The 72,089-nt window shown below is 38.6% G+C and overlaps 1 protein-coding gene across 2 annotated transcripts; it reads left to right on the top strand.

Moving 5' to 3' along the window:
* The first annotated feature begins 15,205 nt into the window (after positions 1-15,205).
* smad3a (SMAD family member 3a) lies at positions 15,206-71,277 on the top strand. Of its 2 annotated transcripts, XM_061887667.1 has the most exons (9): positions 15,206-15,669; positions 54,730-54,923; positions 55,030-55,164; positions 59,507-59,632; positions 61,638-61,850; positions 61,965-62,102; positions 64,985-65,129; positions 65,796-65,937; positions 68,629-71,277. In XM_061887667.1, the coding sequence occupies exons 1-8, from the start codon at positions 15,467-15,469 to the stop codon at positions 65,917-65,919; spliced, it is 1,278 nt and encodes a 425-aa protein (XP_061743651.1). In that variant the 5' UTR covers positions 15,206-15,466; the 3' UTR covers positions 65,920-65,937; positions 68,629-71,277. The 2 variants fall into 2 exon arrangements, with proteins under 2 accessions (XP_061743651.1, XP_061743650.1); XM_061887666.1 differs by having other exon boundaries at positions 15,210-15,669; positions 65,796-71,277.
* The last annotated feature ends 812 nt before the right edge of the window (positions 71,278-72,089 follow it).

The following is a 72,089-nucleotide window of genomic DNA, read 5'->3' as shown; positions in this document are numbered from 1 at the left end:
TGGAGGGTAGTTATGAGATGCACTTTAAAAATATTAATCAACGACATACGGGTCCTTGTGTAACTCTCATAAACCGGATTTTAACTCTTCTCGACCCTTCTCCTTTGGGACAACAGCTGACATCACACACCATAAACCCCACAACCCCGTCCACGCGCACAAACACGCACGCACGCACACACACGCACACACACACACACACACATTTAGGACCAGGTCTCTTGAGGGCAGACGCACACAATGTCATTATCATCCATCGGATTGTATGTGCTCACTGCCCATTCAGTCTTGCTGACAAGTCTTTTGTGCTCAGCAATTCTTCTCACAGGAGCCCCCCACCCATCTTTACCTCCGTAATACCCTTCCCACCCTCCCCTCCTGTCTAGTGCGGCCCATCTGTAATCCCATCCCCCCATCCCGCATCCCCATATCCGCCCTGTTTTAGGCTCCAAAACAAACCGGCCGTCTTGGCCTGCAGTCGCGTCCCCCCGGCGGGGGGGGCGTAAACAGTCCACAGGGGCCTCGTTGTGTGACACATGGCAACACTCTCTTGCAACCTGCCTTCCCATCAGAGCGAGCCTGTCCAAACTTTTTCCATCCAGGGTGGATGCAGAAAAATGAAAGGATGCACTTAAATATGTTTCACATTTTTGTTTGTAAAACATGTTCAAACCAATTTGTACCTCAACATATGCTATGCAGTGAAATATAGGCCAATATCCTGTAAATTTTTTTAATTATTTGATACATTTCCTGACTATTCAAATACTATTTATACATTATCTAGATCAATACACGTTTTCAGAGATTTTTTTTTTTTTTTTTTTTTGGTGGGTGGGTTATTTGTTACAGATCTCCAATTGTAAAAAAAAAAATATCAGTTAATAAAATGTGTTAAATTAATAATGTTATGGAAATTATTTTTGACTATTCCATTTATACTGCAAAAAAATTGCCTAAAAATACATTCTTAATTGTATGATGCAGGCTCATATTTGATTACTTTGAAAACAATCTAATCTGTAATAGTAAAAAAATACCAAACAATTTCTGACCAATACATGTTACTGAGTCAATAAAAATTACTAAAAAAACAAAAAAAAATATCATTAACATAGCAAAATACTTTTTTGGATGACTTTTCAATTGGTTTGGTCCTTCACATCCTGTATAATGTCTTAATGCATTCTTTTGTTGTCATAGACTATTGCACAATTGTAAAAAAAAAAAAAAAAACGTATCAAGTTTCTGGCTGATCATCTTTTTGGGTCAATAAAATGTGTTGATGTATTATTGTTGTGAAAATGTTTCTTGACTATCCAATGTATACAGCAAAAATAATTGCCCATAAAAACACCCAAATTATCATCTGCAATTGTAGAAAAATAAAATATTTCTGGCTCATTTTTTTGAGCCTATAAAATGTTTAATTACTCATTTTATCAAAATTATCCTTGACTATCCAAAGTACACAGCAAAAACTGAACTAAGGAAAGCCCACTTATCATCCTTAATCATGCAGGCTGTGTTTTTTGATTTTAAGAAAAACGTTGAATTACTTTTAGTACATAAATATATATATATATATATATATATATATATATATATATATATATATATATATATATATATATATATATATATATATTATAATTTTAAAAAAGTATGCGCTAAGGCATTTTGTTGAGTCAGTAAAACGTGTTGAATTTGTCATTTTATTAAAAAAAATAATCTACAATTGTAAATAAAATATGAGTCATTAAAAGTATATATATATATATATATGGTTAATACTATTTTTAAGTCAATAAAATGTGTAATTTTATCAAATATTCCTGAATATAAGAAAAATAATATAATAATATAGAAAAAAAAATGTTCAATTGTTTTTCCTTCAAATGTGGTCAACATTATCCTTCATAATTTTCTAATGTATGCTTTTATTTTTTTAGATATTAGATTTTTTTTTTAAAGTTCTCTAATCTACAATTGTAAAAAAAAAAAAATAACAAATCATTTTTGGCTAATATTTTTTTTTTAAATCGAGAAATTCTTATTATAAATTCTGCAACTGCATTAAAATCATACTTTAATATCCATTTTTATTAAAACATTGTTTTTTCTTGTATTTTTTTATTTAAAAAAAATAGATGTTGGATAATTTTTCATCAAGTACTGTACAAAAAGATAAAGTGTGAAAATAAATTGGTTAATACAATATTCGGTGTCAGTAAAATTAGTTAAATTGGTAATTTTATTCAAATGTAAGCTGGATGTCCCATTTACAGAGCAAACACTTTTTTTTTCTTGCAGCTTTCGTTTCAAAACAAGACATTGGATTGCTTTTTTTAAGGTTGAATTATTGTAAAAAAAAAAAATAATACACGAAACTATAACTGAACTGGTCGCAAAGTAAACAAAAACAGAATGCTGGATGACAGCAAAAACTTACATCGTGTGGAGCAGACGGCGTCCACAAAGTACATCCGAACATGACACGACAATCAACAATGTCCCCACAAAGGACAGGGACAACTTAAATGTGGGCTCTACCGAGGATGTCGTTGTGGTTTGTGTTGTGGATGGTGCAGCCCTTTGAGACACTAGTGATTTAGGGCTATATAAATAATCATTGATTGATTGATTGATTGATTGATAATTTTTTGAGTAAATAAAAGTTGCTGAATGTTTTATTATTCCTGTCAATAACATTTACATGGCCATTTTTGTATATACAGTACAGGCCAAAAGTTTGGACACACCTTCTCGTTCAGTTGGTTTTCTTTATTTTCATGAATATTTAAATTGTAGATTGTCACTGAACAAAACTATGAATGAACACATGTGGAGTTATGTACTTGTGAAATAACTGAAATCATTTATATTCTAATTTCTTCAAAACAGCCAACCATTTGCTCTTTGCTCTGATTTGCACTCTCTTAGCATTCTCTCAATGAGCTTCAAGGGGTAGTCACCTGAAATGGTTTTCACTTCACAGGTGTTCTTGAAGCTTATCGAGAGAATGCCAAAAGTGTGCAAAGCAGTAATCAGAGCAAAGTGTGGCTATTTTGAAGAAACTAGGGTATAAAAGAAGTCCTCAGTTATTTCACCTTTTTTTTGTTAAGTACATAACTCCACATTTGTTCATTCATAGTTTTGAAGCCTTCAGTGACAATCTACAATGTAAATAGTCATGAAAATAAAGAAAATACATTGAATGAGGAGAAGTTGTGTTCAAATCATTGGCCTGTACTGTACATATTTTTATTAGTTTGTCTTTTCAATTATCCTTCCTAATGTCTGATGCAAGCTGTTTTTTATTGTCATCTTAAAAAAAAAAAAGGTTAGGGTCCACAAATGGCCCTTAAACTGGACTTTGAACACCCCTGCATAAAAAAAAGGAAATGTGCAAGAGTACAAAAACCACCCCTCAATAAAAATCCTCACATAAAACTGTTTTATTAAAGGCCTACTGAAATGAGATTTTCCTATTTAAACGGGGATAGCAGGTCCATTCTTTGTGTCATACTTGATCATTTTGCGATATTGCCATATTTTTCCTGAAAGGATTTAGTAGAGAACATCGACGATAAAGTTCGCAACTTTTGGTCGCTAATAAAAAAGCCTTGCCTGTACTGGAAGTAGCGGACGATGTGCGCGTGACGTCACGGGTTGTAGAGCTCCTCACATCCTTACCTTGTTTACAATGATAGCCACCAGCAGCGGGAGCAATTCGGACCGAGAAAGCGACTATTTCCCCATTAATTTGAGTGAGGATGAAAGATTTGTGGATGAGGATAGTGAGAGTGAAGGACTAGAAAAATGTTTTTTAATTAAAAATAAAAAGGCGAGGGCAGTGGGAGCGATTCAGATGTTATTAGACACATTTACCAGGATAATTCTGGAAAATCCCTTATCTGCTTATTGTGTTACTAGTGTTTTAGTGAAATTATATGGTACCTGGAAGTCGGAGGGGTGTGGCCGCGGGTGTGGTGACCCTTAGTGTCTCTGAGGGAAGCTACGCAGCTGCCTCTTTAACAGCTGCAGGAAGAACGACACAAGCTCCGCTCATGTCTACGGTAAGAGCCGACATATTACCACAATTTTCTCACCGAAACCTGCCGGTTGACATGTGGCCGGGAACCATGTTTGCTTGACCGCTGTGTTCCATAGTAAAGCTTCACCTTCGGAATGTAAACAAGGAAACACCGGCTGTGTTTGTGTTGCTAAAAGCAGCTGCAATACACCGCTTCCCACCTACATCTTTCTTCTTTGACTTCTCCATTATTAATTGAACACATTGCAAAATACTTAGCAACCCAGATGTCCAGAATACTGTGTAATTATGTGATTCTAGCAGACTACTTATAGCTTGGATCGGGCTGGAAAAAAATGTCCGCTACAACCTGAGATGTCACATGCATGCGTCATCATTCCGACGTTTTCAACAGGATACGTCGCGCGAAATTTAAAATGGCAATTTAGTAAACTAAAAAGGCCGTATTGGCATGTGTTGCAATGTTAATATTTCATCTTTGATATATAAACTATCAGACTGCGTGGTAGGTAGTAGTGGGTTTCAGGAGGCCTTTAATTGAAAGAACATAATTGCATGTCATCAAGCAGTTGAAAAATAAACATATTTATATGTGTGTATTAGGCTAAATGAAGAACCATACATTTACCCTGTTGTCTGTCTATCTGTGTTGGCCCTGCTATGATGTGGCGACTTAACCAGGGTGTACCCCGTCTTCCCCCCGAATGCAGCTGAGATGGGCTCCAGCACCCCCCACAACCCCAAAAAAGAGACAAGCAGTATAAAATGGATGGAAGAACCATACATGACCTCAGCAGATCTAAAAAGACATACCTGCATGCTGCTCGCCCAAAATAGATAAAAGCAAAGAGTTTGTCCGCCTGAGCTGAGAGCCAGCTGTATTTTTAGCACAAACGACACACTGTGACACAGAGTGGTGGGGGCTGCTTGGGGGGAGGTCAATGTGGCCGTGCACACATACCAAAATCTAACCCGCAGGTCGATGAAACTATTTTTGTATGACTGTGAACTGTCCGTGGGGGCGCTGATTAAAGCCTTGCTCTTCTCCAACGCACAATAATACCCTTTTGATCGTGGGAGTGCCTCAGAGAAAGAGGAAGTGGTTGCTCTTTCAGGTTTCAACTCATTCGACATTATTCCACAATGCAACAATTGCATTCTTCCTATAGAATCATATTTTACATTTTCTGTGGAAATGGAATCCCAGCAAGTGTAGGCCTCCTCGCTACTATGAGCAGTCACAGTTTAACAACTCTTTTAGGAAACTCTTCTTGAACGCAATAAAAGTCTCCCTTTTGAAGTTCAACAACAAAAGCAGTTTAACGGCCAAACCCACGCTCACTTTCACTGTGCAGACATCAGCTGTGCAGCATACTCTTTTGCACATCTGCTGCTTTGACTCCACTTGTTGAGCGGGTCTTTCCGCGAACACGTTCCTAAACTTGCATGTATCCCATAGTAGCCTCTCTGTGATTTATCACAACTGCAATTACTGCTGGAAATAATATGATGCATATCACTGCATGTTGTTGATAGTTAGGAATCAACAATAAAGAATGCTTACAAAGATTGTGCAATGTAATATTCAGCTGTATGTATTACTGGTAGAGATGTCCGATAATGGCTTTTTTGCAGATATTCCGACATTGTCCAACTCTTAATTACTGATTCCGATATCAACCGATACTGATATATACAGTCGTGGAATTAACACAATATTATGCCTAATTTTGTTGTGATGCCCCGCTGGATGCATTAAACAATGTAACAAGGTTTTCCATAATAAATCAACTCAAGTTATGGGGAAAAAATGCCAACATGGCACTGCCATATTTATTATTGAAGTCAAAAAGTGCATTCTTTTTTTCAAACATGCTTCAAAACAGCAGCTTGGAGTTTGGGAGGTTGAGGTGGGCAGGTTTGAGGTGGGGTAGGGGGTAACGGGGGGTGTATATTGTAGTGTCCCGGAAGAGTTAGTGCTCCAAGGGATTCTGGGTATTTGTTCTACGGCATGACGTAGTGGGTAGAGCGGCCGGCCAGAAACCTGAGGGTTGCAGGTTGGCTTCCCACCTATTGACATCTAAAAAATCGCTGCCGTTGTGTTCTTGGGCAGGACACTTCACCCTTTTCCCCCGGTGCCGCTCACACTGGTGAATGAATGATAGGTGGTGGTCGGAGGGGCCGTAGGCGCAAACTGGCAGCCACGCTTCCGTCAGTCTACCCCAGGACAGCTGTGCCTACTGATGTAGCTTCCCACCACCAGGTGTGAATGAATGTTGAGTCCCACTTCTCTATGAGCGCTTTGAGTGTTTAGAAAAGCGCGATATAAATCTAAGTGTTTTTTGTGTGTGTTTTTTTGTGTTTATGTTGTGTTACGGTGAGGATGTTCCCCCGAAATGTGTTTGTCATTCTTGTTTGGTGTGGGTTCACAGTGTGGCGCTTATTTTTAACAGTGTTATAGTTGTTTATACGGCAACCCTTAGTGTGACCTGTTTTGCTGTTGACCAAGTATGCGTTGCATTCACTTGTGTGTGTGTGTGTGTGTTTGTGTGTGTATGTGTGTGTGTGTGTGTGTGTGTGTGTCTGAAAAGCAGTAGCTATTATGTGACTGGGCCGGCAAAGGAAGTGCCTTTAAGGTTTATTGGCGCTCTGTGTCTCTCCCTACGTCCGTATACACACCTGCGTTTTAAAAAGTCATACATTTTCCATTTTGAAACCAATACCGATAATAGCCGATATTACATTTTATAGCATTTATCGGCCGATATAATCGGACATCCCCAATTACTGGTATATTGGTGCCATTTGCTTGCATTTCTGTGTCTTTGGGTTTTTTAGTATTACATCTGATCAAGGTAGTACCTATACTTAAGAGTGTTTTGAGATAAGAGCAGTCCCTGGGCTAATAATAATAAATAATATATAATATATATATAATATATGAATAATATAAATATATTCTACATATATTCTACATTTAAGTGCAGTCAAGAAGGAACATATGTATTATACAGTATGATGGCTGTCGATATGAAGGAAACAGTACCAAGAAGCAGAAGCGGACGATATTCATTGAATTAAAGAAATAAATCATCAAAAACATGACTGAGCGTGTTGATAATTTGACGAAGCGGTTTGAGCCTGTCATTGCTTGTCTGCACCATACAGAAGCCGAATTAGTTTATGTTAAAGAAAACATCCAAACGGCAGGCATTTATCCATGAAAATATGAAAAAACTTTCTATGGCGTGTTTGATGAAGCTGAAAAGAAATACTATAGAAGTCTGCTCTCCAAAGTAAATGCTGCACATCATTATTACACTACTTCATAAAACTAGTGTAGTTGTTGTTTTTATATGAGTTCCTGGAATGTGTATCCACTAGGGCTGTGAATCTTTGGGTTTCCCACGATTCGATTCAATATCGATTCTTGGGGTCACGATTCGCTAATATATCGATTTTTTTCGATTCGATTAGATTATCGAATCAAAAATGATATTTTTCCGATTCAAAACGATTCTGTATTTATTCAATACATAGAATTTCAGCAGGATCTACCCCAGTCTGCTGACATGCTAGCAGAGAAGTAGATTTTTTTCAAAAAAAAAAAAGCTTTTATAATTGTAAAGGACAATGTTTTATCAACTGATTGCAATAATGTAAATTTGTCTTAACTATTAAACAAACCAAAAATATGACTTATTTTATCTTTGTGAAAATATTGGACACAGTGTCTTGTCAAGCTTATGAGATGCGATGTAAGTGTAAGCCACTGTGACACTTTTGTTCTTTTTTTTATTTTTTTTATAAATGTCTAATGATAATGTCAATGAGGGATTTTTAATCACTGCTATGCTGAAATTATAACTAATATCGATACTGTTGTTGATAATATTGATTTTTGTTTCACTACTTTTGGTTTGTTATGTGTCCTGTTTGTGTCTCCTCAATTGCTCTGTTTATTGCAGTTCTGAGTGTTGCTGGGTCAGGTTTGGTTTTGGAATTAGATTGCATTGTTATGGTATTGCTGTGTAGTGGTTTGTTGGATTGATGGAAAAATAAAAAAAATGAAAATAAAAAAAATTTTAAATCGATTTTTTAAAAATGAGAATCGATTCTGAATCGCACAACGTATTAGATTCGTATTCGAATTGATTTTTTCCCACACCCCTAGTATCCACTATCAAAAACCTGTCCTCAAATTTCCACTAGATAAATTCGAACAAAACCGAAACTCTGAACGTTGCATGGAAACCCAGGAACATGACAAAAGTGAACATTTTATCGAAGTAGTACTTTTTTTGGTGTGTTTTAATATCTTGCCGTCCTTCAAACCAGCCGTTTGGAAACTTGCCCCATTAGTGATGTTTTTCCCCAACTGTGACATCAGCGGATATCTACATTTTTTGGTAGAAATGTACCCAAAGTGCTTTGGGCGAGTCCGCCATTGTAGTCCACGCTGTAGTCAATAAAGTCCTACTTTTTTATTTATCCTCTTGTTGTGGGGCAGACGGGCTCTTACATGACGCATGGCTGGTATACCGAAGCCAAATTAGTTTATGTTAAGATAGTATCCAAACGGCAGGCATTTATCCATGAAAATATGGAAAAGTTGCTGATGGTGTGGTTTGATGGAGAAAAAGCTGAAAGGAAATACCATAGAAGTCCGCTCTCCAAAGTAAATGCTGTGGAGTTTTTATATGAGTCCCTGCAATGTGTATCCTCTATTAAAAACGTGTCGTCCTCAAATTTCCTCGAGATAAATTCTAACAAAACAGAAACTCTGGCCTTTGCGTGAAAACTCAGGAACATGACAAAAGTAGGAATTTTACCTAAATAGTATTTTTTTGTTTTTTTAATTAAAATAAATGTAAAGTACCGATGAAAGAATGAGTACCACAAAGATGTAAATAATATAACATTTATAATGCATTTACATTATAATTTTTTTATCGTAATTTTAGGAAGCGCGCAAAGGCAAACATTTTATTTTTCCATTGTTCGAGGATTGTTTAAAGTCATATTTTAAGTTGTATTTATTCTGTCAGATCAACATGCAGGACAGGTTCATGGTGCATTTATACATTTTATTTCTTGTAAACGCAAATAGCACTGAAGCAGTGGAATGTTGCATGTGCTAATTAGCCCTGTAATTAGTGTTGCATAAATCCAGCTTGATAGCTCCATTTGGCAGCAGCAGAATGAGCTGTTAGGGGCGTGCAGCTCCTAAATTGTAATGTGTGTGTGCAGTAGTCGTATCAGTAGTAGTTTTAAAGCTGCCCAGCTGCTCAGACCACCTTTTGACCAGTCTGCTCACTTTGAATAGAGCTGCAGCTCCTGCATTTGCATTTCATACAGACTTCACCCTTCGAGCAGATACAGCGACCCAAAGACTGATCGTATCGATACCAAGGACGGTATAAGATTTAAATTGATACTAGCTGATGAGATTGACATTAATGCACGCAAACACAAATATCTGGGTTTTTTGTGTTGTTTGTGTTGATATTTATTTATTGTTATTGTAGCTTTTATAGTAAAAAACCCAGGGAATAAACTAATGGACACAGGAAGGCTACCAGGCTTTAAAAAAAGGAATTTGAACATACTGTACTTGGCATTTGAAAAAAAAATTTTTTTATGGAAAATAAGGGAAATTCTGTTGTTTCCACCCAAATGTTGCTGGTGAGAAAGACCTGGAAGCCTAAGGCTCCGAAAATTATTTTGATGGAAGGTTAAAATAACTGTCTATCTGTGTTGGCCCTGCGATGAGGTGGCGACTTGTCCAGGGTGTACCCCGCATTCCGCCCGATAGTAGCCGAGATAGGCGCCAGCGACCCCAAAAGGGAATAAGCGGTAGAAAATGGATGGGTTAAAATAACTGGAAACTATTTAAAGTTAAAGTACCAAAGATTGTCACACACACACACACTAGGTGTGGTGAAATTATTCTCTGCATTTGACCCATCACCCTTGATCACCCCCTGGGAGGTGAGGGGAGCAGAGGGCAGCAGCGGTGCTGCGCCCGGGAATCATTGTTGGTGATTTAACCCCCAATTTTAACCCTTGATGTTGAGTGACAAGCAGGGAGGTAATGGGTCCCATTTTTATAGTCTTTGGTATGACTCGGCTAGGGTTTGAACTCACGACCTACTGTACCTATCTCAGGGCAGACACTCTAACCACAAGGCTACTGAGGGTGACGGGTAAACCGGGCTAAGTAGGGTATGTTCCCCGTAAAAGGAAAATATTACAATAGTACTAACTGTTGTGGTTTTTAGGGCTGCAGCTTTCTGTTACTTTAGTAGTCGAGTATGGTATTGATTATTTTCTTTGATTAATAGAGTAAAACCCACGTTATTGCCTTAACGCGTATTCTAGGATAAATAATTTAAATAAAAAATGTTGTACTTTTTTTTATTGAAAGCACATCATTAACACTGGAAATGCACTTTTAACATGTAGGCACTAATAAAAAATATTGGCTGTTTGCAGCCACACAGATAACAGCACCCTTACACCGCTGTTAGCTCTATTGTAGAAACTTGGTCTGCGTATTTAAAGTTGCTGGCTCTCCATGTCCTCTGCATTTGATACATTTTTATTAATTACACCTATTAAATGATGAATTGAAGCAAAAAATAATCACCGAAGCTTCTTTCTAATCGGTTCATCGTTGCAGCCCTTGTGGTAGTTTTTGCTTTTGTTGACATTATTTTGCACTCTTACAAACAATGGCAGATTGCAAAATCAAATAAGGGGATCATTGTGGTATTTTTTTGCTATTGTTTTATTTTCTCATATTGTTAAAGGGGACCTAATATGCAAAACCAACTTTTCTTGACTATGGTACCTGTTTTTGGATACTTGGGATCTCCATAAGTCCCAAAAATGTCAAATCAAACCATGGAGGCATGGCGGGGATATTTTTTAAACAATCTTGCTTTCCTCCATACGTCCTTCAAACGAGCCATTCGGAATTTTTCCCCATTAGTGATGTTTTTCTCAACTGTGACATCAGTGGATATCTAATTTTTTTTTGGTAGAAATGTACCCAAAGTGCTTTGTGCGAGTCCACCATTGTAGTCCTCGCTATAGTCAATAAAGTCCTTATTTTTCTCTATCCTCTTGTTGTGGGGCAGACTGGCTCGTACATGCACGTGCATCCGCCACTGTTGAAATTTGTAATACAATTTAGCATATAGTTCGAACTTGTCAGTGGACTCGCTATTGAAGCGCTTAAAAACTACAACATGGATGACGGTAAAAGGCGCTGTTGAAATAAATAAGACCACCTACAAAACAACGACGGTCAGAAAGCAGCCTGAAAATGGTCTATATAAACATCCATCCATCCATTTCTACCGCTTATTCCCTTTTTGGGGTTGCGGGGGGCGCTGGCGCCTATCTCAGCTACAATCGGGCGGAAGGCGGGGTACACCCTGGACAAGTCGCCACCTCATCGCAGGGCCAACACAGATAGACAGACAACATTCACACTCACATTCACACACTAGGGCCAATTTAGTGTTGCCAATCAACCTATCCCCAGGTGCATGTCTTTGGAAGTGGGAGGAAGCCGGAGTACCCGGAGGGAACCCACGCATTCACGGGGAGAACATGCAAACTCCACACAGAAAGATCCCGAGCCTGGATTTGAACCCAGGACTGCAGGAACTTCGTATAATCTCCTCAAAATGTTGATTAAAAAAAAAAACCTCCATCGCATGTTATGTATACCAGTGTTTTTTGACCATAGGGTGGGACCCATTGTTGGGCCGCTAAATATATGTTTCTCAGCTGTTGCCTGTAGAGGTACTCAGTTGTAATACACTTTCCAACCACTTATGGCATTGTTGATAATATAAAACAAACAGAATGTCATAGAACAGTTTCTAAAGCGCAAAACATATGACTAAAGTGGTGAACCCTTATTTTCATTCGCACTTACATTTTATTGACAGTTTAGTTAAGAAAACATCACCTATATTAATTTAGCTCATTTATTTTAGCACAAAATTACATTATTCAAATGTATTTATCATCAGTTATTTATGAAACCCTTCTTATGCAGTATATTTGGTTGGGACTTATTATTCTAATCAGCCTGACATAAGCCTAATGTTTGTGTGTTAAATAATAATCATTGTGATTAAAACATGCTTTCATATCATTTAACACAGTGATAAACTGTAAGTAGGTAAGATATAATTATTTAATACGATTAGGATTACTAATTCAGTGTTAATATTTGAGTGGATCCTGACCCCCACTGTTGTGGAACAGTTGGTCCATGAGGACAAAAAGGTTAAAAAAACCCTGCTGTAGACCACAAGGAAATTGATATTTAAACTTTTATTAGTAGATTGCACAGTACAGTACATATTCCGTACAATTGACCACTAAATGGTAACACACGAATACGTTTTTCAACTTGTTTAAGTCGGGGTCCACGTAAATCAAATCATGGTAGTAAATCAATTAATGGTAAGGAAGTGTTTTCAGTGTAAAAAAAAGAAGTATAATGACTCATTTAAAATAATGTAATGTTATATTTTTCAACAAATTGAAGGCAAAATCAATCAAGGATATTGAAAATGTTAGCAGCTGGTATGTAAAGGAAAAGGGGTAGGATTAAATAAACTCTGCTTCTCCTACTCCAGTGGTTCTCAAATGGGGGTACGCGTGCCCGTGGGGGTACTTGAAGGCATGTGAAGGGGTACGTGAGATTTTTTTTAAATATTGTAAAAATAGCAACAATTCAAAAATCCTTTATAAATATATTTATTATGATAAATGATAAATGGGTTGTACTTGTATAGCGCTTTTCTACCTTCAAGGTACTAAAAGCGCTTTGACACTACTTCCACATTTACCCATTCACACACACGTTCACACACTGATGGAGGGAGCTGCCATGCAAGGCGCTCACCAGCACCCATCAAGAGCAAGGGTGAAGTGTGTTGCTCAGGACACAACAGAAGTGACGAGGTTGGTACTAGGTGGGGATTGAACCAGGGACCACTGGTTGCGCACGACCACTCTCCCACTAATACTTCAACAAAATATGAATGTAAGTTCATGAACTGTGGAAAAAAAATACAAAAATGCAATATTCACTCAGTGGCCTAGTGGTCAGAGTGTCCACCCATTGCCTTCCTGCTTGGCACTCAGCATCAAGGTTTGGAATTGGGGGTTAAATCACCATAAATGATTCCCAGGCGCGGGACCGCTGCTGCTCACTGCTCCCCTCACCTCCCAGGGGGTGATCAAGGGGATGGGTCGAATGCAGAGGACAGATTTCCCCACACCTAGTGTGTGTGTGACAATCATTGTCATTGACAAACTGTACTTTAACTTTATTCAGTGTTGACAGCTAGATTTTTTGTGAACATGTTCCATAAATATTGATGTTAAAGAATTCTTTTTTGTGAAGAAATGTTTAGAAATAAGTTCATGAATCCAGATGGATCTCTATTACAATCCCCAAAGAGGGCACTTGAAAGTTGATGATTACTTTTATGTGTAGAAATCTTTATTTATAATTGAATCACTTGTTTATTTTTTAAAAAGTTTTTAGTTATTTGTATATCTTTTTTTTCCAAATAGTTCAATAAAGACCACTACAAAGGAGCAATATTTTGCACTGTTATACAATTTAATAAATCAGAAACTGATGACATAGTGCCGTATTTTACTTCTTCATCTCTTTTTTTCAACCAAAAATGCTTTGCTCCGATTTGGGGGTACTTGAATTAAAAAAATGTTCACAGGTTGAAAAAAGGTTGAGAACCACTGTCCTATTCAATGTTAAAGGCCTACTGAAATGATATTTTCTTATTTAAACGGGGATATCAGGTCCATTCTATGTGTCATACTTGATCATTTCGCGATATTGCCATATTTTTGCTGAAAGGATTTAGTAGAGAACATCGACGATAAAATTCGCAACTTTTAGTTGCTAATAAAAAAGCCTTGCCTTTACCGAAAGTAGCAGACGATGTGCGCGTGACGTCACTGGTTGTAGAGCTCCTCACATCCTTACAATTTTTATAATCACAGCCACCAGCAGCTAGAGCGATTTGTACAGAGAAAGCGACAATTTCCCCATTTATTTGAGCGAGGATGAAAGATTCGTGGATGAGGATCGTGAGAGTGAAGGACGAGAAATAAAAAAAGGCGAGGACAGTGGGAGCGATTCAGATATTAGACACATTTACTAGGATAATTCTGGAAAATCCCTTATCTGCTTATTGTGTTACTAGTGTTGTAGTGAGATTATATGGTACCTAAAAGTCAGAGGGGTTTGGCCACGGGTGTGGTGACCGCCAGTGTCTCCGGTGAAAGGAGGTAATAGTCCGCAGCAGCTGCAGGATGACGCAAGCTCCGCTGTTAACTATGGTAAGAGCCGGCTTATTACCCCAATTTTCTCACCGAAACCTGCCGGTTGACAAGGGGTTGGGAACCATGTTCGCTTGACCGCTCTGTTCCATAGTAAAGCTTCACCTTCAGGATTTTTAAACAAGGAAAGACAGACTGTGTTTGTGTGGCTAAAGGCAGCCGCAATACACCGCTTCCCACCTTCATCTTTCTACTTTGACGTCTCCATTATTAATTGAACAAATTGCAAAAGATTCAGCAACACAGATGTCCAGAGTACTGTGTAATTATGCGATTAAAGCAGACTACTTATAGCTTGGATCGGGCTGGAAAAAATTGTCCACTACAACCCGAGACGTTAAACGCACGCGTCATCATACCGTAACGTTTTCAACAGGACACTTCGCGGGAAATTTAAAATTGCAATTTAGTAAACTAAAAAGGCCGTATTGGCATGTGTTGCAATGTTAATATTTCATCATTGATATATAAACTATCAAACTGCGTGGTCGGTAGTAGAGGGTTTCAGTAGGCCTTTAAATTATCTTTTTCGGATCGACACAGAACTGTGCAGTATCGTCCACCGCAAAGCAAATTTCACCCAGCGCCGCGGATGACTCTGAACTTTAAACAACCATGCCGATTTAAGCGATTAGACCAGACCGAGGCACACATTTTTGAAACAAAAACTATTCGAGGTTATTTTACGTTTGCGAGTGTGTATGCGTAATTTGGGAGTGACACGTGTTGTTTCTGCTGAAAATAACTAATTAAGTGTAGCTCGGGACTAGGTTTCTTGGCGGAGGGGTCCTAATTCCACAGCCGTGTAGTTCGCTGTTGAGCTTCAGTCAGGCGGACTTGAGTTTGCCGCGACTGCAACATTTCACTCTGGCATGCGACTCTACCACCATAATAACATACAAATATCCACTCAATAACGACTGCAATTGTTGGCTTTTTTTTAATCCAGCGGGCGACACTTGTGGACACTGGAAGGACTAAACGGTACGCTTTAAAAAAAAAAAAAAAATGTCAATTTTGCCTTTCACTCCCCCCATAGTCAAGAGACTTCTGGGCTGGAAGAAGGGAGAGCAGAACGGCCAAGAGGAGAAGTGGTGCGAGAAAGCCGTGAAAAGTCTTGTGAAGAAGCTGAAAAAGACGGGACAACTGGACGAGCTGGAGAAAGCCATCACCACCCAGAACATCAACACCAAATGCATCACTATTCCAAGGTAAGTTCATGGTTAGCGCTGACGAGCTATATAAATAATAATAATCACGCTATGTTAATAATTGCTAATGTAAGTCAGTGCCATCAAAAACATCCTTGATGCAAACATATGTCAGGTTTCCTACGGCCATGCAATGCCGCGCTGCAGAGTACAGTTGAAGCGAGGACGTGTTATATATATGCAGCCTGTGCATTGACACATGCGATGCATAAATGGAGCCCAAGTAAGTTATATAACTTGTCCTTAATCTGCTCCGCTTTCTGACGCTACAGTATGTGCCAGTGCTGTCCCTCGGCCCAGCACTGACCTCGTCTCTTCCCAGAGCTAAGGGCATCTAAGGGGGCGTTCACACTTAGAAAATACTAATAAATATTAATAATGATAGTAAGATGAAATATAATAATGCACATCAAATATATAAATTAGGGCTGGGCGATATTGCCTTTTTTTAATATCGCGATATTTTTAGGCCATACCGCGATATACGATATATATTACGATATTTTGCCTTGGCCTTGAATGAACACTTGATGCATATAATTACAGCAGTATGATGATTATATGTGTCTACATTTAAAACATTCTTCTTCATACTGCATTCATATATGCTACTTTTAAAGGCCTACTGAAACCCACTATTACCCACCACGCATTCTGATAGTTTATACACAATGATGAAATATTAACATTGCAACACGTGCCAATACGGCCTTTTTAGTCGACTAAATTACACTTTTAAATTTCCCGGGAGTTTCGTCTTGAAAACGTCGTGTAATGATGACGTGTACGCAAGACGTCACGGGTTTTTAGGAAGTATGAGCGCTGCGCACACACAGAGCTAAAAGTCTTCTGCTTTAACGGCATAATTACACAAAATATTTTGGTAATATGTGTTGCTGAATCTTTTGCAATTTGTTCAATTAATATTGGAGAAGTCACAGTAGAAAGATGGAGTTGGGAAGCTTTAGCCTTTAGCCACACAAACACACGGCGATTCCTTGTTTAAAATTCCTGGAGGTGAAACTTTACTATGGATCACAGCGCGGTCAAGCAAACATGAATCACGACGGAATGTCAACCAGCAGGTTTGGGTGAGAAAATTGTGGTAAAAAGTCGCTTCTTACCGGAGAAAAGCTGAGCTTGTGCCGTCCATAGCTGCCGTCGACTTCCCTGAGACACTGGCGTCAAGACACCCGTGGACGTACACCTCCTACTATCAGGTACTATTTAATTCACTAAAACACTATCAACACAATAGAAAGATAAGGGATTTCCCAGAATTATCCTAGTAAATGTCTCTAAAAACATTGGAATCCTTCCCAATGCATCGCGTTTTTTTTTTTTTTTACTTATTTTTTTAATTTTTTTATTTTTCTAGTCCGTCGCTATCAATATCCTCAAACACAAATCTTTCATCCTCGCTGAAATTAATGGGGAAATTGTCGTTTTCTCGGTCCGAATAGCACTTTTTGTTGGAGGCTCCTATTAAAATCAATGTGAATATGTGAGGAGCCCCCACTAGTGTGACTTCATCGTCTGCGACTTCCAGTAGTGGCAGGGCATTTCTCTTAGCACCGAAAGTTGCGAACAACAATAACGTTTCCAAAGTGCTGCACAGCCATGTTAAAAACAATTGTAAAATAAATAAATAAAATAAAATAAAAAAAGTATATATATATATATATTATGCTGCACCAATGACTGAATAAAAACAAAAAATAAATAAATATAAGACCTATAAAAACAATATGATTAAAAACTATTTTAAAGGGTAAAATCAATTAAAACAGTAAAATAAAAATCAAAGTGTATAAAAAAAAACACAGAGGACAACAGAGAACAGAGGACCACACAACTCAAAATCTCATTTAAGTAGGCCTTTAAACTTTCATGCAGAGAGGGAAATCACAACAAGGTCAATTGACCAAAAGTGTATTTATTAAAGTTATTAAGCAGTGGCACAAACATTCATATCATTTCCAAAACATAGAGTGCAAGATTGTCAGGGACATTTTAAGTGTCAAATAAAAATGAGCTGCATAATAGGAAATCAAATAGTATTCGTCCTTCACTATGGGGTATGTTACTACGGTTATGAAATTCTCTTCATTCTCTAGCGAGTGACTTTTCAAATGATGCTACATATTAGCAGTAATGCTACTTTTTATAGCAACGCTTTACCACCGCTCTTGACAAATTACAGCTGTCTGTTCGACATATTCCCACTTGAAGCCGAACCAGCGCCAGACGATGGAAATCCTGCTGTTTTTATTGGGAATTAAGTCTTCCTTCTTTTTTTACCAGATCCGCACCTTCTTTCTCTCTTATTCCCACTTGTATGGCTACGTTAGCAGCTAACGTAGCCCAGTCTGCTACGTCTCTGCTCTGCTAGGGCGGACACGTATGTGACGTATGGCGTGACAGTGTGTGATGTATGTAAGAATGTGCGCCTGCTTGTCTGTGAGAAGGAAAGACAGGAAAGAGTATGAAGAGCATGCAGTGTAATGCCCGCAGCTAAAAGCCACTGCGTGAGAATGTATACTCGCATATTTCTACTGCGTGAGAATGTATACTCGCATATTACGATATAGTCATTTTCTATATCGCACAGAGACAAACCCGCGGTATATCGTATATATCGCCCAGCCCTAATATAAATATATATTGTTGGTCGGCTTCACGGTGGAAGAGGTGTTAGTGCGTCTGCCTCACAATACGAAGGTCCAGTGTAGTCAGGATTTTTCTGTGTGGAGTTTGCATGTCCTCCCCGTGAATGCGTGGGTTCTCTCCGGGTACTCCGGCTTCTTCCCACTTCCAAAGACATGCACCTGGGGATAGGTTGATTAGCAACACTAAATCGGCCGTAGTGTGTGAATGTGAGTGTGAATGTTGTCTGTCTATCTGTGTTGGCCCTGCGATGAGGTGGCGACTTGTCCAGGCCGGCTTCCGCCCTATTTTAGCTGAGATAGGCACCAGCGACCCCAAAGGGAATAAGCAGTAGAAAATGGATGGATGGATGGATATTGTTGGTCACTTTAGTGCAGAGTAGTGTTGTCCCGATAACAATATTTTAGTACCTCTACCAAAATGTATTTCGATACTTTTCAGTACTTTTCTAAATAAGGGGAACCACAAAAAATGGCAATATTGGCTTTATTTTAACACCAAATATTAAGGTACATTAAACGTACACTACAAGCCAAAGGTTTGGACTAGGGCTGGGCGATATATCGATATACTCGATATATCGTGGGTTTGTCTCTGTGCGATATAGAAAATGACCATATCATGATATTCGAGTATACGTTCTCACGCAGTTGCTTTCAGCTGCTGGCATTACACTAGAGCAGTGGTTCTTAACCTTGTTGGAGGTACCAAACCCCATTAGTTTCATATGCGCATTCACCGAACCCTTCTTAGTGAAAAACAACAAATAAGATAAATAAGATAAAATAAAACAAGTAACAAAGACTTAATTTAGAGGTTTTTGGACACTAGGGGAACATACTCCAAGTAACAAAGACTTAATTTAGAGTTATTTGGTTCGGGTTAGGGCCGGGGTTTAGAGGGTTAGGGTTATAATGAGGCCATGCCGAATAAGGCATTAACAAGTACTTAATAATGACTAGTTAAGAGCCAATATGTTAGTAATTTGCATGTTAATGAGCAACTAATTAATGGTGAATCTGTTCCCCATACTAAAGTGTTACCATGATTTTTTACTTGTGCACAAAATGAACTGTGCATGGACGTCACCTAGTTCAAAGAACAAAACCAACACAGTGCATAAACTCACAACAAATTACACACCTGTAAATCAGTGTGACTTCTGCTGTTGCCGTATCTGTAATTCGCCGATAGGGAGAAGTTTTTATTTACACGATGAGTCGAGTGTGTTTTGACATCTACCGAACCCCTGAGGCCGACTCACGGAACCTCTAGGGTTCGATCGAACCCAGGTTAAGAACCACTGCACTAGAGGCTCTTCCCACTCTGTTGTCTCTCCTTCTCACAGACAGACTAGCGCACCTTTTTACACACGTCACATACTGTCACGTCATCCGTCACATACGTATACACCCTCGCGTACCAGAGAGATAGCAGCATGGGTTACGTTAGCTCTGTTGCTAGCGGTAATACGAGAGAAAGAAGGTGCGAATCTGGTAACAAATGAAGGAAGAATTAATTCCCAAGAAAAACAGCAGGGGGTCCATCGTCTGGCGGTGGTTTGGCTTCAAATGGGAATATGTCGAACACACAACCGTAATTTGTCAAGTGTGGTGCTAAAGCGTTGCTACCGAAAGTAGCATTACTGCTAATATGGAGCATAATTTGAAAAGACACCTGCGAGAGAATGAAGAGTGTTTACTCCGCATGTCAACATCTCCATTTGATGCCATACGCCCACAAACTCATGCACAAAAGTGCACTTTATTTGTTTTAAACTATTGTAGTGGCGTTCTGTACAAAAAGTGCACTTTAATTTAGTGTTGTTTTGTTATTTCATCTTAGTGACATCTTGCAAAAAAGTGCACTCATAGCTTGTTTTAAAATGTCTCTGACAATTTTGCACTTTCTGTTTTGAAATGACATGAATGTGTGTTCCACTGCTTAATAACTGTTTAATAAATACTGTTTTGGTCAATTGACTTAGTTGGGATTTCCTTAAGTTTAAAATGAGCATATATTAATGCAGTATGAACAAGAATGTTTTAATGTAGACACATAGAATCATCATACTGGTGTGATTATATGCATCAAGTGTTAACTCAAGGCTAAGGTAAAATATCAAGATATATATTGTGTATCGCGATATAGCCTACAAGTATCGAGATATTAATAAAAAGCCATATCGCCCAGCCCGAGTTTGGACAAACCATCTCCTCATTCAATGCGTTTTCCTTATTTTCATGACTATTTACATTGTAGATTGTCACTGAAGGCATCAAAACTATGAATGAACAAATGTGGAGTTATGAACATAAACATGTATGTATTTGTACTTAACAAAAAAATAGGTGAAATAACTGAAAACATGTTTTCATGGACTAGAGAGCCCCCATTGACAAACTATTTATGTATTTATTTATTTACTACTTGGAATGAATAAAAAAAAGAAAACTCGTGTTAAAGGATTATGAATGATAGACAGCACATCTCTTTCTCATTCTTTGCATATTTCTGGTATGGCTGATCTTGCCAATTTTTCGAAACGATTCCTTCGGGCGGGAATGACATCTTAACGCAGGATACTGTACATAGTGACATCAGACAGCAACATCAGTGCAACTAGTAATAGTTGCAAGGCTGCAATTTCATCAAGAGGAGGACATTCGAGCAATATGCTGTAACATTTAAACACACAGCATGCAATATCTATAAACGAATGTCGCATATTTGAACCGCCCAGGAGACCGATCTCATCCCAGCAGCAGTCATCTGTCATAAATACAACAGGTACTAACAAACACCGCTTATAAATAGCATTAATACCTGTTACATTAAAATGAATTCCTTCTCATTTAGATAGGAATGACAAGAGACATATTCTGACTTCCAATGTCACCGAGCAGTGACTAAGTTTGTGGTCAAAAGCTTGTACTATTTGCCACAAAGACGAGTGGTGCCCAAAGTGGGGTGTGGGGGCCAGATTTGGCCCCGCAAGTTGTTTTGTTCGTCCCTCTTAAAGGTGGCTTCCCAGATGTAAAACAGGGTCATAGTGACTTCTTTCAGTCTTACACAATTATTGATGGCATGTCCACAAAGCTAACTAGTCTATGCATGCTATTTGCACTAACTAAAGGAACTTTATCATTTACAGTTAGGATCTTTGTGTTTCACGCTAAAAATTATTGTTTGGCCTGTGGCCCATTTGCACATTTTCGCTTTGACCCTGGGAGGCAAGAGTTTGGGCACACTTGACAAATACCCTCTGGACTTTGCGGTAGGTGACTGTTCAACTGTAGTAGAAAAGTTGCATGTTTTCTTCCAACAACATTTTCATTACATTATACAAGTGGAACTAATATCATGTAAAAGTTAATTCATATCAGCAATTTAACTTAATATGTGAAACTAGCATGGAATATTAACTCTATAATTTTGATGCTCATGGCTTCCAGTTTAAACAACACATTTTCTAAGATTTTTAATTCAAAGTTTTCATAAACTGTTAGCCATAATCATTCAAATTATATCAAAAGCAGGCCTAAACTATCCTTAGTTCAAGAACAACATTCACAATATCGTATGATTTTATTTCTATGGGAGATTTTTTACCAGCTGAGATGTAGCGGAGAGGAAATAGATTCCCAGAGGTGTGCTGCAAGGAGACGGCATCTTTGACGAATTCACAAAACTGTAATGAGCAACAGGGTACCATTGGGATTTTTGCTATGCATTGCCTGGTTAAGGTAGCATTCGGTGACATCATATCCTCTGTTTTTGTCCGTTGGTTGCCTCACTCAGGACTAGAGTTCGCTGGGAGGTGGACCAAGATACATCTCTTTCAAGGTCCACCTGTTTGGTGCAGTCTCTTTGGTCCTTAGCTTTGTTTACAGACTAGAGTTTGGTCAAGTGTTTTTCTTAATTTCATAATGGCAGACTGCGAATTGTTCGCCTTCGACCATAAACACATTATGATGGGATTTCCTGTGAATGTAGCTTTTTGTTACAACTCCGTACAGTAGATGGCATCATAACTCTGCTTCTTAGGGGCCCTCATGTAACAACAATTGCGTGGCTTTCCTACTATGAATAGACAAAAGTTCAAATCCGGAAAACGGCGTACGCAAGTAAACATTTGAATGTATTCAAGTGTTCGCGGGCACAAATCCAAGCACATTTCTTTGATACATCCCAATCAACTTGAAATAGGAGAGCATGCCGCTTATGAATATGCAAACCTTATTTAAAGTAGCAATGTGCTTGAGCTAGGCAAGGTCTGACCAATTACAAGTCAGTAGGAGGCGCTTGTTTCTGTGTTTCCAGTGAATGGCAGATGGATTGCTCATATGTCACTGATGGGCATGTCAATCAGTCTGAGGAGTAAAAGTTGGCACTTTTTAATGTAAACTGTAACCCAGCATCACCTCTGTGTGTTGCTCAATTATTCACAACCTGTAGATATGTCCGTACGGCAGTTCTTGATACAGCCCTACTTTGCCGTGAAAAAAGGCGTACAGCAGGTTTTTGTGCATAAGCAAGCTTGGTACATGAGGCCCATGGTCTGCCAAGTCTGCATGGGAGATCATGTTTCCAACTTAGCGACTTTGTTGCTGTATTTAGCGAGTATTAAGACCCCTTTAAACTAATAAAAAAAATTTAAAAAATACCAAAAAGGCTCTTATTGGACACATTTGGATACTATCCAAGCAACAGAAAAAATATTTTTTGACATCTTTTCATGTTTTTTGCCCTATTTTTTCCGTTCATAAAAATAGTTGGTCAGGATCAGAATCATCTTTATTGGCCAAGTATGTAACCAAACACAAGGAATTTGACTTGGTACTGTGCTTTCTTTGTTCAATGCAAGAACCAAGGAAAAACACAACAAGCAAAGCACACACTTGCAGAACAAACAGACTCTAGTCCATTGTTTACCCGGACCCAAAAAGTGTGATGGCACCCTGACACAGCAAGCAGCTCTAATCGTCTGCATTTTAATCACTGCGGAGGTGCTGATTACAGGTGCGAGACAGCAGCACTGACTGTCTGTCAAAAGACTGCTCACAACACATAAGCGCAATTATTATATCCAATAATTAAATCATTAATATAATATTACAGGTTAAGTGAGTACATGCTGTTGTTTTTGTAGCGTGGGGCTGAAGCCCTGTAATCAGGATAAGACGATAATATAGTAAAACACTTTTTCAACACACTCAATCATCTAAATGATGTCTGCAACTTTGTCAATTTATGAATGTACAACTGTTTGTTTATGTGAAACTGTTTGTTTTGTTGACCACTGACCGAAAAAATAATAAACTAAATAAAAACAAACCAAAAAAAATCAATGCGTATAATTTCTGACACCTGGGGAAGTTGCACAACTGTTTACTTAGTGTAGTTAAGATTTCATTTTTTTGTACAGCGTTCAATAATGATTTTAATAAATGGGGGAACTTTGTTTATGGTTTTGGTATAATGCAGGTTTATACCGCATTGCTTTTATTTTGAAGCTTACTCTGCACTGACCATGAAAATGTCAGTGCAGAGTAAGCTGTGTGAATCTACAGTAGTTATGTTGCGGTTTTCGTTTTATGCACTTTAGCGACAATGAGAAAGTTCTCAAAGACAAGTCTCAAATTTTTTGTCAAAAAAAGCGGTCGACCCTGTGTGTCCATATCAACTTAAGCATGCACATTTTGGTTATAAGAGGACTGGGAAGTCATGAATTAGTTAACATTTAAATAAGCCTGATTTACCCATGTAACCAGGTATCTGTATATCAAATATAGACATTTTTATCTGTGTTTCACATTACTGGTTCATCTCGGAATGTAACTGTTTGAAGATGTGTGTCCTGATACAATCTTTTCACTTGCAATATGATACTGATATTGCAGCCTTGAGTATTGGCCAATATAGATATATATCCGATTCGATATCTGGACAAATAATACATACTTGTGTTACTTATTTCGTAGTCGGGATCTCTGCAGGTTTTTACAAGTCACATTTTAGGCTTTTTAAGACACAACACACACAATATAAATACAATTTAAGGCCAATTTTACACCAATACTGGCAACAACAAAAAAAGTACAAAAACATCAAAGAAAATAGTTTTTTCTTCATCTCGGTAAAGGAAATAAAATGCAAAACCTAATGTGGGGGCCACTTTCAAACATTTTGTACATTACAAGTGCTAAAACCGATACAATGTAGGTCAAGAATACTGTATTATAAGCTTTGTAGGCCCGGGCGATATATCGGTTAGTGCGTTTGCCTCACAATCCGAAGGTCCTGGTTTCGAGTTTAGGCTCGGATCTTTCTGTGTGGAGTTTGCATGTTCTCCTTGTGACAGCGTGGCTTCCCTGCTGGTATTCCGGCTTCCTCGCACCTCCAAAGACATGCACCTCGGGATGGATTGATTGGCAACACTAAATTAGTCCTAGTGTGTGAATGTGAGTGTGAATGTTGTCTGTCTGCCTGTTTTGGCCCTGCAATGAGGTGACAACTTGTCCAGGGCGTACAACGCCTTCCGCCCGAATGGAGCTGAGATAGGCCCCAGCACCGCCCATGACCCCTAAAATGGAAGGATGGATATTCAAGTTTTTTGTTGTAGACTACTTAAACATTTTTTTAACAATCATGCAAAACCAAATTTTCTTACCTAGTGGTACCTGTTTTTGTGTACTAGGGATCTGCATAGGTACCGAAAATTTGAAATCAAACCATAAAGACATGGCAAAGATATATAAAAAAGCAATCTTGCCTTCCTTTATACGTCCTTTAAACGAGTCGTTTAAATTTGCCCAATTTGTGACGTTTTTCCTTTTGGAAACGTCAGCTGATATCTCCATATACGTCAAGTTTTACCTAAAGAGCTTTGAGAGACTCTGCTATTGTAGCCTGACGTAGTTAATAAGCTCCTTCTTTCTCTCTATTCTCTTGTTGCGGGGCAGACTGGCTCATACTTGCTGTATTGTTTTGTGTTCATCGTAGTTAGTGTAGTAGTGTAGTTGGTGTTCTTTCTAGTGGGATTCAAGATTGCAATAACATAATTTCATTATTACTTGCTCACAAAGTATGGGCCTGTGAGCCAGCTATGCCAAATCGTAAATGAGTTCGAGACCCATGCTTTAATCCATATGGTTCAAGGACAACTGGACATTTCTGTTGGTATGAATTTTTTTCGGAAATGAATTCAAAAGTTATTCTGTAAAGTTCAATAGGTAGTGGCTTGCATTTCTATCTACTCTGTTTATCATACTCAAATTCCTCTCACACATGTATCGAATTATTTGTCACACAATGATGCTGGTATTGTAGCAAAATTAAGTGATTAATGTACACACGGATGACTCGGCAGCAAGGGTCAATATCTTAATCTACTACGTTATTCAACAGTTGGGGACTGAATCAGCAAATTTCAACTCACCTGTTTTTTATCAGGGCGAGTACTTGCCACAGTATTGTTTAAAAGCAAGAACCTTGAACTCCACAAAGCGTGAAATAGTTTTAAGTAACACATAAAATTTATCATTTAGATTCAATCACACAGCGAAAACTGAAGAGCACACAGGGCACTCCCAGATTCTTGATTGTCACAAGTGTGCATATCACAGCTCGTACTGGCTCGGCCCAGCAGCATTAACATTTAAGCCTACCCGGAAATTTGTACAATGTTTGCCATGATCCAGGTTTCATATTTCCCACCACTAATGCAGAGGGGAAGACTGGAGAGCGCATTAAGATGACCCAGGATCAGAATTGGCTGTCAGTGTGGCCTAACAGTGTCCCATTGAGAGCTGTTGCTTCTATTAATTCTCCTGTGTCCCGGCATGCTGAGAGCAGCTGCCTGCGTGTTCAGGCCTGTCCATGTTGAGGTCAGCTACTCACTGACACTTGAACTTCATGACAAGGCTTAGCTACTGCAACCGTGGGCATGGGAGGCAGTGGCTACACTTGCTCCTGGAGTAAATACAGCTGTCGCATTGGCAGGCTATTTTCTTGTATTGACAATTACATGTCTACTGTTGAACATAATTCATTTGGGAAAGCTAGTCGACTTATGATTTGGTCCAATTTAAAATCTCGGTGTCCTGCCACAAGTACATTTTTAATGTTGCTCATGAACACATACCTCACGTGGTCTGCCAGAGAATGAGAAGACAAAGAAGGAGGGATTAGTGTAAAAAACCTTTTAGCTACAAAAGGGCGATATGGCCTAATATTTATATTGAGATATAAACTGCTGCCTCCTGCGATAGTAATATATTAGTTAGTATATTATTGATAATGGAAGCATTTCAAAACAGGTTATTCTGCTTTGAAAAAAATATGACAAGACATTTGTAGTTCTAAACAAATTTGTTTTGGTGTTTAGGTTTTTACTCGCTTTTTGCAAAATTGTCATGGCCAATTCTGCAAATTTGACAATTGTGTCTTTATGTCATCCCCACACAAGCCACCTCTGCCACTCAAAAAATACAGTCCTGTGGTAAACAATGCTTTACTTTTACAGTGCAATTATTGTCCTACAATAAAAAAAATTAATCATCATAAAACTATAGATTACTGTACTTTATTTAAGCCATGTTTTGTAAATAATAAACGAGAAGAAACAATATACCGGTAAGTGTGAAAGAAACATAAACCCCTGTAATGTAAAACTAAAAAAATATACACTGTCCACTGGAGCTGCAACGATTACCGGTAGACAATAAAATTGGTCGCTGACACTCGCAAAAAAGTCGCCATTGACAATATGTACGGTTTGAGGATATTTCCTCTTATTCTTGTTAAAAACATGAATACCTTGTTTTAATGGCAGTACATCTGTGATACGCGAGCATTTTAAAAAGATGCATGATGTCAGACATTTGGATGGAGGATGCAGTCTCAACCTCTGTAAGTGTCTTAGCTTCCACCTTGCTCGCAAGCAAACAAAAGTGAGACGAAGTTGTGTGAAAAATAACTATAATTTTACCCAAAGTCAGCCAGCTAAACTTTGTCTACATCAATTCAAGTACATTTTAGGCAGCGTCAATTTGCAATGCCGAAAAATAAGGCCCTTTTAACAAATGAACATACACAAACACAGAGAGAGAGACTGACAGGCACCAATGTTGAGAGACGTCATAAAATTAAACATAACATCTATTAAATAGTCAACATTTAAATAAATAATCAAAGATTAAATTTCACACATTAAGCCTATTAGAGTGGTAAAACTGCCAATAGTTAATCAACAGTAAAAATACCACTGTACAGTTTTTAAAGATCACAAAATGCTTTTCCTTTTAAGGAAGTTACATTTTGTGTTTTGTTTGTTTTCATTGCTGCTATTTTAACAGTTTTTTTAAAATACATGAGCAAGGTTTTAGATCACACTTTTCTTGACGGCACGTATGAAATAATTAAGAAATGATCCCCCCCAATAACGGCAGGGAGAAGTACCTTAGAAAGACTGTATATTTTGAAAATGTTAGTTAGACATCAACATGTACCAGGTTTTGACCAACATAAACAAATATTTTCAGAATGCGATGTAGCAGTAGGCAAGGTTGATTCAATCAAATGTGTTGTGTCCTTAAGTGGAAAGCCTTCAAGTCTTTGCCGCTATTAAACACTCTGGTACAAAAGGAAGTGACCACATGGATCAGTCCCTTGCAAAAAACAACATTCATTCACTTGAGTTCGATGTATTAGGGATGTAACTCTGTGTTAATATGATTACAACAGTCTTGCATTTATTTGTTGTTGGTCACCAGGATGGCTCACGTCCCAAGTGGAAATTCAGTCACTTTCCCTCCAAAGGTTTTGAGACAGTTGCTTGACAACTTAAAATGTTTGCTTTGGGATTAAGTTCAGGAGACTGGCTAGTCTACTCCAGGACCATATTGTATTTCCTCTTAAAGGCCTACTGAAACCCAATACTGCCGACCACGGAGTCTGATAGTTTATATATCAATTATGAAATATTAACATTGCAACACATGCCAATACGGCCGGTTTAGTTTACTAAATTACAATTTTAAATTTCCCGCGGAGTTTCTTGTTGAAAACGTCACAGAATAATGACGCGTGCGCGTGACGTCTGGAGTTGGAGGGGACATATTAGCGCAGCACCACTTGCGGCTAAAAGTAATCTCTTTTCATCATGCAATCGCACAGTATTCTGGACATCTGTGTTGCTGAATCTTTTGCAATTTGTTTAATTAATAATGGAGAAGTCAAAGTAGAAATATGGAGGTGGGAAGCCTTAGCCTTTAGCCACACAAACAAACGGTGTTTCCTTGTTTAAAATTCCCGGAGGTGAAGCTTTACTATGGATCAGAGCGGTCAAGCGAACATGGATCCCGACCACTTGTCAACGGGCAGGTTTCAGTGAGAAAATTGTGGTAAAAAGTTGCCTCTTACCGGAGATCTGCGGAGCTTGCGCCGACCTTGCAGCTGCCGTTACTTCCCTCAGACACTGGCGTCAACACACCCGTGGACACACCGCTCAGACTATCAGGTACTATTTAACTCACTAAAACACTAGCAACACAATAGAAAGATAAGAGATTTTCCAGAATTATCCTAGTAAATGTGTCTAAAAACATCTGAATCGCTCACAACGCAATCGCCTTTTTTTTTTAAAACTTATTTTAATTTATTTATTTTTCCTAGTACTTCGCTATCAATATCCTCAGCCACGAATCTTTCATCCTCGCTCAAATTAATGGGGAAATTGTCGTTTTCTCGGTCCGAATAGCTCTTTTTGTTGGAGGCTCCCATTATAAACAATGTGAGGATGTAAGGAACCCTCACACGGGTGACGTCATAGTCTGCTACTTCCGGTAAAGGCAAGGCTTTTTTATTAGTGACCATAAGTTGTGAACTTTATTGTCGATGTTCTCTACTAAATCCTTTCAGAAAAATATGTGAATATCGCGAAATGATCAAGTATGACACATAGAATGGACCTGCTATCCCTGTTTGAATAAGAAAATCTTATTTCAGTAGGCCTTTAAGGGTCTTCACATATACCTTCTTGAGCAGGTGCCCCTTGTGGGCACCAGAGGATTTCAACCCATCACAGCAAAGTATGGGACCAATATTTTTCATGGTCACTGTGGTCATAGTCAATGTTTCCTCTGTGTGCAATCGTGTTCTCTGCCAATCTATGCAGCACATTACATAAAATCCATCATAAACCATAAAAAAAAACACCCTAAACAATAAAAAAACACATCCGCAATGCAACGTATTTTATTGACAGGTGACAACAAGCGGTAACAATAGATAAAACAATGACAAACATGCATGGCGGCTGGATTCCAGCGGCCAGGCTATCCAGGGCTGCTAAACACTCCAGCTCATGGTACGATGCGGTTCACATGTTTACATACGCAGCCAATCTGTGTCATTAATAGCGTGTTTAAGCGTGTGAGCTGTTTGCGTACCTACTGGCTTAACATGCCGACTTGTTTTGCAGACTGACAAGCTAACGGTGCAGTGGACGTAAAGAGAGGTTAATAAAACAGTGCCAGGATGAGGGAGGATTTTGTTGTTGGCGGCAGCCTTTAATTTCACTATAATATGTTGCTAAATTTTCACTTTAAAATTAACATACTACCATTTAATTCCCGTTCTTAAATTGGAACTAACACCATTTTACCGTCTGCTGGGTTTGGCCTATCACTTCGGCAGGGCTGCAGCTCTGCTCTCCCCTTAGGTTACTGTGGTTTGACAAGGAGTGGTCATTTTCTGAAGCTCAATAAACACTAAGTGCCTGATTATAAGACCTTTGTCCACATTCAGCACTGAGTCAGTCAACTAGTATGAGGATGTTATTGTAAGGACTTACCCTCTGTCCCATTTCTCTCCCTGTTTCCACTTAATTTTCAGTTCACATGAACCAAAAAGAGCTCTTCACAAAGTGTTTAGTAAAAATGAGTCACGCCATGAGGTACTAACAAAACGTTTTAAATGTTCATTGCAAAAATTGCAACACTCAGTTGCTCCTTTTAACAAACTTTGCAAAACATTTGTGTTCATCTTTATGATCAAAATGTTGTAGCAGTCATAGTTTTTCATGTTGTTTTAAATGTTACTTGCCTGCCTGGCACAAATTGGATTACATTTGTGTTTTTAAGTTTAAAAGCTCCATCAATACTTTTAGGATATTCAGTTTGTATTACAAGGCAGGAGGAATAGTTGGACATTTGAAGTGTTGTTGATGACTTCTAGTGGTCTTGCACACTTGTATCTACAATAGGCTGTAAAGATGCGTACAAATTGTTGATTGTTGTATTTTACTGAATAGTCATAGTGCAAGGACTACTTGTTGAGTGGTTTAACAAATTCTAAAGTAAAATCCTAACTTAATCATGTACTTCAACATAATTTTTAAGCCAGGTTGGCCACTTAGCGTACTTTGAAAGGGACATAAACATTGCATCATCTGGAAAACACAAGTTGCAAATTGAATGGAAGAAAACCTGTCTGTTGACTGAATCCTTTCACTGAGCCAAGAGGGGTAGATTCCTGCTTTGTACCTGCCTCAATTCATCTGACTTTGGGCTAACTACATAATACCTACATTTTGTATCTCTCTGCAATGGATTATCTTGCTCTATTGTGAATATCTAATTAAATAAATAGTTGACATAATGGTGTTGCAGAACATGAATAATACCTGTTGGACAACTGCTCTACTTTCCACATTAAAAGGGTGTGAAAATTGAGCTTTGAGTGTTAAACTTCACACCCTGAAAAATTGTCAACACTCCAGTACTTTTTGAAATTGGCCTAATTTACAGGTACCTTGTAACAAAAGGATGATTATATTATACATTTAGCACACTTCATTGTGGTTTAGAAAGTGGCAGGCAGTGCATTTTTCTCCTTGGCCTTCAGTGATGTCCGACTTGATTACCTCTCAAAATACCATCATTTATGTCCCCACATGACCATTGCTCTAGAAATACTATACAGAAACTAAATTATGCACTAGTTGGCATTGATTCACCACCAACAGTGTACATAACGGGCTATTTTCTGGTGCATTTAAAAATCAATTAACCCGCATTAGCAATTAAAACATATCTTATTTAGTACCGTCAAAATTAAAATTGCAAAACACATATTAAACGTGAAAACAATTAAGAAAAAAATTATCTGAACTCATAATCTGTCGTCTCATTCGAGCTTCCAGAGTTGGCTGACATCGTCTCACAAGATGTAGTTTCTCTTTATATATCGTTCTTGAAAATGGCCTTGTAAATATGTGTTGTCTTGTCTAATCATAAAAAATGCAGACAAGGCGTGTTGGCTGAATTCTTAAAGTTTACTCCCCAAGGTGCTAATCAAAAACATCCCGCTGCCGGCATGGCTAAACGCAGCTACAGCGCATGCTCTTCACTACTGTGGAATGCTGGGTAATGGAGTTCTAATGTTACCTAGCTCATAACATCACAATATGTATCTGCCTTAGGCCATCTAGAAGGCCTTACTGACAACAACTTGTGATCTGATTGGCTATCGCAACTGTCTGGCGGCGTGGCGCGGTTGGGAGACTGGCCGTGCCAGCAACCTGAAGGTTCCTGGTTCAATCCCCACCTTCTACCAACCTATTCACGTCCGTTGTGTCCTTGAGCAAGACACTTCACCCTTGCTCCTGATGGATTGTGGTTCTGGCATGGCAACTCCTGCCATCAGTGTGTGAATGGGTGAATGTGGAAATAGTGTCAAAGCGCTTTGAGTACCTCGAAGGTAGAAAAGCGCTATACAAGTATAACCCATTTACCGTTCTGTCAATTGTATGTCCCTGTTCACTTACAGTGCATAGACGCCAGTATTAATGATTCTTAAGGTTTCGGGCAGATTTGGTACAGCATGGCAACATAAGCTAGCTGAATTCTGATTGGATAAACACTCTATAACCTAAAAACAACAGCGCTGGAAGGAGCATAATATGACAGAATATGAATGCTTTTAGATATTTAGGGAAAGTAAATAAATACTTTTACCTTTAATTATGATCATGATTTCTGGTTATGTTAGAAGGTCTTGCTGGCCCTGACGGCACACCACTGGGTTTAGATAATATATAATAGCTTTAATGTCATTGCACTTAAAAAAAAAATAAAACAAAGAGGCCTGTGGTTGGGGCATAGTGTGTGAACGTGCATGCAGGTTTTGAGTAGAGGAGAAACTATTTAGATGGCTATTGTGATTGTTGTTATGGACTACTACCTACAGTACATTCTACTCTACAATGTTTGTTTTCAGACCCAAAACGAAAGAACATATAACGAATTGTTTTACAATTCATGATTTTGTTTACAATTGGAAAATAGACAAAACACCTTTTTCAGTTCGTCTTAAAAAAAAATACGTGTTTACTCTTGACTTATGTCGCTCATAGTTTGCGACAAACAGCGAGAGCTGCAGCAAGCCGGAATTCACACGTTTTGCACTGCTGCTCCAATTGCATTTTCTCTCCTCAATAGCCGCAACTGTCCTCTTAATATTTCCACATTGCATATTTTGTAGATCGCTGTCCGCGGGTATATCCTGGATATATCCTGTCTGTCTGCCCACATCGCAGGCATGCCGCTTATTGGAAGCACTTTGCCGACGCCGTCACAACACACTTTTTCGGCAGTGCTGTTTTGGTGATCAGTCTTTTTTTTGTTTGCCAAATGGTACATCAATAGTAAATAGTGCGCAAATAATAAACAACAAGTCTTCATCCCTTACAATGTATTATTTGAATTTGTTTTTACATGAAAACATTTTTTTTTTAAGTAGTGGCTTTTTAATTTTGCCACCTGATCAACTACATAAGGAGGAAACCCTGCCGTAAGTAGTTTTACATGGTTTGCAGGTAAAAAATCAAATGTAGAAGAAGACAGGAGAACCAATGGAGTCTAAATAAAGTTGAAGTTATGGGATGTCTTTGTTTCAATCTAGCCAAACATGAATACTTTTGAGGTTAAAACAATAAATCACCACTGCATGTGTAAATTCCTGATTTTAAACTAACTACATATCACATTGCTTATGTGTGTTCAATAATCTTTATACGCAGCATCCTGTGCAGCGTTGTGGTTGAAGGTCTTCCGCTCTCATTCTTTTCAATCCCTTGCGTAGCTGCTCGTCAAATCGCATACCTCAGTCATCTGTGATAGTATTGTCTGAAGTCTGTGAACGTATGTTGTATGAGTGACACTAAAGTCACTTAAGTTAATAAGGTGCGGTTGCATGCTCGGGCTCTAATGAATTGCAGAAAGCAGTGTTCTTTGATCATACTAGGACATATCGGAAGGCGTGGGCTGCTGTTTGTTTTGTGGTTACCACTGGGGGCGGAAGGTTAAGGACATAGCCCAGTCTTGACTTTGCTATTGCTGTGTATCCGACTAGCTGCGGAGTGGGGTGAAGGTGGGGGGGCACGATTACTAGACAACAGACCTACCTTTGTGTTTCACTGGCTGCTGATCTACCCCGTGGCATGTGTGGGAAATCAATCAACTAGACATGACGTAGCATGGTTTACAAAATCTGGAGGAATCTTCTTTACAGCCAAAGGTACAAGTGAGTCCTGGGTTTAGGACCACTTAGGGGAGTCCTATTACTTTGCCAATGATGATGATATAGATGATAAAGAGCATCCATCACGCTCTGCAGATGAATCGTGTATAATGAAATGGAGGATGTTACTTTTCTGTGTTGTCTGAAATATCCTTGAATCTTACTTTGAGATGATGTATGTCTTTTCCCAAAATTATTGCTTTCAGACAGAGACGATAAATTGTCTCAGATTTTTTCTTATTTTATGTTTTACAGTATTCATTATTAACTCACTTGCTAATTTAATTAGATTTCCTAAGACTCATTTTTTTACATAGTACACTGACTGCATGTTAAATGCTGGGAACCATTTGATCAAATTTACTGTTATAATGTCGACAATTATTTAGGCTTGTTAATATTTATTTACAGGTGATTAACCTATAAATATAATAATACTATAATAATAATATAATTAACATTCCACCAGACAATTGAGGGACAGCAGAGCTCATACTCCAACAGGCTCCTTCAGCTTTGTTCCCACACGGTGTGATTCAAGTACTGTAAAGTTCAAATTTGAATGACAATAAAAGGAAAGTCTAAGTCTAAGAACTCTTTCATTCTGCACTCCATCCAGCTGTATAATCACTCGCCATACAGCAACAGATGATATCTGTCTATTACCTGACTGCTTCTATGACAGCTACCTCTCTTTGTTTATAATGTATATTTTCTGCTAGATCTACTCTTTATTTTATGCTGCCCTTTTTTGCTGCAGCTGTTGCATATACTGTAATATTGTACATGGTAATTGGGATTTGTTATATACTGTACATATAATATAAAATATCAGTATATATTATATACTGTATATTTAATATGTTAATATTACATATGTTATACTTATATTGCTACTATGGTACATTTTTAGTCTACTCTATACCTTTTGTTTTAGCCCTCATTTTGTGCCCTTGTGTGCATTGTCCTTTCCATCCTTTGTAACTGAGCTACTGTGTGGAACAATTTAAAGTTTGTCTAAGTCTAATTTACTATTTAATTGTTAATATTTTCAACCTGTTATGTATCAGGCTGCATGCAACTATAACGGTTTTGATAGCTGAGTGGTCATTTAAGATTGCAGAAACCAGTAGTTCATTGTACTCAGTTAACAGATTGAACACGTTTTATGGCGTTTTCGACTAATACTGTTACTAACCATTCCAACAGTTATAAAGATGTATTTCATTGAACATTGCTGGAAGGCAAAAAGCAAGTGGATGTTTGCCTCGGCTAATGATACATTTTGCGGGACGATATATTGTCCCAACAAAAATTGCAGATAAACAATGTTATTGTCAGGGTTATTCTAAGAATATCAGCATTATTTTGAGACAAAATCAAGCCCTAATGCAGGGGTAGGGAACCTATGGCTCGCGAGCCAGATGTGGCTCTTTTGATGACTGCATCTGGCTCTCAGATAAATCTGAGCTGACACTGCTTAACACGATAAGTAATGAATAATTCCACTTGTAATCAAAGTGTTAAAAATAACGTTCAAAATATAAAACATGCTCATGCATTTGAATCCATCCATCCTTTTTTCTACCGCACTTGTTCAAGAAGTTGCATTAAGGGTAAGAAGGGATTTATTTGTTATTGTTTAGTTTAGGGCTTGCCCTCCCGGGGGTTCTTCAGACCACCAAGCACCGACATGAGAGCCTGTTTCAGGGTTGCAATATTTTTTATTTTTCAATAAGTCTCTCCGTTGCTTTCCAGCAATTGTCTTTTTCTCTTTCGTTCTTGCTCGCACTCTGGCTCCAGCCCCAACCCTGTCTCTCCTCCTGGCTACTGCTTATAACAGGGCGACAGGTGATTAGATAACAAGGCCCAGGTGGGCCATCTACACACCTATCGCTGATTTCGAGGCCGGTCCTGGCACACCCCGCTTCACTGCAGGCCCGCATACCACGCCCCTTCCACAGTTAGCTTCAGAATAACAATGTTATTACAATGAATAAGAGACTTATTACACTGTAGAAATTGGTCTCACTTAAAATTGCACGCGTTTGGTTGTGTTCAGTGTCGAGAAAAATATTATATGGCTCTTGCGGAACTATATTTTAAAATATTTGGATTCTTGGCTCTTTCAGCCAAAAAGGTTCCCGACCCCTGCCCTAATGTATAAAATGATGATAATGCAAGTATTAATTTCAAACGCAGTAAACTTTAATTTTTCATTAGTATTTTCACCACGGTAATTAGAATGTCAAAAACTATAAATTATCCTAAGTAAACAAACAATATAAATAAAATTGACATACAAGATCTGTTTGCAAAAATAGCACTTTAATGAATATTCAACATATTGAAGTACAGTTTTTCTCTAGTGCTTTGTTTTCTTTTTGCTATCACTTTCCAATGATTGGAAATACTTGCTTGTTTGTGCCTGTTGATGGGCGGCTGGACATTTGGCCTTGCCATCATCTTTTATGCCTCCTAATTTGTGTTACTTTCCGGTGCTTCTCACTAGTGAGTAGCTGCGAGCAAGGCTCTCTGTCTGTGTTTCGTGCGTGCGTAAGCTTGCATCCTGCCTCTGCCTGCCAAGACAAAGATTGTGGATGATAAGACTGGACTGACAAGAGGATTCACTCTGTTCATTTCTTTCTTTCTGTTGAATAAACACGCTCAGTTTACTGAGAGCGATGCACAGAGTAACCCGCGTGCACCCTGTTTGAAAGTCTGACACGAAGAAAACAAACACTCATGGACATGGCAATTTATTGATGCATTTTTATTTATCATTTGATTTATTGATTATTGGCCAAGAGCCAAAGTGAAGCTAGTATTAGCAGGGAGTAAAAAAGTAAAAAGCATACCTAGCTCACAACGCATGTTAAATTTATATTATTATAAATATATTATAATATAATTATTATATAAATATAATAATTCCATCCATCCATTTTCTACCGCGTATTTCCTTTTGGGGTCGCAGAGGGCGGTGGCGCCTATCTCAGCTACAATCGGGCGGAAGGCGGGGTACACCCTGGACAAGTCGCCACCTCACCGCAGGGCCAACACAGATAGACAGACAACATTCACACTCACATTCACACACTAGGGCCCATTTTAGTGTTGCCAATCAACCTATCCCCAGGTGCATGTCTTTGAAAGTGGATTATATTATTATATTTATATCACTGTCCTAGGGCCAGTGATATAAAAGTGTCATACTACAAATGTGCATTAATTTTAAAACATTTTAAATGAGTTCCTTTTGTATTTAACACTTCCATTGTCAATGCTTCGTCTTCTTGCTTTCCTCATATTTTTAACACATAGTCCTCTATTAAAAAAGTGTGGGTTGCCACTCATCTGCTTTAAACGCCAGCTCCTAGTACTGGCATAAAAGGCCAATTGATTTTTTGTTTTGTTATTCCTGCAACTAAAATAATGTAATCACACATTATTATTAGTTATTTAATCAAGCCCACTTGACTCGGTATGTAGGTTTTGAAAAAACGAGAACGTCAATCAAGTAACTTAATAGCTTATACAGATGGTGGTTGATATGCCTTTTTGAATTGTGAATTGAAACAGCCTGCAAAACCCAGCGGACATAGCTTTGGACATAATTTATTGCTTTCTTCCATCTGGAATATTTCAGTCATTATAAGTTTTTTTCTTTCCGAGAGACACAGGCTACGTAAGTCATCAACTAACACTAAAAGCAAGGGAATCAGGGTTCAAAACTTTCTTTTGAATGTGGCCTATTTTATGTATCTTGTTTTTGTGGAGAAATAAAAATATGCCATTAAAGTGTTATGGCAGCATTTGCTGTCTTCCAGATGGATATAAGTATTATGTGTAAAAAAAACAAAACATAATTGAATCATTGTTAAGTTTTTGTCTCTGTCTGTCACTAATTGTATTAGTCTACTGGAAACATCAAAAGCAAAGTGAATTGAAGTGAATTATATTTATATAGCACTTTTTCTGTAGTGACTCAAAGCACTTTACATAATGAAACCCAATATCTAAATGACATTTAAACCAGTGTTGGTGGCACTGGGAGCAAGTGTCTTGCCCAAGGACACAACGGCAGTGACTAGGATAGTGGAAGCGGGGATCGAACCTGGAACCCTCAAGTGGCTGGCAAGGCCACTCTACCAACCGAGCTATATTGCCTACTGAATGTTTTGTTTTTACCCGCAGAGCCCCCTGGGTTCCAAATTTACCCCAAGGGGTACCACAAACGGGCTTCACAGTGGCAGAGGGGTTAGTGCGTCTGCCTCACAATACGAAGGTCCTGGGTTCAATCCCAGGCTCGGGATCTTTCTGTGTGGAGTTTGCATGTTCTCCCCGTGAATGCGTGGGTTCCCTCCGGGTACTCCAGCTTCCAAAGACATGCACCTGGGGATAGGTTGATTGGCAACACTAAATTGGCTCTAGTGTGTGAATGTGAGTGTGAATGTTGTCTGTCTATCTGTGTTGGCCCTGCGTTAAGGTGGCGACTTGTCCAGGGTGTACCCCGCCTTCCACCCGATTGTAGCTAAGATAGGCGCCCGCGACCCCAAAAGGGAATAAGCGGTAGAAATGGATGGATGGAATATGGAATACCACAAGCGCGATGAGTATGCACACAATAGATTAGATACATTTGGATATAAACAGAGTTGGTTATAAAAAAAAAACATAGGTTGATAGGAATAGATTGGAAAAAGAATAGAATAAATTGGAAAAATAGAATTGATTTTGAAATGTGATTTCAAGATGCCGTTGGTATCATTTTCATTGGAATTCAGGAAAAAAAGATTATGAAGTTTGCAAATTTTGGCTTTTGAGTACATTTCTTCAGTAGTGCCATTCGAACCATAAGAATTTATTCCACACACACCTCCCACTCTCTCTGGAAAAGCTATTAGATGTTTCTTTTCCTTTTGAAGGGGCTGTTGAGGGAAGGGAACCTATGACTGGGTGGGAGAGAAAAGCAAAAGCCATCTTAACTGTCTCCCACAGGTGATATAATTTGGTTGGTGTGCTGGACCAACAAAGTGGAGCCAAATGTGACACATGAAACTCCAAGCCAGCCTGAAAAGAGTGTAGTGAATATAGATACCGTATTTCCTTGAATTGCAGCCGGGGCACTAATTAATTTAAAACCTCTTCTCACTCCTGCACTTATCAAAGGCATGCGGTAAAAGTAAGCATGCGCTAATTATTTTAAAACCTCTTCTCACTCCGGCACTTACCAAGGCCTGCAGTAAAAATTTGAGTGTGATGTAAGCTTGGACCTTAAATCCTACTGAATAGCTCTTAATCTTCTTCCCTTCGTGCGATTTCAAATTACCGGTATTGAAATCTGCCTCCTCCATTTTGAAAATGATGACAGGGGAAGTGTCACTCGTGACATCACGAGTTTGACCAGGCGGTAATACTAGGCATGCGCTAATTATTTTGCGAAGCGAGTTTGACCCGGCAGTAATTCAAGGCAGGCGCATACTATATGCCCTGCGGCAATTCAAGGGAATACGGTAATTCCTTATGACAAATAATTATTATCCACTGCTAAAAAAAGACTTAAATCTCACAATTATTATTGTTTTCAAACAAGCAATTAAACAATCTTGTCTTGAATGAACGGTAAAAAAGTCTAAACTTTATTTTAGGAAAACACTGTAGCTTTTTCTACTAAACATGCCGGTTTAGTAGTGTTATCTCTCAAAAGGGCTCAGGAATCTCCATAAAATTGATACTATATTGATCATATCCATTTACTCATAAACTTTGTAAGTCTTTTGTTGTCATACACCAGATATATATGATAATAGCTTCAATATAGAGGCAACTTGTTTTTCCACTCTACTGGTACTTTAAAAACATCTTATTTAGTTTTTAAGACAAATGTGTCGATTGTGCTTTGTGCACTACTGTATATTACTTTAAATAGAAATAGTAGTTTGACAAGTAAGGCAAAGAACATATGAATCCAAACCTATTGAACCATATTTGGAATTTATTCCTGAGAGCTTAGATTTTCAAGAAATGAAGGACTGTGTCAAACCCCCCCCAAAAACATGACTGGTTGTCTTTTTGTCTTGTTATTGAAGGACATTAGGGTTACGTTCACACTGCAGTGTCAGATGTCCAATTCGGATATTTTTGTCAAATCTGATCTTTTTAGTGGCCGTAATGTAAATGTAATATGACCCGCATGCGGAGATGACGTCTTGACGCAATGTTTACAGAGGTAAACATGACTTCCAGTCTGGTCAGTTTCAGTACTGGGGCATTTCCCTCTTCAAATCAAGACTCAAAACACACCTATTCCTGACTGCTTATTCACTCTAATCATCATATCTTATCTATCTTTGTTGTTGTCGTTTTTATCCAATTTGATTTTATTGTTTTGATTATGTACAGTGTCCTTGAGCGCCCAGAAAGGCGCCTTTATAAGTAAAATGTATTATTATTTGTGGAAATTTCAGGTATTTTCTGCAATCAACATCAACATTTTCTGAACCAAATTATTGCGTACAGTAGATTAAAAAGGAAGAGAACAAGTATTTTGGCTCTGGCAGTTTTAAGGGATATGTGTGCTTGAAGAACGTATATCTGCGGGCGAGCAGTCAGAGACGGGAGTGGTGAAACTTTCACGTAAGTTACGAAAACATTATTTTCACTTGTTTTCTGCTTTGTTGTCAACAATTTATTTTTTAATCGTCTATTTTAGCGAATGATTATGTGGCCTATCGCCCTTTGATTACATTCTGGTCACATGAATGCGACCTGAGTGTGGAAGCGTTTACATTGACGACGCATCACATATATTTTCTGTTTATATCCAAATACAAAAGAGGTCTAGGTAGCATATAAAAATTTCGGAATTGCACTGTTCACATAGACATGACAAAATCCCCTACAGGTCGCATATGGACTAAAATATTGTAATTGACCTGCAGTGTGAAGAAGGCCCAGAACTCCGCTCACTGCTATTGGACTTAAACTCTGTTATTAGTGGCCCGAGAGACTGGCCACTGACTGGAAAGGCACAAAGGCCTTCGCATCCCGACACACCCCTTCATCCCCAACACCTCCTCCCCTCACTCAGTGCAGGGACGAAGGCAGGCCAGTCGGTACAGGCAGACAGACGGAAGAGAAGGGAAGAGGGGCAGGGGGTCAGGGGGCCCAGACAGTGTTGAGACACCCTGCCAGGCCCTTTGTCCGGCAGCACCCTCTTTTCTTTATCCATCGCCCACTTGGTCCTTCCCCCTCTTCAGTTTTATATGCACTTAACTACCAGGAGCATGCACAAATATCAAATCCCCCACAAGATAATGTGCTCATATTTTTTTTTAAATGGAATGCCCTTTACCAACCACAAACAAAACAGACTTTGTCCTGCGCTGCATCTTCTGGCATTCGATGTTAAATTCCAACAGTGTCACCAAAAGAGGTGAGAAGTGGTTGAAACTTTGTATGAACGTGTGATAGAGGCAGAGAGTATTGTTTTGGGACATCATTAACCTTAATACACAGCGTTTGTGTCTCAAGAGTAAGAGGGCTTGTCTCAAAGTGTTTATTTTCCCCCCCAGTTCCAAAGTCTTTGAGACTCAGTCTGCTCTGTCTGAGCCTGTTTTCTATGACGTGGAGACATCACACTGGGTTGTACATAAATACACATTTTTTGATCCCCTCTCCTCCTCACATTCATTCTTTCAGTGAACTATACCCCTTCTTCTATGAATGTTACCGTGGCTTTTACATGTTTAGCTAATTTGCAGAGATAATCCCTAAATGCCTAATTCCCCTAATGTTTTTTTGCTTGGCCACTGTCGTGCATTCTGTGTGCAAGTACAGATTGCAATCTCAATTATTCACACAAAGGCACACACTGATTGAGTTAAAAATCAGTCAGTCGGTCTCAGCCTCCGCTCACAATTAATTGCCTTGTTTTGACAGTTCGCCCTGTGGGGAAAATCCATACCAATGGATGCCTTTCATTTTTTAACCTCAGGTTCATTTTGAAGGCCTTTTTAAAGTGTCTCCTGACTTTCGATTGCATCTGTCCCTGTTGCGAAGCAGCAAATCTGAAACTAATAATAGATCACTTCTACATCACCAACTACAACCAGATGCTGTTATGTACTAAATGGTTGTGATTGTGATTTGGATATTTCCTGAAGTTTTCAATGTGATTGAATTGTGTATAACAAACCCTGGCAGGATGACCAGTAATGATTCCCAAGCGCGGCCACCGCTGCTGCTCACTGCTCCCCTCACCTCCCAGGGGGTGGAACAAGGGGATGGGTCAAATGCAGAGGGTAATTTCACCACAACTAGTGTGTGTGTGTGTGTGTGTGTGTGTGTGTGTGTGTGTGTGTGTGTGTGTGTGTGAATATCACTGGTACTTTAACTAACTTTTAAGGGTACATTGAGGTCCATAATCGCTCTTAAAATGAAGAAAACAATCAGTTGTTCTTTGAAAGTTGAACATTATCATGTCAAAGGTTGTTTGTGTTTACCTAAGTTTGTCTGTTGTTTGTGTGCAATGTCTTCAGAGCAATATCAGAGAGAGCATTCTATTTTAATATTGTTTAAACTTTGGTCTGTTTTGTTCACTAATCCTGTTTGACACTGTTGGCCAGTTTATGTGGGTTGAAGTCTACTGCTGTGGATTCTTGAATGTCCACACCTTCTGTTCACCTTCGAGACACAAACGCATAGACATAGCAGACCAAAGAGGAATTTAGGCTCCCAAGCAGCCTCCTGCCTCAAAGCAACAATGTGTTTTTTGCAGCTTGAGGTTGTTTAGACAGCACTGCTGCTTCTTCTTCTCAGCAACAGGCTGAGGCGTGAAAGTGGTGCAGTTCTTTACTGCACAAGAGGTGTTTCTCATCAGCATCATAAATGTCCTCACTGAAGTGAGTCATTGGAATGAGAGGCACACAATGTGTGTCTAGACCTGTCTGTCTGTCAGGGTTTCATCTTTCAGTGTTGTGATCAAACAGCCATATAGTGTAGCAGTAAACCTGGCACGGCCTGTACAATAACTTAGACTATACAGTTAAACTACTTTGTGAACCTTTCTACCCCATTGTCTTTATGAATGCGGCACTGTTTTGGACTCATCACATTTTTGGAAAACACCTGTGCTTTTGCCTTCATTCAGATGAAGTGCAATATATTCCTGGTCAGATACCAACCCTCAATATACCCTTTAATATTGTTGTGAAATATTGTATGGTGGGCTTCACGGTGGCAGAGGGGTTAGTGCGTCTGCCTCACAATACGAAGTTCCTGCAGTCCTGGGTTCAAATCCAGGCTTGGGATCTTTCTGTGTGGAGTTTGCATGTTCTCCCCATGAATGCGTGGGTTCCCTCCGGGTACTCCGGCTTCCTCCCACTTCCAAAGACATGCACCTGGGGATAGGTTGATTGGCAACACAAAATTTGCCCTAGTGTGTGAATGTGAGTGTGAATGTTGTCTGTCTATCTGTGTTGGCCCTGCGATGAGGTGGCGACTTGTCCAGGGTGTACCCTGCCTTCCGCCCGATTGTAGCTGAGATAGGCGCCAGCGCCCCCCGCGACCCCGAAAGGGAATAAGCGGTAGAAATGGATGGATATTGTATGGTAGTCGTTACCCCCTGTATGTCAAAATGTTGATTTGACTAGCTGTGAACTTTAGGAAAATCTTAGTAATTCAAATATAATTCAATGTTTTAAATATCAAGATCCCCTCACCAAAACAGTTGGTATGAGAAAATTATGAAATCATATCGATAGAGCTTGTAACATAAAAAAAAAAAAGCTCTAATAACCAATTTAAAAAAATAGATAAAATGATCAACTGAGGAGGTGGGTTAGGTTGAGAAAATCAAGTGTTCCTTTTCTCCAACATGCCATGCTTTAAAACACTTGTCATAGGTATAACTTGAGCTCAGTGTAAACCAGAATTGCAACGCCAGCATTGCTGTGACAGCGTTTTAAAGGAGACTTAACCCGAATAAAAAATATGTATTTATAATTCTCACCTACTGGTAGGGCTGGGCGATATGGTCTTTTATTAATATCTCAATATTTTTAGGCCATATCACGATACACAATATATATCGACATTTTGCCTTGAATTAACACTTGATGCATATAATCACACCAGTATGATTATTCTGTTCCTACACTAAAACATTCTTGTTCATACTGCATTAATATATGCTCATTTTAAACTTTCATGCAGAGAGCGGTATCACAACTAAGTCAATTTACCAAAACTGTTTTTATTAAACAGTTTATCAAGCAGTGGCACAAACATTCATGTCTTTTCAAAACAGAAAGTGCAAGATTGTCAGAGACATTTTAAAACAAGCTATACAGTAAGGGCACTTTTGTGCATGATGTCACTAAGATGACATCAAAACAACACTAAATTAAAGTGCACTTTTTGCACAGAACGCCACTAAAATAGTTTAAAACAAAGTGCACTTTTGTGCAAGATGTCACGCAAGATATTTCAATAACTGTCAAATAAAAATAAGCTGCATAATAGGAAATCAAATAGTGTATGTCCTTCGCTATGTGGTGGGTTCCTGCGGTTGTTATCTCCTTCTGTTGTTGACTATTTTTTTCATACGGTGTTGATCTGGAAATGGTTGCTTCCGTATTCTGTTGATGTGGCACGGGCCGGAGATGTTGACATGCAGAGTTTTAATCACTCTTCATTTTCTAGCAGGTGACTTTTCAAATTATGCTACAAATTAGCAGTATCGCTATTTTTTGTTGCAACGCTTTTGTCGCATGCTTTAGATATTACGGTCATCTGTTCAACATATTCCTGCTTGAAGCTAAACCACTGCCGGACGATGGACTTTGTGCTGTTTTTCTTGGGAATGAATTATTCTTCCTTCATTTTTTACCAGATTGGCACCATCTTTCTCTCGTATTACCACTCGCACGGCACCGTTTGCATTACCTGCCACTGCTATCTTTTCCCATCCTGCTACCTCTCTGCTCCGCGAGAGCGTATGACGTTGCACGCGCGACAGTATGTGACATATGTAACAAGGTGCGCTTGTTTTATGTCTCTGTGAGAAGGAGAGACAAGAAAGAATGAGAAACGCATGTAGTGTAATGCCCACAACTAAAAGCAACTGTGTGAGAACGTATACTCGAATATCACGATATAGTAATTTTCTGTATCGCACAGAGACAAACCTGCGAGTATATTCAATATATCACCCAGCCCTCCCTACTGGTACCTATTTTGTGTTCTTTGGATCTGTAATAGTCCCAAAAATCTGAAATCAAACCATGGTAGGCATGGCGTACAGTGTTTACCCCAGAAAATGTGTTGCCGGGGATCGGCGGATGTACGGGAAGTGGGGGGGTGAGTGTAAGGAAGAGTGTAACTCGGCCTGTCGCCATCACGTCTCCACCTTATCCCTGCCACCACAGCCTGGGCGGGCAATAGACTATAGACTGTGGTGAAGTAGGCCAGCTCTGTCGCATGAAGAATTCTACAATTTTTGGTTGTATTTTCCGCTCCATTTGCTGAATGGCGACATATATGATATATTTTCCAATATTTTTTCCGTACAGTAAAAACAAAACAACCAAGTCAAAATAATGACTTACTCAGTAAAATTAATGACTTACTGTAAGTAAGCGTTTGCAATAAGCATTTGATAAAAAGAGTTAAAAGTGGTCCCACTTACTGACGGATGCTCAACTCATCATGCTTAATTTATTACAACATTTGGGAAGCCTGTAGTTGATTTTTGTTAGGTAAATGTTATATTTTTATTAACATGTGATAGCAGGGACCCTGCCATTCAAAACAAAGCTGTTTCATTACCAATGATTAATATAACTAGGCGCAGTCAAGGCATTGAGGGGTTCCAGTTTGGTGGCCGCGGGATTAGGTCTCTGCTTTTTGCAGACGATGTGGTCCTGTTGGCTTCATCTGGCCGGGATCTTCAGCTCTCACTGGATCGGTTCGCAGCCGAGTGTGAAGCGGCCGGAATGAGAATCAGCACCTCCAAATCCGAGTCCATGATTCTCTCTCGGAAAAGGGTGGAGGGCCATCTCCGGGTTGGGGAGGAGACCCTGCCCCAAGTGGAGGAGTTCAAGTACCTAGGAGTCTTGTTCATGAGTGGGGGAAGAGTGGATCGTGAGATCGACAGGCGGATCGGTGCGGCGTCTTCAGTAATGTGGACGTTGTACCGATCCGTTGTGGTGAAGAAGGAGCTGAGCCGGAAGACAAAGCTTTCAATTTACCGGTCGATCTACGTTCCCATCCTCACCTATGGTCATGAGCTTTGGGTCATGACCGAAAGGATAAGATCACGGGTACAAGCGGCCGAAATGAGTTTCCTCCGCCGTGTGGCGGGGCTCTCCCTTAGAGATAGGGTGAGAAGCTCTGTCATCCGGGAACTCAAAGTAAATCCGCTGCTCCTCCACATCGAGAGGAGCCAGATGAGGTGGTTCGGGCATCTGGTCAGGATGCCACCCGAACGCCTCCCGAGGGAGGTGTTTAGGGCACGTCCAACCGGTAGGAGGCCACGGGGAAGACCCAGGACACGTTGGGAAGACTATGTCTCCCGGCTGGCCTGGGAACGCCTCGGGATCCCCCGGGAAGAGCTAGACGAAGTGGCTGGGGAGAGGGAAGTCTGGGCTTCCCTGCTTAGGCTGCTGCCCCCGCGACCCGACCTCGGATAAGCGGAAGAAGATGGATGGATGGATGGATGGATAATATAACTATAGCTGAATACCTACTCGGTGGCCTAGTGGTTAGAGTATTCGCCCTGATATTGGTAGGTTGTGAGTCCAAACCCCGGCTGAGTCATACCAAAGACTATAAAAATGGAACCCATTACCTCTCTGCTTGGCACTCAGCATCAAGGGTTGGAATTGGGGGTTAAATCACCAAAAATGATTACTGGGCGCTGATCTCTACTGCTGCTGTCCACTGCTCCCAGGGGATGAACAAGGGGTTGGGTCAAATGCAGAGGACAAATTTCACCACACCTAGTGTGTGTGTGACAATCATTGCTACTTTAACTTTAACTTAACTGAAAAATAGTACAATAGCAATAGGAGAGATTCTTCATCCCTGAACACCATGGAGTTCATGTGGGTTTTATGATGCAGTTACATTATTATATAAACTATCAGAGACTCGACTATCGCCACAATGTTTTAAAAGTGCAAAACAGTATGCCAGCAACAACTTGAGGAGTAAAGTGATCTATGATTTCATCATGAATATGATGGTGCTGGACAACTAGACTTTTATAATTGTTGAAGATACTGGCATTTATCATGACAAACAAAATGATTTATGGATATAGTGATATAATGTGAATGCTCCAAAGCATTCACACATGGTTTTCTTTAAACTTCTTCCCATTCTCCAGATTTTGGCATGTTCTACCTTCCACATTTTTCACCCGATTCAAAGCGTTCCAACTTCAAACTGTTCAGCCTATTCGGAAATTGCGGGCTTTCCCTTGAATAATTCCAAAAATTTCCATATTTCCCATAATTGCAGGTTTTCCGGGACATTTTTCCCATTCAAAATGAATTGGCCATTTTTCAAACTTCCTCCATTTCCACATTTTTCAAGCGATTAAATCCATTCCACCTTCAACACATTCCACCATCCTTAAATATAAACTACTTTTTTTCCCAAGTTCAAAAAAATTCCAAGATTTCCAAAGCTCCATTTCCACCCTTTTTTCTGGCGACTACTCCTTCCACATTTTTTCAACGCATTTTAACCGTTTCACCGTCAAAACATTCCTCTTACTCAGGACAAAAAACAGTTGTTTTTTTAAACTAGAAAAATTCCCGGTTTTCCCGAAACTCCAGGAATTCCATAATACCATTTCTCAATTCAACATGTTACTACAACATTTCTCGACCGATTTGAAAAATTCAAACACCAACCATTTCAACTCATTCAGACCATTCAAGGTTTTTGTTTACCATTTTCAAAAAAATTCCCGATATTCCCCAAATTCCCAAATTTTTGGGAAATTCCCATTGAAAACAATGGGACATTATTCAAAGCTTCACAACGCCAACATTTTCTATTTGATTCAAACTTTTCCAACTGCAAAATATTTAGACTGTTTGAGAATTGTGTGCTCTACTTCAACAATTCTAAATAAAATCCAACAATTTCAGTTAAACTTCAGCATTGGAGTATTCACATGCAATTCCCTCAGGAATGGCCTCATCCAGTTATTACTGTTTTTTTTTTTTTTTGCTGCCTATGTTATTATTTATTACTGAGTCAAAATTTCATACCGTACATGTGCAAATGTGTATGGCTATGACAAATAAATCTTTGAATCCTTGAGTATTTTTTGCATTGTTGATGGTTGATAACTGTGAAGTCATAACTAATTTTGTTACTTATTGGTTGAAAATAAAAAGATTGCAGCATTACAGCACAGCCCATTTTTATTGCTGATAAGAGTCTCGATGATTTAGCGTAAGACCACGTCATACCACGTCTTAACATTGAATGTCTCCAGAGATACTAATGTAAAGAAAATAACCCAAACCAGAAGTCTCAGCCGCCACTCATGCTGCTGCACTTTGTGCACGTCTGTGTGAGCCCACGCGGAGTTTAGTCCCAGCAGACACCCACGCAGCAGCAGGGACATAAGACACATACCAAAGAGATCACATAATTTCACACATCTACTCTCAACAAGGGCCGGTCGTAATTTTTTTTTTCCGTCCAAAAGGAATAAGGAAACACCCTACACCGGAACCCAAACAATAAAATGTTCCCTACTTAAAGACCATTTTTATAATATTTATAAATACTTCCAGAAAGTTTTTTCATAACCACAACTTGAAATATTATTGCACAGATTCATGCTTTTGAGAAAATGTTTCCTTCCATTCACTGTCCTTCCTCGCTAATTTGTTTCCATGTTTCTCTCATGTCATCGAAGCCTTCGCCCGGTTTGTCCAAACGTTTTCCAGCTAAGTCCGGATCAAAAAAATTTAAAAATGCAAGGGCCTGTTTGATATATTTTGTTCATTAAATATACTAAAACAGATACAATACAGATCAATCATCCATCCATCCATTCATTTTTCACTGCTGGTCCCTAGTGGTTCTCAAACTTTTTTCACCATGTATCACCTCAGAAAAAACTTTGCTTTCCAAGAACTGCCATAATGAACAACATTAAAATACAGTAGTAGAGTAGGCATAAGTATTAAAAAAACAAGCCAGAGGTTTTATTTAACAAGTATATTTAATAATTTTGCCCACTTTAAAATTACACACAGTTTGAACAGTAACCCTGTGTTAGAATATTTAATTGATTCTTTGCCGTACAAGTAGATGTAGCCCACATACCACCGTTTGAGAATGGATGTGCTAAAATATATGAACACAACATTCACATCTTATCTTTGTGTCAAATCAGATTATTATAACATTGAATCCTACTACCTTGGGATATTCAATTTCTTCTTATTATTATTAATTGATTCATTACTAATTAATAGGGTTTGTCACGATACCAGAATTATAGATGTCGAAATGGATATCTACGGACGTAATCAAAGACCATATACAGAAAAACACAGGTTTTCAGGTCTCATTCTTAAGGGATTTGGGAAGATTAAATTTTTTCCTTTAATTTTTGTGCAATGATCTTATCTGTCTTTGATTGTCATACATGTCAGATCGATAACGGTGATCAGCAGTGAGCATATTAACTCGATAAACATGACAGAAGTATCTATTACAACAGCCACTCAAAGTTGACCATTTCCAGATCTACTTGCGGTTGTAATGTATCACAGAAGTAAACGGAATACGCAATTTTGGAGTTGTTGTTGAGAGAAAAAAGCTAACTCAATGTCGGTTGTGTGCCGGTCATTTGGTTCGCCAAAGTGATGTGGAGCAAATTATGCAAATGTGCAACACAACAAATTTTGTACGACTCAGCACCGGATTTTTCTGGGAGAGTCCTAAATTTCAGTGTCCCTCCCGAAAATCTCCCGGCGCCACCGTTCTCAAAAATGTCTCCCGATTTCCACCAGACAACAATATTGCTACACCATTCTTCACACGGTTATATTGATATGAATGAATCTGAATTAAAACAAAGACACAAGTCATACAATTTTGTAATTTTAATAATTTTAATAACCCCCTCGGCCCCCTCTAAAAAATGGTTAGATCCACACCAATGTTCCCTCTAAGGTACCTGTGCAATTGCGCATTGCTCTCTTGTCCTCCTCGAACGAAAAATCTGTGCAGTGCACAAAATCCAAATCCAACTTAAACTCTAAACAAATTAAACGCATAACTTATTCTGTACCATTTTTATCAAGTGTTCACAACAGATAAAACAATCACGACGTCAGCCAAGACATTTTGTACTACCAGTCTAGGGTTGCCAGTGTTCTGTACTCCATCGTAGTGTGCTGGGGGGGCAGCAGGTTCAGCTCCAGACTGGAGAAACTGATCAGGCGGGCCGGTTCTATGATCGGAATAAAACTGGACTCACTGGTGACGACAGAGAAGAGGACTGTGGAAAAACTAGTGAGCATCCTGGATGATGCCAGTCACCCTCTGCATACTGTTATCAGTAGCCAGAGGAGCCTGTTCAGTGTTCGACTGCTTCATCGCAAGTGCAGGACTATTAGACTAAAAAACTCCTTTGTCCCACATGCCATTAGACTGTACAACTCCTCTCTGGGGTGGAGGGGGGTTACTAGGATGACGGGGGATGCAAAACAATAACAGTTCAATACTTTTTCATAACATGGTCACTACTGCCTAGTTTCTCTTGTTATATTCTTATTTTACTGTTATATTTTTATTCTCATTGTTACTTTTTATCTATCCATCTATCTATCTATCTAATTTTTAAGGAGGAAGTGCATCAACAATGATTTTATTGAGCAAAACTGATTACTGTCGGCCGGCCCATAACCACACCAAAACATCAGCAGCAAAACTACTATCCAACAAAACTGTCTGTCATAATCACACCAAACAAACAAATTTCATATCGACAGCAGCCGCTTTCGTTCATTTGTGTCAAAAGACCCACAAACTTGGCTCAGCCAGTGATTTGTTCACAGCCACAAAAAGAGTTGGACAACTCTTCTGTATTATGAAACTTTCCAAGTTCTACTCAGTAAGTAATAAATACTGAGTAATTATTAACATTATTAATAATAAATACTGAGTAACTGAATAATAACCTTTTGTTAGATGCTCATAAAAAAACAGTTTTGAATATCTCCCTAATTCTGAGGTGTCAAGGTTGGCAAGTATGGCTACAGCTGCCAGCAAAAGGAGTATTAGCAGTTTAGCTTCTACTTGTAGAGCTAATCTGTATTATTTGCAAGTAGAATTTATGTTAACAGTGCATGCAGCATCAAAATCTGAAAAGTGTAATGTTTACATTTTAATGTGTCGTGTTTATTTTGCGTCTTGCATCTCTGAACACTCAAGACTGTAAAATAGAACTCATATTTTTTCTACATTTGTTTGGTTGTTCATCTTATTTTATTACTTTGTTATTTAGTTAGTATTTTAAGATATATTTTTAACTAATCTCTTTTTTTTTTTTGTTTTTAGGTCAAATGTTTTAAAATTGGCAGGGTAAAAACAATATATAAAAAAGTGGATGATATATAAAACATTTTTTTTTGCTGTATCACATATGATGGGTGCCTTTCACAATTGACCCGGTACGGTACCCATTCCGGGTACCTGGAAAATTTTCGATACTTTTGTGTTATTAAACTTGTTTTTGATAATAAAATAAATTTTTTATTGCAACATTTTAAAATGACCTGATGAAAACTGTTTTCCTTTTGTTATACAGTATTTTGTTTTATGATCACATTTCTGAGTCTCATTTGCAAGTATGCTATTAACTTGCAATAAATGTTGCAAGTCCAAGACTTTGGATGGCTGTAGTGTATGGTTTGTGTTTTTGTTGCGCCTTAAAAGTGTCAATAATATAAGTTAACCAGTTGTTTGATTGTAATTTGCTTAGTGTTCATTAACAAATTGAAGGTTTTTAAATCACCATATAAAATTGCTAATGCTAAGAAGTAGCATATCAGTAGCAAAGCCAATGTATATTAGCATCAAACTAGCACATTTTTGGAAAAGTGGAATCATAATTTACTTATATTAGCGCGTTTTTGACTCACTTTCTTTGTTGCCATTGAAAATTGCAATATTACCTAGAGGTAGTATGGCTGAATCTGCTCTTAGTGCTGCTGGAGTGATCGCCAAACTGCAAAATCCCGACTGAGTCACGCGCAACCGAGCTACCGTTGCATGACACTGTTGGATTTTACGTGAATTTGTGAACCGGTGAGATTAAGTCGGCGCCAAAAAAGCACTGGATTTAGTAACATCCCTACATATTGCCCAGCCTTAGTGCATGGTGTAAATATGTGTTTTAATGATTGAGCAGCTTTCTTCTGTACAGTTTATGCCCTAACATTGACTGATGACATGTCTAGGAGCAAGTCTTTTCAGCCCAAAGTCATCTGAAAACCCCTTAACCCTTAACAGGATATGCGGTGTAGAATATGGATGTATGTATTACGGCAATGGTGTTCTTCACACAAAGTGAAGTCATACTTGCTTTGTGTGCTTTGTAACCTAAGCTTCCCAGTTATTTGTTTGGATAGGAGGTCACATGCTTGCATGCTAATGCATGTGGGTTTAGCCTTTTCCTAAAGATATTGTAGAAATACCCAACCACACATAGCACATGAGGCTGTGCAAGGAGCATTTGGGCATCTCTTTCAACAGCCACATTAACAGTAATTGGACTGAAAGCGACACACTGGTCTTGCACAAAACCTTTCATTCTAATTTCATTTCAGCAACTCTTAAATGCATTGACAGCATTTCCTGTCACATGGGGTTCCATCATTGATTGCACTTGCTGTTGTTCGCAGACATTGTGGTTTTCTTCACTAACTTCTAGCAATGCCTCCTGAACTGTGTTCTATATGGTCCCATGCACACATACAAAGCTACAGGACTGCAAAAAAAGGTTTGGCTTTGTTGTTTAAGGGTGTGAGTTCGGAAATGTCACGTTTGGTTCAGTGATTACAAAAACTTGAGGGTTCCAGGTTCGATTCCCGCTTCTGCCAACCTAGTCACTGCCGCTGTGTCCTTGGGCAAGACACTTTACCCACATTCTCCCAGTGCCACCCACACTGGTTTGAATGTACTTAGATATTGGGTTTCACTATGTAAAGCGCTTGGAGTCACTAGAGAAAAAGCGCTATATAAATGTAATTCTCTTCACTTGATGTAGTGCTATTGTAAAATGCCAGCTCCTTTTGACACTTTAGATATTTCGCCAGAATGTCAGAATTTTTCACTTTTAAATGATTGCAAAACCTTTGACAGCGTCTCTCGTCATATTTAAACGTTTTTCTATCTTTCCCCTTCTTCTCCTTGCCGGAGGTCTGCATCCTATAGTTCTCTAGGGCAGTGGTTCTCAACCTTTTTTCAGTGATGTACCCCCTGTGAAAATTGTTTTAATTCAAGTACCTCCTAATCAGAGTAAAGCATTTTTGGTTGAAAAAAAGAGATAAAGAAGTAAAATACAGCATTATGTCATCAGTTTCTGATTTATTTAATTGTATAACAGTACTAAATATTGCTCATTGGTAGTGGTCTTTCTTGAACTATTAGGAAAAAAAGATATAAAAATAACTAAAAACTTGTTGAAAAATAAACTAGTGATTCAATTATAAATAAAGATTTCTACACATAGAAGTAATCATCAACTTTAAGTGCCCTCTTTGGGGATTGTAATAGAGATCCATCTGGATTCATAAACTTAATTCTAAACATTTCTTCACAAAAAAGAAATCTTTAACATCAATATTTATGGAACATGTCCACAAAAAATCCAACTGTCAACACTGAATATTGCATTGTTGCATTTCTTTTCACAGTTTATGAACTTACATTCATATTTTGTTGAAGTATTATTCAATAAATATATTTATAAAGGATTTTTAAATTGTTGCTATTTTTAGAATATTTTTGAAAAATCTCACGTACCCCCTGGCATACCTTCAAGTACCCCCAGGGGTACGCGTACCCCATTTGAGAACCACTGCTCTAGGGGACTGTGTGGCTCAGTTGGCAGAGCAGCCGTGCGAGCAACTTGGTGGTTCCAGGTTCAATTCCAGCTTTTTTCCATTGTAGTCACTTCCATCATATCCTTAGGCAATACATTTTACCCTTCCTCACAGTGCCACCCACATTTGTTTAAATGTATCTTAAATGTAGCTAATGGGTTTCACTTTGTAAAGCGTTTTTAGTCCCTACAGAAAAAGCACTATATTAATTCACTTGACTTCACTTCATTAGTTCCTGTAAACAGCAAATCTGGTGGCCTTTAGACTTTTGCATAACACTGTACATAATAAACCACACCAAACCCCCATAGTGCATGTCATCACTTAACACTTCTAAAGTGCAGAGGCAGTGAATGACAGCTTTTACAGTACTGCTCTTGGCTTTATGCGGGTACAATAGTTGACCCAGATGAGGACTCGGGGACCTCTCAGCTGCTATTGCATTAAAGAGCCTTGTTTACTTAAAGAAACTAATGTGTGGCCTTCAACTGAGAAAAAAAAATTAATGAGCTAATCAATTGTTGCATAAGTTGGTGTGTTTATTTTCTCAAAGATGATCATCTACTCTCTTTTTATGTCAATCTCCGGCACCAGTCAGATCAGAGTACACATTCTACAACATAATCAAATGTACTCTCTTTCCTCCCTTTTCCAGGTCTCTGGATGGCCGCCTTCAGGTTTCCCACAGAAAAGGCCTGCCGCATGTTATCTACTGTCGCCTGTGGCGTTGGCCCGACCTGCAGTCCCACCATGAGCTGCGAGCAGTGGAGCTGTGCGAATACGCCTTTCACACAAAGAAGGACGAGGTGTGCGTCAACCCTTACCATTACCAGAGAGTCGAGACCCCAGGTATGATGTTTACCCTCGCACCAAGTTGTTTCCCCTGCGTCAGTCACTTTTTGTTTGTGTTTGTGTTATTCTTATGCATGTGTGTGCATGTGTGTCCATCATATAGTCCTCCCTCCTGTGCTGGTGCCCAGACACACAGAGATCCCGAGTGAGTTTCCACTTCTGGATGACTACAGCCATTCAATCCCTGAAAACACCAACTTCCCTGCTGGCATTGAACCCCAGAGCAACTACATACCAGGTAGTAGCAGCACAGTTTAGAACCCAACCAACAAGTTACACATGGCAGATTTTGTTGTATATATCCACAAAACTAGGCCATAATTAGGATTTGATCTTCAGTTCTTTCAAATGAAAAAGTATTAAGGAGGTTAATTAACGTGAAAAATGTCTCCCGAAATGCAGATAAATAAGCATTGATTATGTTTCTCTGTAGAAAAATTGCTTTGAAGTGCAAACTCATCATTAGTGGCTTCAAAAACAATGACGAAGAAAATGTGCTGCTCATTCAGGCCGACAAGCTATTACTTTTCCCAACCCAAATATTCATCGGTTCCAGATGAATGAGGTGGTTTGGCCTTTTTCTTCAAAAACATATTCCACTATGTAATGCACGTTCAGTCAGTAAAGCGTTGTTGTGATGACTAGCCAGTGCTTATAGTCTTCAATTCATTTATGTATTTGTCATTTTGGCTTACACTGCAGTTTTTAGTTCATCATACTGTAATTCCAAAGTGGTACCATTCGCTAAAGCTCCATAATCCTAAGAAATAGCACAATTCCTTCCATTGAGGTCACCTGGTTTTGAGGGGCTCAATAAAGGATCAAACTAAGTTTTTGTAAACTTAGGTCACTTGGTTACTCTTTTTTTAATTGCAAAATGCACACAATGACATTAGGTATACTGTAGATAAGTTCCAGTCAACCTTTAGCCCGCGGGCTAAATCCAGCCCGCCAAAGCTTTTCATTTGGCCCGCCGAACATCGTCCAAATAGGCTTGATGAAACCGTTAAAACTAGGGTTAATCATGTATGCATTACTCCCGCCACCTTGTAGGGGGCAACAGCGAAGCATATGTGTCACACTGAAGCAGCAGTGGGGTTAGTAGAAGAAAACAACTTATTCAACCCTGGAAAAAAAAAAAAGTTCTTCCCCAAGCAAGTGCTCGAGTCATAGTTTTCTGGAGGACTTTTTACACGATGGACACATTGATCCAGACAAGCAGCAACAATGTTAGAAATCCCAGCATGTAAGCTTCATAACGAAACTTGGTCAAACATTTGTCAGTCGATATAATTCATGCATAAAAATATTTAGTTGGTTTTGTATTGAAATTGCTGACTTCGTAGTGTCTTTTGTATTTGTGCTTGTGTTGTTTTTTGTCCAAGTGTAATGATCAAAGCTGTAGTGTTAAATTTGACCAGTAAAGGGCAACAACGCTAATAGTGATAAGTCACATACAATGTTTGATGTGTGAATATTGTGTAATTTCTGAATGTGTAAACATTTGTAATTTAATTTGTGAATATATTAACACTAAAACAGCGGTGCCCAAACTACGGCCTGTGGGCTGGATACGGCCCGCCAGCGTCCAAAATATGGCCCGCGGGAAGTCCCAGGTTAAAACAAAAATATATATATTTTTTTATTATTTTTTTTTTTTTTAACCTGTCCTTTCTAGCCCATTCATCAATCCACTTTCTACCGCTTGTTACTATTGGGGTCTCCTAGCCGGTCAGGCATATCTTTTTGTCAAAAAATGCATTTTCTCCATCGGTAACGTGACGTCAACTGAGTGCTCTTTCAGTCAATTAGAAAAAAAATTATGAAATCGTTGGAGACACATAAAATAGCTTCCGGGTGTAGAGTTTTTACTTTTTGCAGTTTGTCTTGTGGCGGTGTTTAAAGAATTTAAACTTTGGCGACACTATGAATTATGCAAGCTTGCTGGGCAAAGTGAGAGGAGAAAAGCTGACTATGCTAAACCATGAATTTGCTGCCCAGCAGATTACAATGCCACGCTAAACACAGGCAAACCTGTCATCTGTTTGGGCCAGCCACAAAGTAACTAAACTAATTACAAGCTGTGGAAAGGCGTTCAATGATGGGGAGTTCGTGAAGAAGTGTTTGAACGCTGTTGGGGAGGAGGTTTGTCCGGACAAGAAAGATGCTCTGAACGCAGTGAGTCTGCCCGCATCTACAATTACAATTACCACATTTTTTTTAACTCATTGCGACCCCTGAGTCAAAATGTTTAGGAACCCCTGCACTAAACCTTCTATACACAATGGAATTTAGTTATGTAAAATACACAATGAATGTTATACTTGTGTTATGTTTATTTTATGTTTACAAGCCTAATTGAATGAAGATGTTTAAAGACCTGCGATGAGGTGGCGACTTGTCCAGGGTGTACGCCGCCTTCTGCCCGATTGTAGCTGAGATAGGCACCAGCGCCCACCGCGACCCCAAAGGGAATAAGCGGTAGGAAATGGATGGATGGATGTTTAAAGACAGAAAAATAAGGAAGGAAAATAATTCAAAAGAAGGAACATCAATCCTCAACGAAAACTGGAACTTCTTTTTCTTCATGCTGTTAACTGGCTGCGCATGTTGGAAACAAGTAACGAGGGCAAAATAATGAATTTATTGACAGTGCTGTGTGAAAGCCGATGTGTTTACTTTGCAATTAAGTAAAGTCTCAAAGAAATATAACCTGCGGAGGCATTTTCTGACGAAACATCGACATCTCGATGTCCGCCCCCTGAGCCTTTGGGGTCTTGAAACTGCGGCGGTCTTCATTATGCCCTGCTGTAGATGTTACTAGTTTTATATATACATTTGTAGTTCTTTTATAGTAAAAGGCTTTCTTTCCCTGTTTTGCTGCTGTGTGATGTAGTGTTTCCTACATGACTTAGGGGTAGCTTATGTCATCGTCAACTAGTTTAATTTCCATAATTGACCACAAACTGTGTTGCCAGATATCGTGAGAGAAACAAGCGCTACAAAAACAAGCCCAGCAGGCAAGCAACCACATTGTGAAAAATATAGATCCCTTTATTATTGCACTGTGCATACACAGCACTAAAATTATAAACATAATACGTACAAAAATCATACACTTTTTAGAATATTTTGAGACTTCTCATCCCTGGTTGATGTATGATCTTTACCAGAATGGCTATTTTTTGTCATTGTGTTTTGGAACTGTGGAACAGATGTCCGAAGGAAATGTGCACACACATGTCCTATTTATTTTTATTTGAGTTGAATTCGTATACATTTTATTTTTTATGTTGTTTCCAACTTAAACTATTTTGTGTGGACATTTTATAGTACTGCGATGAGGTAGCGACTTTTCCAGGGCGTACCCCGCCCTCCGCCCGATTGTAGCTGAGATGGGCACCTACGCCCCCCGCGACCCCAAAGGGAATAAGCAGTAGAAAATGGATGGATAGAATTTTATAGTAAATGTGCTTTTTTTTTTTATTGTGGCGCAATGTTTTTTATATGAGCAAAAATTAAACATAGTGATATCATTGTCAAAGGTGGAATGTTTACGATAAATTACAAGCCAAATAAATGTCAGCATACTTCCCATTAAATATGTATATACAGTACGTCTGCATTTGAATTATCCTGATAAAATCTAACTGCTGGCAGTGATTGTGTTCAAGATAAAAACGAGTTTCCACCGGTTTACTTCTACAACGTACAAATAGAACAAGTTTTCGAAACAGCTCAAGGTACACCAGCTTCTTTCAAAGAAACAAAAATCCATCTATACTGCACATAAGTTATGGGTATAAGCGTGGGGGCGTGCTGAGTCGACATACGAGGCGAGCTTGATAAACAGGAAATGGCGTTTGAAAAATTACACAAAAAAAATCAAGCACAAATAAGCTACTACTGGTTAAAAATAAGGAAATTTGGGAGAGAAAATAAAAAATGTAATCTAGCTAATAAAAAGCGAACTTGACAACGCTGGACACAAACCTTTTTCCGTGGCTTCTATATATGTTATTTCTTGCAAGCCTGTGAATGTTTTTAGATGGACACTGCATAGGAGTACATGCTCTTATAATAATGTCTCAAAGCGTCAAATTACACCAGAAAAAGTTCCCAGATTTGTTGTTGGTTGCTAAGTTAGCAACACTGATCCCTCCTTCTAAATCATCATATTCTCTGGCAGACTTAGTTAGTAGGAGGTTTTTTAAGAAGTCACATTGTTACAATCATCAGCAATCTACTGTACGTTGTTGAAACGACAAGCTACATTTACACCCAATCCCAAGTGTTTGAGTGAGTGCAACAGGTAGCGCCATATCTATTTGTTGCCGGCCATCACATAGAATTCTGAAAAACTCTGTTAGGTATAAATGCTACTAATCATGTGAATACAATTAAATAAGTGGTTCTTAAAGACTAGAGTTTGTTGTCTTAGTTATGTGTGTTTAATATTTTTTGTTTTGTTCATTGATGGTATGTAAGTGTTTGTATTGTGAATAAATGAGTGCTGGTTTCACTGTGTAGTTTTCCAGCTGTAGTCAAACGGTGCTTATCCCATCTGTTTGCATGTTCAGAAACGCCGCCACCAGGCTACCTCAGTGAGGATGGCGAAACCAGCGATCACCAGATGACCCACAGCATGGACACAGGTTCCCCAAACCTATCGCCCAACCCTGTTTCCCCCACACACAATAACCTGGGTAAGGACCGTGTGTTTCTTTCTGTTTGTTTTCTTTTCTGTCTGCACGCCTTCACTAGCAGACAACTGTTGGGATAGTGCGTCTCCCCAGTGGGAGAGCTCTGTTTGATTTGACTCCTTTTTGTGAGAGGAAACCAGGTGATGAAAGCGCCTTTGTTTTCCTTGCACTGTTTGAGCTGTAAAACACGCCACGACCCCATTCAGGCCACACGGACATCAGTGACAATATCCGATGTTTATCGCAAGGACGGAAAACACTAGGGGGTCTTGGCAGTAGACTGCTGGTGAAATAACACCAGGTCCGTTTCTTTTTGCAGTGCAGCTTGATTCTGTACATGAAAGCCATGGTCAAAATATTATGAAGTATAGTGGATGCGCCTGTAATTTAACCCTCTTTGGCAACAGTAAAGGATTGAGTGTTCACTATTTGTCTGGTAAACAACATATAAAAATGAAAGCATGTAAACTGTTGTGCTTTGTCGTGGCATTTCAGTCTCATGTATCAACCTTATTTCCTTATTCTTGAATTTTGTTTCCACATTCTTTTTTGTTTTGTTTTTACACTCTGTTTGTTTCCACACTCCCATAATTAGTATGTTTTAACCCAGAAGTGTCAAAAGTGCAGCTGTTATTTTTATACTATTATGTAAAAGAAATACAATCTATACAAAGTTTGTTTAAAGCTCGCCTCAGCCGCCGGTACTCACTGTTCCACTTGCTTTAACACCACAGTGAGTTGCAGGACAGGGAAATGATCAGGGATACCTAAACAAACTCGAGAGTTTGAATAGTCAGCTGTCTAGTCATAGTCATGATCTAGACAGCTTACTTGTTAATGCTGCTGCTCCTCCACAACGAAAGGAGCCAGATGAGGTGGTTCGAACATCTCATCAGGATGCTCCACCAGACGCCTCCGTGGGAAGTGTTTAGGGAACATCCGATCGATAGGAGGCCAAGGGGAAGACCCAGGACATGTTGGGAAGACTATGTTTCCTGGCTGGCCTAGGAACGCCTTGGGTTCCCCCGGGAGTAGCTGGACAAAGTAGCTGAGGAGAGGGAAGTCTGGGTTTCTCTGCTAAGGCTGCTGCCCCTGTGGCCTAAGCGGAAAATGCTGGATGTTGGATGTTCAAAAAATAATAATGAACTAAAACCAATGCTGTTATATATGCATTACGTACAGTACAAGCCAAAAGTATGAACACACCTTCTCAGTCAATAAGTTTTCTTTATTTTCATGACTATTTACATTGTAGATTGTCACTGAAGGCATTAAAGCTACGAATGAACACATGTGGAGTTATGTACTTAAGAAAAAAGGGGAAATAACTGAAAACATGTTTTATATTTTAGTTTCTGCAAAATAGCCACCCTTTACTCTGATTTCTGTTTTGCGCATTTTTGGCATTCTCTCGATGAGCTTCAAGAGGTAGTCACCTGAAAGGGTTTTCACTTCAAAGGTGTTATAGTTTTGATGCTTTCAGTGACAATCTACAAGGTAAGTAGTCATGCGAATAAAGAAAACACATTGAAATGAGAGGGTATGTCCAAACTTTTGGCCTGTATTGTATTTAAGGCTATGTATTTATATATACATGTGTACATCTAATGTATTATTATTTTTATCATATTCCACTTTGAACAATTTGTGGATGGAAAATATTGCATATTTTGTGTTTTTGCCACAAAAACTGGCGTAAAACTTAAAATGTTAAACTTTATGTCAATGGATAGAACTGAAGTTAATGTTAAAAGTAAATAAATGTTCATATATGACTTGTTTTTAACACTTTAATGGCTCTGACCATTTTGGGTCTGCAGTATTTTTAACACTCACCAAAATTTAGGGGTTACAATAAATGTATTGGTTTTGAAAATAAAAATATATCAAAATGGCCCCCTAATGCTTTCATTTTTCAGTGTACGGCCCTCAGTGGAAAGGTTTGAACACCCCTGTTTTAACCACTTTCTGCTGTAATTGATGCCAGCCTCACTTCATCTTAATTCAGATCTCCAGCCTGTGACGTACTGCGAACCGGCCTTCTGGTGCTCAATTTCCTATTATGAGCTCAACCAGCGGGTAGGAGAAACCTTCCACGCATCACAGCCCTCCCTGACGGTAGACGGTTTCACAGACCCTTCCAACTCAGAGCGTTTCTGCCTGGGCCTCTTGTCCAACGTCAACCGCAATGCTGCAGTGGAGCTAACAAGAAGACACATTGGTAAGGGGTCACACCGCCATGTTAAAAGAATTCCCCACATATTTTGCACTCAGGCACTACTTTCACCGCATCTTCTTTGAAGTACTTGTTTAAGGGGTCTTTGCTTCCTCCAAGGCCGCGGAGTTCGACTCTATTATATCGGAGGAGAAGTCTTCGCTGAGTGTCTTAGTGACAGCGCCATCTTTGTGCAGAGCCCCAACTGTAACCAGCGCTACGGCTGGCACCCTGCCACTGTCTGCAAGATCCCACCAGGTGAGACCATAGACGAAAATAAAAATAATCATTTATACATCAATTGTGGAAACAGGAACAGTAAAGGGGGAGCGTGGCACAAAAATAGCAGGCTAAGTGAAAGCTTTTTCACAGAGCAGTAACACTCTTGACCTTTCAACCTGTTAAAGCATGTTAAACACATATGTAATTGGTGTAACTATTAGCAATAGCACATTTCATACCGTCTCATATAGATGCATCTATATTTATCTGTCTTGTAAATAGTATCGAATACTTGCTGTATTGCACTTCTGGTAAGATGCTAAACTGCATTATTTTGCATTGCTCTGAACAAGTGTAATGACAATTAAGTTTAATCTAATCTAAGATTAACCACCTTACATTGTTCAATCTACTTTAAACTGAATCTGAGGTTTTACACTGAAGGCCAAATGACTTATACATTGAGCCAAAATTTTTGTTAATTTAATATTTTGCGTGAAATTTTTCTTACATTTATAAAATAGTTCATGCACCAATCTTATTGAACAATTTTGCATAATTCTAAAGAATCTTAGTAACTTATAGTATAATATAGCGCACCGGTTCTCAATAGGTTTTCAAATCAAATGTCCTATATTTGATAAAAAATAAAGTGCAATTTGAATTTAAAAGCAGTGTGAAATAATTTTCACATTGTTCTAAAGATTTAGGGAACAATAGTCCGAGCTCCACTGACCACAGCTGTGTAATGGTGTTTACAGAACTAAAGATCATGCTACTCAAAACTGCAACATAAGTATGAATTACACGGCATTTAAACATGTTAGGGATTCACACAAAAAATCAATTCACATCCGAATCGCGCTTCCTTTTCATCCAGATTCTAAATCGACTTAACATAAAACATTTTTTTAGATTTTTTATTTTTTGTTATTGTCTTTCAATCGTTGAATCAAGAATCAATTCTGAATCAAATCATCACCCCAGGAATTGAATCGAATTGTTAGGTGCGTAAAGATTCCCACCCCCAAAACATGGACATAGTGACTTGCTGTTCAGTGAGAATCAAGCTTCAAAACAAAAGCATGGCAGTGTTACCCTGTATTATCATAGCAACTAACGTATGCAACCATTTACTACATTCTAATGATATATATATTGAAGTATTGAATGATTTCTCACACACACACACACACGCACATTCTTGTATTTGTTATTTTCTTGAGACCTCCAAGAAATGCCTACCTCTGTAGGACCACCCTTTCTAGATGTGTAAAGATTTATATTTACAACATTAATAATGTATACATACTACGCAGATATAAAAACGCTAAGCTTGTAGTTAATTTTGTTTTTGTTGAATTTTTTTTTCATAATTGTTCTAATTGTTCTTTAAAGGCCTACTGAAATTAGATTGTATTATTTAAACGGGGATAGCAGGTCCATTCTATGTGTCATACTTGATCATTTCGCGATATTGCCATATTTTTGCTGAAAGGATTTAGTAGAGAACATCCACGATAAAGTTCGCAACTTTCGGTGCGAAGGGAAATGCCCTGCCTCTACCGGAAGTAGGAGACGATGACGTCACATGTTTGATGGCTCCTCACATATTCACATTGTTTTTAATAGGAGCCTCCAACAACAAGTGCTATTCGGACCGAGAAAACGACAATTTCCACATTAATTTGAGCGAGGATGAAAGATTCGTGTTTGAAGATATTGATAGTGACGGACTAGAAAGAAAAAAAAAGTTACTATGTTAATTCTGGGAAAATCCATTATCTTTCTATTGTGTTGCTAGTGTTTTAGTGAGTTTAATATTACCTGATAGTCGGAAGGGCGTGTCCACGGGTGTATTGACTCGCAGTGTCTCAGGGGAGTCGACGGCAGCTATGGACGGCACAAGCTCAGTTTTTCTCCGGTAAGAACTGACTTTTTAACCACAATTTTCTCACCCAAACCTGCTGGTTGACATGTGGTCGGGATCCGCGTTGGCTTGACCGCGCTCTGATCCATAAGAAAGTTTCACCTCCAGGAATTTTAAACAAGGAATCACCGTGCGTTTGTGTGGCTAAAGGCTAAAGCTTCCCAACTCCATCTTTCTACTGTGACTTCTCCAATAATAATTGAACAAATTGAAAAAGATTCAGCAACACAGATGTCCAAAAAACTGTATAATTATGCCGTTAAAGCAGACGACATTTAGCTGTGTGTGCACAGCGCTTATACTTCCTAAAAAACCCGTGACGTCTTGCGTACACGTCATCATTACACGACGTTTCGAAGACGAAACTCCCGAGAAATTTAAAATTGTAATTTAGTAAACTAAAAAGGCCGTATTGGCATGTGTTGCAATGTTAATATTTCATCATTGATATATAAACTATCAGACTGTGTGGTCGGTAGTAGTGGGTTTCAGTAGGCCTTTAAGTTTCATTATTTACTTCAAGTTATTACAGTATGTCTCTAAATACATATTTATATTATTTTTTTTAAATAAATTGTGGCCAAAAGGGGCACATTTTGATTTCTTACACACTGTTATTATGTATGTAGGCCAGAAGGGGAGCACTTAAATTTTTTACACACGAACACACACACTGGTTATTTCATATGTTGACCAGAGGGGGAGCACTTTTAAAACAGACACACAATCAATTTGAAAAATCCCTTCTTTTTGGGACCACCCTAATGTTGATGGATTTCACCACCAGGGGTGCAAATGAAACATTTTCAATTAGATGCAATGGTTTTCTGTATTGGGACCATGATTTCGGGCTTAACTTGTTTACCGGATCTCATATGGAAAGTACTTTTCCTTGTTGATGTCCCAAGAAGGGTAGAAATACAAGAACACACACACGTGACAGAGGAGATGGTCTAATGTGCCTTTGCTCCCTTGCTGTCCTGTCCAGGCTGTAATTTAAAGATCTTCAACAACCAGGAGTTTGCTGCCCTGCTGGCCCAATCGGTCAACCAGGGCTTTGAGGCCGTGTACCAGCTCACCAGGATGTGCACCATTCGCATGAGCTTTGTCAAGGGATGGGGTGCAGAGTACAGGTGAGTCTAATGCAGCCGTGCCAGAGGCTAATTGAGTGTGAATCACACTCCAGAGTCGCCTTGTGCTGGGCTTAGACCCAGACAAATAAAGAGAGAGTGAGTCAATTCCTTTCAGAACCATCTTCCCGCTCTTTCGGGCAGTCTGCTGCTGTGATGAAGCAGAGGCCTCATCAAAAGAGACAGGCTTCAGCTGGCACGCCGGTCTATTTTTAAGCAAGCACACACGCACTATGTCAAACAGAGATGTCAGACTTTCCCCTCTTCCGCTCCCTCCCAGTTTTCCACTCGGTCTGACTCACTGATAGTAAGAAAGCAGCCAATGATTAGCTACCACAGGGGAGAAGCTATTGTGCCTGGGAGTGGCGGCGTTCCAGCTCCGTCCGCGCTGAATGCTGACATGTGGAGACACTTAAAAACAGGATTCGGATTACTGAACCAGCCAAGACCTCCCACTTCTCAACCTCAAACCTTAAAACACACCCAAACTGGGTGTGTTTTAAACCCTCTACTCTTTGCTTTCATTGAAGAAAACACAACACAATGCACAACTGATTTATGAGTATTGGTTTTTTTTTTTTCATCATTTATCCTCAGCTCTGCCAAAGTAGTAGAACTTTCATTCATACAAATCCAGCCAGATCCACAAGGATTCTTACTCTCTTGCAGGCGACAGACGGTGACCAGCACCCCCTGCTGGATCGAGCTGCACCTAAACGGGCCCTTGCAATGGCTGGACAAGGTGCTCACGCAAATGGGCTCGCCCAGCATCCGCTGCTCCAGCGTGTCCTAGGGAACCTCCTGCTCACATGTATGTCTGGGACTGAAAACACACATCTTGTATGCAAAAGTTGACCCTCGCATTGTTTCCCCACCAGCTGTCAGTAGCACTTTTTATACATTTTATATGGCAAAAGGGGAGACGTGCATTAAAGCAGGACCATGCTAGTATGAACTCTGCCTGTTGTTGATGATCTCATGGCATTTTTATCACATCTTCAGTTGGTGAACAGAATGAGAGTGTGGTTCTTTTTCAGTTAAGAGATTCATATTCATGTTTTTAAAGATCTTCATGTTGTACATACAGTATGCATTAACTGCAGCAATTTGTGTCTTGAGCTCTCGTTAGTTGGCCCATTTGAGGACTTGTGAACGCCAAGTACAGTGGAACCCGCTTATGTCGACAGCTCGTCAAATCCCGGGCTTCTTTCTTTTAATTGTTACTGAAAAGTACCTGCTTAAGTCGATGTTGACATAGATTCATTGCTATGAAAAATCGACGGGTGTTGATCATGATCAAATGGCAGCAAGCAACCATGGCTTAATTCTGTCTCGCTTATAGCAGCTTCCTGTACAGTGTAAGTTTAGATTGTTTGTCGAATCGTAGTCAAGTAATGCATTGGAATTTTAACCAATATGGGTTGTACTTGTATAGCGCTTTTCTACCTTCAAGGTACTCAAAGCGCTCTGACACTACTTCCACATTTACCCATTCACACACACATTCACACACTGATGGAGGGAGCTGCCATGCAAGGCGCTAACCAGCACCGATCAGGAGCAAGGGTGAAATGTCTTACTCAGGACACAACGGACGTGACGAGGTTGGTACTAGGTGGGGATTGAACCAGGGAGCCCCGGGTTGCGCACGGCTACTCTCCCACTGCGCCACGCCGTCCCTAATAATCAATAATAATCAATCAATTCCTTTATTGTCATTGTCATAATAACACTCAAGTCATACATGCCAACAAGATTTAGTTTGAGCTTTATCTAGCGGCATAGAAACATGCATACAGTTACAATAAAGTACATCCCATATTTACAGTTTCACAGTACATATGCAAAAAGGAGTTGGAACAAGCAGAGCATATAGAATCTCGAACCTATTTCTGTTTAGAAGCAAGTCATATTTGTATATTAACTCAAGAATTAAAAAAAAGTGAAATCACAAAAATCCAATCTCCTTATGACTAAAAAAAATCACTGGTTAATTAATTATTTGATATTATTAGTCATTAATTGCAATTTATGAATTATTTATAGAATAAATCATTATTGAATCAATAATATTTGATTAATAAAGTAAAGTAAGAAATAATATATATCATTATTAGTAAATAATTGTATTAACAAATATTTTTTTATTTTGGTTATGTCGGCAGCCAAGGATGTCTACAACCACTAATTTCAGCGTATGTCAGCTCAGAAAGCCGTCGACAAAAACGGTTTACACTGCTGGAATTCGTGTTTCAAAGTCACATGTTAATGATTTATTAATCATTCATCAAGTTTTGACTTTGAAAATGTTGAATTGTTAAATGACATAAATATTGAATAAATAAATGATTAAGTATTACTACACTATTTGATTGGTAATCAAAAATTAATTATTGGTTTATTAATTATTCATTGTATTCAAATTATTTTTGATTTTGGTTATGTCAACAACTGCTTATGTCGACGTCAACAGGTTTCACTACTTGAACCAGTTTTAATCCAGTAACTTGTGACTTTGGAAATTGAAATGAATGAATTGATTCCAAAATCAATTATGAACAAATAATTGATATACGAGCAGTATGTATCCATCCAACCATCCATTTTCTACCGCTTATTCCCTTTGGGGTTGCAGGGGGCGCTGGTGCCTATCTCAGCTACAACCGAGCGGAAGGCGGGGTACACCCCAGACAAGTTGCCACCTCAACCTACTCAGTGGCCTAGTGGTTAGAGTGTCCGCCTCGAGATCGGTAGGTTGTGAGTTCGAATCACGGCCGAGTCATACCAAAGACTATACAAAATGGGACCCATTACCTCCCTGCTTGGCACTCAGCATCAAGGGGTTGGAATTGGGGGTTAAATCACCAAAAATGCCCCCACCTCCCAGGGGGTGATCAAGGGTGATGGGTCAAATGCAGAGAATAATTTCGCCACACCTAGTCCCTGACTACTCAGGACCTTCGTATTGTGAGGCAGACGCACAAACCCCTCTGCCACCGTGAAGCCCGAGCAGTATATAATTTATTAAATATGATTTCATTGTTAATTATTAATTTTATTTTTCCAACGATAGTCACTCACACACTAGGTGTGGTGAAATGCATTTGACCCATCCCCATGTGCACCCAATGGGAGGTGAGGGGAGCAGTGAGCAGCAGCAGTCGGAAATAATGTTGGTGATTTAACCCCCAATTCCAACCCTTGATGCTGAGTGCCAAGAAGGGAGACAATGTGTCCCATTTACATGGTCTTTGGTATGACTCGCCGGGGTTTGAACTCACGACCTTCTAGCAGGTCTTTTACAAATTATTTCTAACTTTGGTTATGTCGACAACCGCCTATGTCAATGTTTGTCAGCTAGTCCGAGGAGCGTCGCTATAAACATGTTCCACTGCTGGTTTCACAATTCCTACTGTGGCCCTGAAAAAAAAAAGAGCCGTTCTCTAGACCCGACTGTTTGATAAACACAAAGAGCTCACTGTTTATTGTTTATTGTTTACAGCTCATCTGCCGCCTGCGTGAGTGTTTGTGTGTGAGTGTGTGATTACCAAACCTCACTTCCTCCCTTCAATATAAAGCACAAAAGAGTCCGCTCCTCCTCCGTCAGGACTGGTTAAGTCGTCATGGTGCATCAGGAGGAGACCAGCGTTGACGTGAGTGAGTAGTCAGCATGTTAGCGACATCCACGCTGAAAGAAAGCATCTAACTTGTTCAAGTGTAATAATGAGGAAACTTTTTATCAATGCTTCAACTCTCAGGACTGTAAAAAAAACAAAAACAGCTTAATAGTACACAGAAAGAAGAGTAAAAACTGATCTATGTTTATAAAGTTTTTCATAAAAGGAAGCATGTAAATAACAGTAGCTACTCCAAATCTTTTTTTTTAGTATTTAGTTTATATTGCATTTTATAATTATGACCCTTTCTAATGTTGATGTTTGGAAGGATGGATGATGAAAGAACCTCTGGTTTTCTTCTAAAACAAAAGTACTCCAGTATCTGAATATATTCCTATTATGTTCATTGTTTGAATGAAGCTAGCTTTTTGGTGCCCACTGATGCTAATATTTAACATTGTTGGGACAAAAGAGCACTGACTTCACTTTTTAATCCCCAGAACTTCAATTTGTTTCAGAAAAGTAGTATCTACCAATCTGAGATGTGACACTGAAAGCCACAGTCCCTAAGTTAGGGGGTCCAAAGTCCATCCCAGGAAACTGTTGCATGCCCACAATATATAGTTGTTTGTTTTACCAACAACTTGTTAGTTTTTGTTAGCCTGCTGCTTTTTGTTGTTGAAACAAACATTATGCATGGCTGGCCCACATCAGAAAAACAATTCAGAAGTCCCTGATTTGGATTTTCAAAAAATATATATATACACATATATATACACCACTGCACATCAAACAATCTACAATTGTTATTAAAAAATAATAGTGATTATTTGATGTTTTTAAATTATAGATGAGAAAACCAAAAACAAAAAAAATATGCATCTTAAAAGTAAGAATTTTTTTTAAATGTGTATTCGTTCCAGTAGTTCCTTTCAAAAAAGTGAAACCTTTTACATGGTATAAATTCACTGGACAGAGTGAAATCATTCAAGAATGTATTTCTTTATTATTTTAATAGGCTTATATCTAATAAAAAATGTATCTCATGAAATGTGTGAAAATGCCCAAAATAAATGCAATATTGTTTTACTCTAGTTTAAGCTCCAATTTAAAAAAATACTCACATTTATTGAAATAAATGACTTAATTTTTTTGTAATTTCTAATCCAACAAAATCCTTGCTAATGTGATTTTAATTTGGGAAATAGTTAAAAGTAATTATAAGTATACATGTAAAGAGTGGCTTATCTTTAAATAATCTTGGGGGTTGTAACACAAAATAGTGTATAACATTCGGAAAATTAGGAAATGTTTTAATTTATAACAATTTTGGATTAAAGATAAAGAAACATGTTTTGGTCCATCTCTCTTTATCTATATGTATATTTATGTATATATATATATATATATATATATATATATATATATATATATATATATATATATATATATACATACATACTGTATGTATATATGTATCCAAATATATATAATATTTGGATGATTGGGAATTTTTTAATAATATATTTTAGTTTGAAAATAGCGAAAATTTGTTGGCCAATATATTTATACAGTTTTTGGATAGGAATAAAAAATTTGGAATTTACGGTTTATTTAATCATTTAATTATTTAAAAACGTAAGAAAAATGTTTTAGCCTATATAGTTATACAGTATTTGGATAATCAGGAAATTTATCAAAACAGGTTTGAGATTTAATTAAAAAAATCGATATATATAAATATAGATATGTATACATTATTTGGATGGTCAAAAATGTTTTTTATACAAATTTTAAATTTATATAAAATAAAAAAGAGGAACATGTTTTGGCGTATACATATACATTCATATAGTATTTTGATAATCAGAAAAAGTAACAATACAAGTTGTAAATTTTAAGAAGGCATTAAGAAAAATATTTTACACATAAAAACACACATTTTGGGCAATATATGTATACATATATATATTTAGGAATAATAAAGAAATGTTTCAATAAATACATTTTGGAATAAAAATTAAGAAAAATTATTTGGCCTACAAATAAATATATTTTAGATAATTAAGAAATATTTTAATCAACCCATTTTGAATATAAAAATATTGCTCTATTTATTTATACTGTACATAATTTGGATAACCAGGAACTATATTAATTCACATTTGAAATACATAAAACTGCAATTGGCTTTTTTTCCAAATAGTTCCGGTAAATATATTTGACTGCCATCCATTGTATTGTTTTGAGTGTGTTTATAAACACCGATATGAAGACTAGCCAAGTACTTCTTTCATTCTTTTTCATGCGGCTCCTTGGTGTAAAAAGTTTGGACCCTCTGCCTTAAGGGCTCTTATTAGACCCCTGTAGTAACCTCACAGCGCTTACACTTCTCCAAGCTCTTGTCATCTTTATTGGTTTTGTTTTGTGCTTATGTGTGAATTGTTCATTTTAGATGTCTGATATACACTTGTCTTTTATGTTTTCTGTCTATTTGTTTGGTCTATGAAATAAAAAATAATAATATCTTTTGATTCTTGGAATGCACAGAGCAAACTGACGTGTGCTTTAAAGTACATTACAATTATAACACACATATTTTAACAGTCTGCTTCTTTGGGATTTCCCGGCCCCCTGAAGCTAATTTGTGCTCTCAAGCAGACAAACAATAATCACAGAACGCTTACTTCTGAACTTGCCGCTACGTTGCAGACTATAATGAAAAGCATAACCATTCCTCTTGTCACAGACGCACCGCAGGGGTTAGAGTATGAATGCAGACTTTGTTCTGATGCCCTTGAGCTGAAAGGGGCCCAAACACTTAACAAACCACATCTTTACTGCCGCCACAAGAGGTTGAGAGAGAAAGAACTGTTGCCGGGCTCCACAGGTGTTGCAGGATGGGTGAACTTTGAGACAATTTGTACATTTGTGCCACTTGGACCAAGACATATTTTAATACATGATAGTGGGTGATAAAGGTACTGATATAATTATGTATTATTACAGTTGGGGTTAAACAGTTTAACAGTGACTTTTTAAATTGGCATTGTCTTGTTTGAATGAGCAACATAAATGTTTCCTAGATAATTCAATGTATTAATGATGTAAAAAAAAAAATATATATATATATATATGTGTGTATTTAGAAAAAATACTAGTTTTTCCTCTTCCCTTATAGTAGTGCAGTAATGCTGCAGCCATGCTGTACAATATTAATGAAAGCTGTTGTGGTGCCACACTGCCATCTGCTGGCCACTTTCACTACAAGCACTGCATTAATGAGCTCCAGCAATTAGACTATCACAGAGTTTTTCATCTTCATAAAGATATTCATGTTCATTTG

Source organism: Nerophis ophidion, linkage group LG25 (assembly GCF_033978795.1).
Source record: "Nerophis ophidion isolate RoL-2023_Sa linkage group LG25, RoL_Noph_v1.0, whole genome shotgun sequence".
NCBI lineage: Eukaryota > Metazoa > Chordata > Actinopteri > Syngnathiformes > Syngnathidae > Nerophis > Nerophis ophidion.
Note: the sequence above shows the minus strand (reverse complement) of the source record. Positions and strands in the feature narration are given on the sequence as shown.

What these genes read in the sequence shown, in the direction of transcription:
- smad3a (XM_061887667.1), top strand. Translation starts at nt 15,467, where the DNA reads ATGTCAATTTTGCCTTTCACTCCCCCCATAGTCAAGAGACTTCTGGGC. An exon ending in CCAGAGAGTCGAGACCCCAG is followed by an intron (nt 54,924 to 55,029) that starts GTATGATGTTTA and finishes TCCATCATATAG; the next exon opens with TCCTCCCTCCTGTGCTGGTG. An exon ending in CCCCACACACAATAACCTGG is followed by an intron (nt 59,633 to 61,637) that starts GTAAGGACCGTG and finishes ATCTTAATTCAG; the next exon opens with ATCTCCAGCCTGTGACGTAC.